The sequence below is a fragment of the Lactuca serriola genome, chromosome 9, assembly GCF_051521515.1.
Source record: "Lactuca serriola cultivar US96UC23 chromosome 9, Lser_US96UC23_V15, whole genome shotgun sequence".
In the NCBI taxonomy this organism is placed as follows: Eukaryota; Viridiplantae; Streptophyta; class Magnoliopsida; order Asterales; family Asteraceae; genus Lactuca; species Lactuca serriola.
The window spans coordinates 54,516,885-54,588,973 of record NC_136416.1 but is presented as its reverse complement, the minus strand read 5'-3'; the positions used below and the strand labels follow the sequence as shown (position 1 = coordinate 54,588,973).

At 38.6% G+C, this 72,089-nt stretch overlaps 1 protein-coding gene across 4 annotated transcripts; it reads right to left on the bottom strand.

The window, feature by feature from the left end:
• Positions 1-28,263: 28,263 nt before the first annotated feature.
• Positions 28,264-54,735, bottom strand: LOC145073853 (GDSL esterase/lipase EXL3-like). Of its 4 annotated transcripts, none has more exons than XM_079020330.1 (6): positions 54,404-54,735; positions 54,005-54,135; positions 53,608-53,841; positions 52,438-52,693; positions 30,180-30,278; positions 29,685-30,116 (listed from the first exon to the last, which is right to left on the bottom strand). In XM_079020330.1, exons 1-6 carry the CDS (start codon positions 54,723-54,725, stop codon positions 29,953-29,955), a joined length of 1,206 nt encoding a protein of 401 aa, XP_078876456.1. In that variant the 5' UTR covers positions 54,726-54,735; the 3' UTR covers positions 29,685-29,952. The 4 variants fall into 4 exon arrangements, with proteins under 4 accessions (XP_078876459.1, XP_078876456.1, XP_078876457.1 ...); XM_079020331.1 differs by having other exon boundaries at positions 29,685-30,101; XM_079020333.1 differs by lacking the exons at positions 29,685-30,116; positions 30,180-30,278 and adding an exon at positions 28,264-29,551.
• Positions 54,736-72,089: the final 17,354 nt, after the last annotated feature.

Sequence of the window (72,089 nt, the reverse complement as noted above, 5' to 3'; positions counted from 1 at the left end):
TATCAAGGGAATCCCGGTAAGGCTCACTGGACTGCGGTAAATAACATTCTCAAGTACCTATGGAGGACTAAGGATTGGGTCCTTACCCTCAGTAGGAGTGATGACTTGAGAGTGGTGGGGTATAGTGGTCGGATAGAAGAATGACTCCTCGTAGCAAAGAGGGTATCATTAGAGGAGAACCCAGCAGATCCCCTCACGAAGGGACTCAGTAGGATTAATCACTTACAGCATGTGAGGCGCGTCGAGCTGAAGGACGATATTACTTTTAATGATTAGATAGTTTTGAAACTTGTAATAGTTGAAATGTAATTGACATTTGATGATTAAATAAAAGTGTTTTTTATTTATAAGTAATGTTACTATCTTGTGTCAATCATTTACTATTGTTTCACTTTACATGTTTTGACTTCTAGAATAATTATATTATTCAAACTGTCTACAATCGATCATACTTTGGAAGTAGGTATTGAGGCAAGAATGTAATGAATTTGGCTTGTAGATTTTCTGAAGTGTATTAGACATAGCAAAGGATTGCTACAACATTTATGAGTCCTCATTGTTGGGTTTTGAGCAATCTAACACTTCCTAAGTGTGCATGCAACCCTAATAAACCTTGGATCTATGTTTGTCTAAATACATGCAAAATAATAATTTTCCAAGGTTCATAACCTATCTAACATGGCATGGGGAACATTTAAACATAAAAGAGTTAGATGAGATTACATACCTTTTGATGATGAGTTTGATTCCTAAGGAGTTTGAGGGCCAAGCACCAATAGTGTGAATGCCTCAAATGGAATCACAAATCACCACAAACTCTTGGAAAACTTTGAGAGAGTGTATAAACACATAAAAATCGGCCACACACACAAAACCACACTAGTGGCTATTTCATGCAACATAAGCATGCTTATATAGTATACATGATTAGGGTGAAACCCTAATAACCCATGACCTTTCCTTTTCCAAGGAACCATGGGTTAAAAGCTCCATGGATCATCCATGGACTTCCATACAAGCCTATCCCATTAACAAATGAGTGTTAGCCCACACTATATAAAACCAATAGCCCACAATCTAATTAGTCTTCCTTTTAATCTCTAAATTAATTCATAATTAATTTAAGACTAAGACTAATTAAATAACATGACTTCATATTAATATATTATAACTTATAATATATTAATAAACATATGCGTATAACTCTCATAAAATTATCCATAAATAGTTCGGGTGAAGTGCAACCCAAATGGACCATGCCGGGTCGGGTCAAGTATATACCAAATAAGTTATGGACTTAGACACCTTATCCAACAGACTCCCACTTGGATAAGTCTAATAACTATATTTGCGTATGTTACTTCAGGAACCAACCAGCAATCGTAGCTCTCGAAAACTCTGTTGAACTATGAAGCGCCATTTTAGATAAGTGATCATATAATCCTCTGTTCTCATGATATCAGCCGGACAAATACATGGAACAGCGTCGTACTTATTGTCCAGCAGTTTGTTTCCCGATTTTCGATTTGTTTGACAAAGAACTTAATCGAACACATCAACTTAGTTCTGACCGGCCGATACATAGGTCACAACAAAATCATCGAGGGGCCCAGATATCGCTTCTATTTCTAGAAGGAACAGATAAACTTTAACTCATATGCTTGTTCTACTACTTGTTGAATTGTACACAAAGGCACGTTGTATAACATCAAGTTACTGATGCGTTTACGTGCAATCAATGCACAACCAACTCATAGGTAACAACTCATATCTCTAGGTTTGAAGATTTATATGATATTACCGTCTCACGATCACTCGAGATAAATTTCATGAAGTGATACAAGTGAGCGTGGGTTTATTCCAATACTCATAACTTATGAGCACTCATGAATGTTGTAGCAACCATTGCTATGACTAAACCCATTTAGCCATCTACAAACTCGATTCATGACAGTCTTGATTCATACCTACTTCCAACATATGAACGATTGTGGAGTGTTTAAATAACTTAGTCATTCGGAAAGAATAAACTAGCTATTTTGGAAGTCAAAACATGCAAAGTGAAACACAATAATAATCGAATCCAATATGGTCTCAGAACCCTTTTGAATATAAATAGAACCACCTTTTATTTATCACCATATTGATTACATTATTCATTGTATAATGTTTCAAACAATCAACTTAAGACTTGAATAAAAAACAACAGTCGTCCCATGCTCCTAGCATGTACATTTTGTTTTTCTAAACAATAGTTATGCCATACTCCAAGTATGCACACTACGTTTGTCTATGATCCTTACATTGTGATGTAGATCAATTGAACATGATTCCATTGATACTTATTTCACAATCCCAAATCCTTATGGTAAATGTGAGAATCCCCGATTCCTATCATTTACCAAAAAATCTGTTAGATTTCAAACTTTTATGCAATGTTCCTCTTGTAATGATTATGCACAAAGTCACCAAAACCTTGTCACCACTCAGTACAGAGTATTCCAAAAAAGGTCAACTTCTATGGAAAGGAAGTCTCATATTCAAAGTACATTGCTTTGAACATCCTTCTTTGCATTAAGGTTTTCTAATCTTACATAGATTGAATAACTTCCACCTATGGAGACATTTCCATAGTCCCATTTTGACTATCACTTCCGAACAAAAGTTACTTCTTTTCAGAATAGGTCAATATGGTCCTTTTTGACAACTTACATCATACTTTCAACTTTCCCTGAGCAACCAATCTTTGGCGAACCTCAGATTGTCCTCGACAATTGCTTAATCACTTTAGTCATATCCAGTTCTAGACTTTTCCCTTCTCAATGCCTTAAGCATTTGGAAAATTTAGAAAAGATGAATATTATAGCACATGCAATCGATCCTATATCCGAAGCATATGGGACACGATTCATGATGTTTGACATAAAGACATGATACTAGACAAGTCTTTTGCTACAATATTTTTTATTTGCCATGTTTTTAAAATTTAACTATGAAGAGGGATGCCGTAATCATAATCAAATTTTGAAAACGCAATATATATAGAATTTCTTCAAGTTGAACCATTCCAACATAAAATTCATATATATTCTTGACTAAAGATGATTAAAATCTCAATCTAAGCTTTAGAATTGAAATAAAGTATAATTTCCTCTCCCTTAATTATAGCAAAACAACTTTTCAACTCCTGCAACTTCACGAATTAAAACTTTGTTTTCTATAATTAACATTGCTAACTTGCAACACTAAACGTAATAATCATGCTCCCACTAACATGATGATTATCAGCATAACACTTATGCTCCCACTAGCTCTGACATATTTCTAGAAATTTGCTGGACTTCTGAAATTTAGATTCATACACCCTTTCTTAGATAGCTCACATGTGTGTCTAAACAATTTTCAGAACTATGAAAAGGGATGCCGTAATCATAGTCTCAATTGCTTAGGCATTTGCCATTTCTCACAAGTCCATGTTAGTGTGCCGGTTAACCACACGCGCTCCACTAACGACTTTTGAAAATGCAAATAACACAATTGATATCTACGTAAAATCTACTTAGTGAAAGCGTTTCCTCACCATCATTTTCATGAATCGGAGAGAAACCTTATGACACTTAGATTTTATAGTGTATGAGTTCCTATCCATGTGAATTTGTCAAAACCATAATCACAAGATAAGGTTAATGACAAATTCAGCCTTACATGGATTAAACTTGTTCAATCTTAGTTTCTTGTCACCTTGGTAGCACAAGGCCCACCAATGCTTCCAAGTTGAACTCTGATAACTCACATGCAAATTCAACTTATTTGAAGTAGGTACAGAAATGAGAATTATGTCAACACGATAGGTTGCAAACCTTAAGTCGTGTGCTAGTGATAAATTATAGGTTTTACTCTTGATTAAATCTTGAAAGTCTTTCAGGATCTTTAAGGCTCCCACTGTCCCCTTGACATATAAGTTTCCCCAGTCAAGAACCATTCCTTGACAAAACAAATATTCAAGGGACAATGCGGATTCTTATCAAGACTAACACTTCACACAATTGGTCTTAGTTGGTCTTTGTCTCATCCAAGACATCACAACTTACCAATCTCAAATGTACAAGAGTAGAAAACATTTTACTCTTACATTTGACTAGTGTTAATAAATCTTCCTTTATATCACTCACGGTTACAATCTTGGAGTATGACTCTAAGAATTGTTTTGGAACGAAGTATGACTCATCTTCTTGATTTTAACCAATCCAACAGTTCATGACCTCTCTTCTTAGCCATAAAAATGCACTAAGACGTCCTTAGAGTATGAATTTGTGATATGGTTTCATAATCATTAAGATGATCATGAAATACGATGCTAAAGTACTCTCCCATCCTTTCAGATTTGAGAAACTTTTATCTTTCTGCCTAATTTGATTCTTCTCATTTGTTTTGTCATACATTGTAACCTTTCCAATGTTACAGAATTATACTTAACCTCATAAGTATAATCATATTTACTAATCTTTAGTAAATCATGACAAATCAATATTTGTGGTGGACCTTGACCAGTGCACACCCAGTGTACCTAATTCCTTAGTCCTTCAATTGACTCACATATACATGTGATCAAAGAATTAGTCTTAATTTTCAAAGATGAAAAGTCTCATTCGTCATACAATACAACTTGTATGATTCCAAGTTTTTGTCCAATTGAAACTTGGGTGATGAAAAACTTTCTTCATTTGGTAAATTCAGACACTACCACAAATGAAGGAATCAAATCCACTTTCCAATATTGCTATTACTGGAAACATATAAGCACCAATTTCCACAGATGCCATTGTAAGGATATTTTTAAAATAAATAAAATTAAAACCCTTTTTTTATTTTAAAACTTTGCGGAAAAACTTATCCTTACAATCCACATGAAAACCTTGTTGTTATCTATTCATAAGCAATATATTATAACTCTTAAGCAACAGCTCAAAATTCTGATTACCGAACCATGCGATCGAAACCCACCTTCGCAATCAGAATCAACATATACTTACTTTAAGCTTCCTATTTGATTCTTAAAACATCAGCATGTGACCCATTCACATTATGTAATAAGAATCTCCAAATAGGAACTTAATAGAGTTAGACAGTGGACTTTACCCGAAGTAGAGTCAAACTTTTTGACTTGATCAATCTTATGATCTTTCAGGTAAATAGGGCAGCTTCGCAACCAATGCCCCTTCCTTTGGCAACAAAACACATGGACCCTTTGGTAATGGCACATGAGACTATCTCAGACTTAGCATTTCTCTTTACCATTTGGTCAACCGAGTTGACTATGGCCGATCCCTTACCATTGGGAAGAGAAATCCTTTTCTAGATATCCAATGCTACCATTGTCAATGTCCATTTAAGACTTGGGAAGTTGTTCTTTTAATCAAATTTTCTTTACTAGTGTTCCAAATCATTGCTGATTCCACAACCCAACTCTCCCGGCTTGTCAATATGTGACTTTATCTCCAAGATGTGAGCACACATAGACTATGCTTGCCAATAGGGATTGAGTGACTTTAAACTTTTCAAGACTTGTGGGTAAGGGAGAATAATTGGAGGAAGTGGAGGAAGTGAAGCATGATGTTGAGGGACACCATCTTCAAGAGATTTGGGAAGATCATAGTTGTCTGAACCAGACATCTATAATGGGAGAAAATCAAGTTAGTTGATTCAAAGTCCTTAATATAACACCCAATATGAAATATTAAGGCTAGGACCCAACAGAATATTTTATAATTTGGAAGAGGGATGTCGTAATCCAAGCTATAAAATATTTGAAGATAGGCGAATGACGATTCACCAATTTCCACCATGAAAAACGAAATAATTTATTAGGTTTTAATTGGATTTGAAATTCCTAGATCTTTTGAGATTCATTGAACTTTTCAATGGCATGTTTCAATCTCGAGTGTTCCCTCTCAAATTTTGTGACTGGGATGCCGAGGATCACAAAACAAGGTGTGAATAACCATACCAATTCACTTGGTACCCTTAATATTATCACCTAATCAATGTGCCGGTTAACCACACACGCTCCATTGATCTATGACAAACATTAAGTCACCCTTCGTGATCCTTACTAGTCCAAGTTAGTGTGCCGGTTAACCACACACGCTCCACCAACGACTTGGTAAGGTAAAAAGTGTGAATTCCATGGGCTAGCACCAAATTCACATTTTTCCTAAAGTAACTAAGATTGGGAATTAAATAAAAAATATTTAGTTACTTTATAATATTCATTATACTTTTAATGAGAATTTAAAGTCATTGTCCTACCCGTTCGGCTAACGACCCTCCACCGATCAAGCAAGCGGTGGGTGAGAGTGGACACCCATTAAGTTGCCATTTTATAGGCAACAACCTTATACCCACCTTATAGACCGGCTTCGTGAATGAGGCCTACTAACGGTAAAACGACTTGTTCTTATACATATATATAATAATTAACCATTAATCTTATAAATAGTATAAGTGTTGAATTTTAACTTTTAAAATTCTAAGTGTTGGAATTAAAGTTTATTAAAGTGTGTGAAACTTTTCCAAATTCCAAAACTTGAGGGCAAGTTTTGAACAATTCATAAACTTTTGGATATTCATAACTTATGAGTTTTAATTAAGTGTTTTAAAGCTTTTAATGAAGAGTCTCTTGGAAATCCATAACTTGAGGACAAGTTATGAAGTCCATAAAAGCATTTATGGGAAAAACTCTTCAAGAAAATGTAACCTACAACTTCTTAAAAAAAACATTTAAAAGAAAAACTCTTGGAATTCCATAACTTGACGACAAATTAAGAATTCCATTAAAACACATTAAGATCAAGAATTAACTAACAAACAATTTGCAAATAATTCCTATGATCTAACAAAACTCATATGAACATGAACATCCACATCAACAATTTCAAGACTTTTCATTTCATAACTTATGAATTAAAGGTTCATAAAAATGAAGACTCTTCATTTTATGTAATTTATGTGTTTAATGTGTGTTAAAGAAAAATGACCTTTGGATATCCATAACTTGAGGACAAACTATGGACTCCATTAAAACACATAAATGACCAAGAATTAATTCTAAACAATTCAGCAAATAATTCCTATCATCTTCTAAATTCATAAGAACATGAACATGATCATCAAAATTTCAAGAATTATATGAACACATAAAATCATGGAATTTTGATATATGCTATTGTAAATGGATTAGAATAACCATTACACCAACTGAAACAAGTTTTAAAACACCAAAACAGTTTAGGGTAATATTTCTAGTCCATTTCCAGCAGCAAAAGTCGAAATTCTGTTTTTTTTATTATTTTGCATCAAGTATCAAACAAGCAAACCTGGCTCTGATACCACTGTTGGGTTTTGAGCAATCTAACACTTCCTAAGTGTGCATGCAACCCTAATAAACCTTGGATCTATGTTTGTCTAAATACATGCAAAATAATAATTTTCCAAGGTTCATAACCTATCTAACATGGCATGGGGAACATTTAAACATAAAAGAGTTAGATAAGATTACATACCTTTTGATGATGAGTTTGATTCCTAAGGAGTTTGAGGGCCAAGCACCAATAGTGTGAATGCCTCAATTGGAATCACAAATCACCACAAACTCTTGGAAAACTTTGAGAGAGTGTATACACACATAAAAATCGGCCACACACACAAAACCACACTAGTGGCTATTTCATGCAACATAAGCATGCTTATATAGTGTACATGATTAGGGTGAAACCCTAATAACCCATGACCTTTCCTTTTCGAAGGATCCATGGGTTAAAAGCTCAATGGATCATCCATGGACTTCCATACAAGCCTAGCCCATTAACAAATGAGTGTTAGCCCACACTATATAAAACCAATCGCCCACAATCTAATTAGTCTTCCTTTTAATCTCTAAATTAATTCATAATTAATTTAAGACTAAGACTAATTAAATAACATGACTTCATATTAATATATTATAACTTATAATATATTAACAAACATATGCGTATAACTCTCATAAAATTATCCATAAATAGTTCGGGTGAAGTGCAACCCAAATGGACCATGCCGGGTCGGGTCAAGTATATACCAAATAAGTTATGGACTTAGACACCTTATCCAACACTCATAAGGTCTGAGTATTGGATTAAACCCACGCTCACTTCTATCACTTCATGGAATTTATCTTGAGTGATCATGAGATGATAATATCATATAAGTCTTCAAACCAAGATATATGAGTTGTTGACTATGATTTGGTTGTACGTTGATAGTGCGAAACCGCATCAGTAACTTGATGCTATAAAACGTGATGTTGTGTACAATCTAACCAGTAGTTAGTACAAGCATATGAGTTGAAGTTTATCTATTCCTTTTAGTCCTTGGAGGATTAAAAGCAATATCTTGGGCCCCTCGATGATTTTGTTTTGACTTATGTGTCGAGCGCGTTCAGAACTAAATTAATGTGTTCAGTTAAGTTCTATGTCAAACAAATCGGAAATCAGGAAACAAATTGTTGGACAATATGTATGACGTTGTTCCATGTATTTTTTCTGTCTGATATCTTGAGAACAGCGGATTATATGATCACTTATCTAAAATGGCACGTCACAGTTCGATCGAGGCTTTTAAGAGCTACGATTGCTAGTCGGTGTTTTAATTCGTACTTGTAGTTATAGTTATTAGACTTATCCAACTGGGAGAGTGTTGGATTTAGTGTCTAAGCCCATAACTATAATTGGTATTTACTTGACCCAAGAGTAACATGGGAAATTTGGGATGCATGTCACCAGAACAATTTGTAAGGATGGACTTTTGAGAAGAGGATATTTATGCTTTATTAATATATTATAAGTTCTAATATATTAATATGAAATCATATTATTATTTAATTAGTATTGATCAAGAATTAATTTGGAATTAATTTAGTGATCAAAAGAGACTATTTAAATATAAGGGGTTGATTTGGTAAATCAATCATTCTTACGGTGTGGGCTTATGGTTATTTAGGATGGGCTAAACCAATATGGTAGTCCATGGATAGTCTATGGGGGTTTAACCCATGGATCCTAAGTAAGATGAAAAGTCATGCACATTAGGGTTTACATAGATGTAACCCTAATCCTAGCCACACTATATAAGCAGACCCAAGGCTACTAAAATCAGCACCTAGTGATCTTGGAAGACCATATCCGATTTTTGTGTGCAAGTAATCCTCTCTCAAGTCCTATATTGTTGGAGGTGTTGTGTGAATCATTTGAGGCATCACATTTGGGGGGCTAGGATCTTAAAAGTTCAAGGAAACAAGCTACAAGAAAAGGTATGTCAACTAACTAGTTTTTGTTATACAAGTACCCATGTTTTGCAAGCTAGTTAGGATAATGCTTTGGGAAATCAAATTGCATGTATAATTAAAGAAAATAGAGATCCAAAGCATTTAGAGTTCTATGTTCACCTTAAGGTTGTTAGAGTGCTCAAAACCTCTCAGCAACTTGTATTGGTGACTTACGGTTTGAGTTTTCTTCTCGATACTGTTGAGTTTTTCTTACAATGATTCGCTTTAAAGGAAATTTCTTAAATTTACGCATTAATTTTATTTTCTTTCTTCCCCATGCCCAAATTAAGGGGGAGAATTCAAAATACAAAAAAAAAATAGAAAACAAAAATCAAAAAAATATATATATGTTCTTATGGTTTTTTGTAACGACCCAATTTTTCACGTCTAAAAATTTCGTTTTTAAAATATTACTTTAGAAAACATTAATAATTAAAAAAATTGTTTGACCAAACCACATCACAACGTAACACATGTCTAAAAGCCAAAACATACAACCAATCGAAATATCAGAGTATAAATCCCAGAGAAATCTCGTAAATGCGGAAACCAGTGTGTATGCATGATGTGCCGCTACCGCGTCAGCTCCTTCCCCTTTGATGAAGAGGTACCTGAAACCAAACTATAAAATGTAAGCACAAAGCTTTGTGAGTTCCCCCATCGTACCACATACCATAAAAACACATAACACACATGCTGCCAGGCTATTCTGGGGTGCCTGACTACCCAGTACGGCCATTCTGGGGTGCCAACTACTCGTGCGGCCGTTCTGGGGTGTCGTCCTACCCGTGTCAAGCCATTATGGGGTGCTGACTACCCGTGTCAAGCTATTCTGGGGTGCTGAGTACCCATCGGTCCTAACAACCGATCCTCGGGGACTATTTCACCCCCTACTGCTACTTACGCATATATCAAACATAACATATTATCAGACATATCTGGGGTGTCTGGGCTACCCTTCGGTCCTAACAACCGAACTCGGGGACTAGTCCCCTCCTACTACCTCTATCGCATATAACATAACAAGCCAGCATGCAAACATATCATCACGTACTGTCAGACATTTCTAGGGTCTCTGAACTACCCTTCGGTCCTAACAACCGATCTTTACTTCTATCACATATACATATCATGCTAGCATATAACATATCAGGTAGTAGCAAACCTAGATGATATCACAAAGACAATCATCTAACATACGACTCCTACTGGTGGGCCGGCATTGTGGCCGTAGACCCACCGCTACTGGAAGGAAACTCACCTCGAAGTAGCTGCTGATCTGATCGGGAACTGACGGTCTACTGCTGCTGCTGCTGCTCCTAAAATCCTCCTGCTGCAATTACCACAACATACTCAATCAAACACTGCTAACTGTCCTTTTGGTAAAATGACCATTTTACCCCTGTTCATGCCCTAAGTCAAAGTCAGAGTCAACTTTCAGTTGACTCGACTCGCCGAGTTGGCTCGCCAACTCGCCGAGTTCCCTGTCCAATCGACTGACCTGGATCCTGTCTCTACTCGTCGAGTTAGGCGTTGACTCGACGAGTTCTCCTTCCAAACTGATGTTTAAGTCCTTCATCCTACTCGCCGAGTTGTATGAACTACTCGCCGAGTTCATCTTCATCCGATGAACACTTATGCTGCGACTCGCCGAGTTGTATGAACAACTCGCCGAGTCTGATCTTGATCTAAAGAGATTGCCTTGAACTCGCGGAGTCAGGGCAATGACTCGCCGAGTTCCTTCATGGATGAGTTCGGCTTCCAACTCACTGAGTCACACCCTATGACTCACTACTCTACTTGACACAACGAAAAGGGGACAAACTCGGAGACTCGCGAGTAGACTCGCTGACTCAGATGAACGACTCGTCGAGTCGTTACCATGCAGTCTCTATATGGTCGATTTTGCTTGAATCCAGCTTATGCTATCCACAGATATAGGTTCCTAGAGCATGAATAACACGTAAAGTTTCCAACTTTACGTGTAGATACTCACTAAAGAGGGTTTTAGGGCTCAAAATGCACCAAAAAGGATAGATCTAGGGTGTACATGCAACATGGGTCCATAAAGGCAGTAGATCCAAGCTCCTGGAGCTCGATCTCACCTAGATCTAGGAGTTACCCAGCTTATTACGAGTCCACAAGCATACATAAGCTTAGAAATGGATCAAAAGGGCTCTAATGGAGTTATAAGGAACAATAAGCATGAAAACAGAGGGGGGAATCGAGTTTTACCTCAAGGGAAACTCTAAGATTGCTCAAAGATGGTTGACCTCCTCTTCTTCTTCTTGATCCACTCTTCTCCCTTCTCCAAAACTTCCAAACACACTAGGAATGCTTCAAACTCTCAAGGAATAAAGTTTTGAACGAGGGGGGGGGGGGGGGGGCTCTGAGGGTGAATGGGGTGGAGTTGGGGCGCAAATGGTCATTTAAATAGGGTGCAAACCCTTGGAAATTAGGGTTTCATCAGACAGTGCGGACTCGCCGGGTCCATAATATGGACTCGCCGAGTCGCCAACTTAACCGCGTCCCAAGTCTCGTCTCTACTCGGCGAGTCGGGCCTCCAACTCGCCGAGTCCAAGGCCAAAATACAAAATACTCAGATATATCTTACATACCAGGAACCATGTGCTACAAATCTCCCCCACTTTTTTTAGACTTCGTCCTCGAAGTCTGCTGCTCGATCCTAAAACAGCTCGGGGTAATGCTCCATCATCTCTTCCACCGGCTCCCAAGTCCACTCTGATCCCTTCCGGTGCTGCCATTGCACCTTCACGAGTTCCACTCGGTTGTTCTTCAAATCCTTCGACTTCCTGTCTAGGATTGCGACTGGGCGCTCAATGTAATTCAAGTTGTCATCAACTTGTATATCCTCCATCGGCACTACTACTGAATCGTCCACTAGGCACTTCCGCAGCTGAGAAACATGGAAAGTGTTGTGGATCTGGTTGAGCTCGACTGGCAGATCCAGCCTATACGCCACCTTGCCCACCCGGGCTACAACATTGAACGGTCCGATAAATCTCGAGCCCAACTTGCCCCGCTTCCTGAATCAAATGACGCCTTTCCAAGGCGACACCTTCAGGAGAACCATATCCCCGACTTGGAACTCCAAGTCGGATCAACGCTTGTTGGCGTAACTTTTCTGTCGACTCTGAACAGTCTGAAGCCTGCTCCGAACCTGCTGGATCCTCTCGGTCGTCTAGAGCACCACCTCGATGATCCCCATGACTCTCTGGCCAACTTCACCCCAGCATATCGGGGTCCTGCACCTCCGACCGTACAACATCTCGAATGGGGGACGATCAATACTCGTGTGGTAGTTGTTGTTGTATGAGAACTCAGCCAAGGGAAGATAAGTATCCCAGCTACTACCGAAGTCCAGCACGCACGCCCGCAACATATCCTCCAGAGTCTGGATGGTCCGCTCGCTCTGAACATCTGTCTGCGGGTGAAAGGCGGTGCTGAAATGCAAACGAGTGCCCAACTCGTCATGAAACCTCTTCCAAAACCTGGAAGTAAAACGCACATCCCTGTCCGAGATAACCAATACTGGCACCCCGTGCCGCGCCACAATCTCCCTAATATAGATGTCGGCCAATTTCTCAGCCGATATGCTCTCCTGAATCGGAATAAAATGAGCACTCTTGGTCAATTGATCCACGATGACCCAAATCGAATCTACTCCACGCGCGGTCCTAGGAAGCTTCGTGACAAAATCCATCGTGATATCTTCCCATTTCCACAACGGGATGTCCAACGGTTGCATCTTGCCATGCGATATCTGATGTTTGGCCTTGACCTTCCTGCAGGTCAAGCACCGCTCGGCGTACCAAGCCACATCCCGCTTCATGCAGGGCCACCAATAATCTAGACGAAGATCCCTATACATCTTCGTCGCCCCTGGATGAATAGAGAATCGGGATTTATGCCCCTCCTCCATCAAGATCTGGCGCACGCCTCCGTGATATGGCACCCACACCCTACGGTGTAGAGTCAATAGTCCTCGGCTATCATAATCGAAAGAGGTGACTTGACCCACTATTCGCTCACTCTTCCGATGTTCCTCCTTCATGGCCTCCTGTTGAGCCTCTCGGATCTGCTCCAACAGGGGAGTCACCACAGTCATCCTCATACAAATATCCCTGATCGGCGCCGCCTTATGGCTAAGCGCATTGGCCACCACATTGGCCTTCCCTGGGTGGTAAAGGATCTCACAGTCATAATCCTTCACCACATCCAACCACCGACGCTGCCTCATGTTCAGATTCGGCTGATCCATGAGGTACCTCAAACTCTTGTGGTCCGTGTAGATGGTACATCGAACCCCGTAGAGGTAATGCCGCCAAATCTTGAGGGCAAAAACTACCGCCCCCAACTCCAAATCATGTGTCGGGTAGTTCGCCTCGTGAGACTTGAGCTCCCTCGAAGCGTAGGCAATGACATGCCCCCTCTGCATCAGTACCGCGTCCAACCCTGAGATGGACGCGTCACAGTAAACCACAAAATCCTCTACACCCTCTGGTAGGGCTAAGATTGGCGCCTCGCACAATCTCTGTCTCAGTGTCTCAAACGCAGCCTGCTGCTCGGGTCCCCACCGAAAGACCATGGCTTTCTTCGTCAGCCGCGTCAGGGGTACGGCTATCTTGGAGAAATCCTGAATGAATCTCCGATAGTAGCCTACCAATCCAAGGAAACTCCGAATCTCAGATGGAGACTTCGGAACCTCCCACCTCATCACGGCCTCGACCTTGGCCGGATCGACCAGAATCCCGTTCTGGTTGACAAGGTGTCCGAGAAATTGCACCTCGCGCAACCAAAACTCACACTTAGAGAACTTGGCATACAAGCTCTCCCTCCTCAGGGTCTCCAATACCTCTCTCAGATGCTCCTCATGCTCCTCCTGTGTCTTGGAATAAACCAAGATGTCGTCAATGAAAACTATCACAGACCGATCCAGCATCGGTCTACATACGCGGTTCATGAAGTCCATGAACGCGGCAGGAGCATTGGTGAGCCCAAACGGCATCACCACGAACTCATAATGGCCATAGCACGTCCGAAACGCGGTCTTCTGCGCATCCTCCTCTTTGACCCTCATCTGATGGTATCCCGAATGTAAATCAATCTTGGAAAACCAAGACGCTCCCTGAAGCTGGTCAAAGAGATCATCAATCCTCGGGAGTGGATAACGGTTCTTCACCGTTACCTTATTCAGCTCCCGATAGTCTATGCACATCCGGTGCGACCCATCCTTCTTCTTCACAAACAGGATCGCGGCTCCCCAGGGTGAACTGCTCGGACGAATAAATCCCTTGTCTAGCAACTCCTGCAGCTGCGTAGACAACTCCTGCATCTCGGGAGGAGCCAACCGATACGGTGCCTTGGCTATCGGATCCGCACCAGGAACGAGGTCAATCCTGAACTCCACCTATCGCTCCGGAGGTCTCCCAGGAAGCTACTCTGGGAAGACATCTGCGAAATTTCGCACCACCGGAACCTCGCTCACTGACGCCTTACCCGCCTCCCGGATATCCATCACATACGCGACGAATCCTGCGCATCCCTGCTGAAGGTAGCGTCTAGCCCTCGCTGCTGAACATACTGCAGGTCCACACTGCGGCCTCTCTCCATGAATCACTAGCTCTCCCCCACCTGGGGTCCTGACCCGCACTAGCTGTTGTGCGCAATCTATCACTGCCCCATTAGGGCTCAACCAATCCATGCCTATAATCACCTTGTTCCCACGCAACGGAATGGGAACCAGATCCACCAAATAGCGCTCCTCGAATAACCTCAGAACACAATCTCTGAATACTGATGACGCCCGCACCGATCGATCGTCGGCAATCTCCACCTCCAAAGGGCAGTCCAACATGCCCGAAGACTCAGGAAACTTCTTGCTAAGCGCAAGGGAAACAAATGATCGGGTAGCACCCGAGTCGAACAACACCTGAACTGGGATACCGTTCACATGGAACGATCCTAACACATATATACATACACCGAGCACATATCAATATCATAACATCATATAAATAAATAAGAAGGAAAGAATCATACCCGTCACCACATCGGGTGCTGTGCGTGCCTCCTCGGCGGTCAGCTGAAATGCCCGGCTCCTCACCACTGGAGCCTCTGCCTTGCCCTGTCGGCCATCTGTGATCCGCAGAGTCGCTGGAGCTGGCGCCTTCACTGGCGTTGATGCTGTCAACTAGGGGCAATTGGCCTTCTTGTGGCCCCTCTGGTTGCAGTGGAAACACAGCAACTCAGACGTCTGAATAACTGCTGCCGGAGCTGTGCAATCCCTGCTATAGTGCCCAGACTTGCCGCACTTATAGCAGCCTGATGATCCCAACCTGCACGCCCCCTCATGAGGCCTGCCGCATTTCCTGCAGCGGCTCGGTCCTGACTGGCCTTTCGGCCTACCATCTTATCCCTTAGGCTTCTTCACCGAAGCCCCTCCTGTCTGTCCCTCCTCTGACTTCCGTTTTTGGATATGCTCCAAATCTATCTCCCTCTCCCTCGCCCTGGCAATCATGGAGTCCAAGGTGGAGCAAGCTAAAAAACTAACGTGCTCCCAGATATCAGCCCAGAGCATGTCATGATAGCGGGTCCTCCTCATGTCCTCATCGCCCGCATACTGGGGCACCAACAGTGCCCTCTCCCGGGACTTGGCGGTGATCTCCGCCACAGTCTCCGTCGTCTGTCTCATGTCCAAAAACTCCCTGGCCAGCTGCTGAAGCTCGACAGCCGTCGCAAACTCTGCCCTGAACCTGGTCACAAAGTCCGACCAGGTCATAGCCTCGATAGCTGAGGCTCCCAACGAGTCACCCACTGACTCCCACCAATATCGAGCTCGGTCTCGTAAACACCCTGCTGCATACCTCACCTTCGACCCCTCGGGGCAGAAGCTAGTCAACTGTGCAGACTCGATGTCCACAATCCACCGCCTGGCAGCAATGGGATCTTTCACCCCGTGGAAATCCGGCGCACCACTGCCCCTGAAGTCCTTAAAGGACAGCGTGTGATATCCTGACTGGCTAGATGCCATGTCACTCCTGAACGCCCTGATGCGATCCTCCATCAACTCGATGATCCCTTCCTTGATCGACCCGAAGATAATGGGGGTCGACTCAAGGATACCCCTGGTGATCTCTGACGCGATGAACTCGCGTAGTCCCTCATCTACCGGCTCGGAACCTGATCCCGAACCTAACCCCTCTCCTGAACCGCCATCTATCGGCCTCGATCGAAGTACCACCATTCTGCAATACATAAATAGCAATTATTAGCGATACCAATACTTCTTGAGGGATCACATCTACTACAAGTTCCCTGGTCTTATCTTAGCCTTCCTTGGTTCGGGTATGGATCCTCTGCTTTCAGTAGTACGGGCCCATACTACCTTCCACATCTATCCATACCTTCTTCAGGGACTGCCTCGACTCCACCAGATTCCTTCCACTACTGTTGATTACCGCTATACTCATCCTAGGCTTGTCCTAGGAAATCTCAGGCTCCACCCTACCAGGTCCTCAGCTGCTGAAGGCCTCTTAGTAGTGCCAATTAACCATTACCTAAATACCATCACATGTGGTGAGGCTCGGATAATCCTTCGAGTAAAAGGCTCATCCCTACAACGGTTAGACTCAAACGAGAGCTGCGCAATAGGGCCAAATCCAGCACTCTAAGATTATTCAACCCTGATCACATGTGACGTGACGTATTCACTTAATGTCTAACTCCCACCACTCAGAGTCCCACAAAGCACAAAGCAAGCAGCATTCGAACTAAGGGAACAATCTCAAGCAAATCTGCTCTCATAGAGAGAAACTGATCTAGCATACGGAGCTAAAATCATACTATCAGGCATAACCTAACAGGCTATCCTACTGTTGTCTACTCGATTCTAGCATGCAATTTTCATACACTGAAGCACATAAAGCAGGCACATAAGGCATCACTACTAGATCCTTAGTCCTATTCTAGCATGCTGTTCTACTGAAACTGATAAACACAACATAAGCTTGTATGGGTACTTTAGGGAATACTTACTTGAGCTCGGCCGGTTGCGCACATCACACACTTTGTTTATTCTTAAAATACTTTACTTGACCTTTTAGAAAACGTTTTCTTTTTCAAAATCTTTTGACCCCTCGATTTGAGTTCAGACACCCCCGAAGGTGTGTCCGAATCCCTCAAACCAGGGCTCTGATACCAACTTGTAACGACCCAATTTTTCACGTCCAAAAATTTTGTTTTTAAAACATTACTTTAGAAAAATTAATAATTAAAAACATTGTTTGACCAAACCACATCACAACGTAACCCATGTCTAAAAGCCAAAACATACAACCAATCAAAATATCAGAGTATAAATCCCAGAGAAATCTCGTAAATGCGAAAACCAGTGTGTATGCATGATGTGCCGCTACCGCGCCAGCTCCTTCCCCTTTGATGAAGAGGTACCTGAAACCAAACTGTAAACTGTAAGCACAAAGCTTAGTGAGTTCCCCCATCGTACCACATACCATACAAACACATAACACACATGCTGCCAGGCTATTTTGGGGTGCCTGACTACCCGGTACGGCCATTCTGGGGTGCCAACTACTCGTGCGGCCGTTCTGGGGTGCCGTCCTACCCGTGTCAAGACATTCTGGGGTGCTGACTACCCGTGTCAAGCTATTCTGGGGTGCTGACTACCCATCGGTCCTAACAACCGATCCTCGGGGACTATTTCACCCCCTACTGCTACTTACACATATATCAAACATAACATATTATCAGACATATCTGGGGTGTCTGGGCTACCCTTCGGTCCTAACAACCGAACTCGGGGACTAGTCCCCTCCTACTACCTCTATCGCATATAACATAACAAGCCAGCATGCAAACATATCATCACGTACTGTCAGACATTTCTAGGGTCTCTGAACTACCCTTCGGTCCTAACAACCGATCTCTACTTCTATCACATATACATATCATGCTAGCATATAACATATCAGGTAGTAGCAAACCTAGATGATATCACAAAGACAATCATCTAACATAAGACTCCTACTGGTGGTCCGACATTGTGGCCGTAGACCCACCGCTACTGGAAGGTAACTCACCTCGAAGTAGTTGTTGATCTGATCGGGAACTAACGGTCTACTGCTGCTGCTCCTGCTCCGAAAATCCTCCGGCTGCAATTCCCACAACATACTCAATCAAACACTGCTAACTGTTCTTTGGGTAAAATGACCATTTTACCCCTGGTCATTCCCTAAGTCAAAGTCAGAGTCAACTTTCAGTTGAGCCGACTCGCCGAGTTTGCTCGCCAACTCGCCGAGTTCGCTGTCCAATCGACTGACCTGGATCCCGTCTCTACTCGTCGAGTTAGGCGTTGACTCGACGAGTTCTCCTTCCAAACTGATGTTTAAGTCCTTCATCCTACTCGCCGAGTTGTATGAACTACTCGCCGAGTTCATCTTCATCCGATGAACACTTATGCTGCGACTCGCCGAGTTGTATGAACAACTCGCCGAGTCTGATCTTGATCTAAAGAGATTGCCTTGAACTCGCCGAGTCAGGGCAATGACTCGCCGAGTTCCTTCATGGATGAGTTCGGCTTCTAACTCACTGAGTCACACCCTGTGACTCACTACTCTACTCGACACAACGAAAAGGGGACAAACTCGGTGACTCGCGAGCAGACTCGCCGAGTCAGATGAACGACTCGTCGAGTCGTTACCATGCAGTCTCTATATGGTCGATTTTGCTTGAATCCAGCTTATGCTATCCACAGATCTGGGTTCCTAGAGCATGAATAACACGTAAAGTTTCCAACTTTACGTGTAGATACTCACTAAAGAGGGTTTTAGGGCTCAAAATGCAGCAAAAAGGGTAGATCTAGGGTGTACATGCAACATGGGTCCATAAAGGTAGTAGATCCAAGCTCCTGGAGCTCGATCTCACCTAGATCTAGGAGTTACCCAGCTTATTACGAGTCCACAAGCATACATAAGCTTAGAAATGGATCAAAAGGGCTCTAATGGAGTTATAAGGAACAATAAGCTTGAAAACAGAGGGGGAAATCGAGTTTTACCCCAAGGGAAACTCTGAGATTGCTTAAAGATGGCTGACCTCCTCTTCTTCTTCTTGATCCACTCTTATCCCTTCTCCAAAACTTCAAAACACACTAGGAATGCTTCAAACTCTCAAGTAATAAAGCTTTGAACGAGGGGGGGGGGGGCTCTGAGGGTGAATGGGGCGGAGTTGGGGCGCAAATGGTCGTTTAAATAGGGTGCAAACCCTTGGAAATTAGGGTTTCATCAGACAGCGCGGACTCGCCGAGTCCATAATATGGACTCGCCGAGTCGCCAACTTAACTGTGTCCCAAGTCTCGTCTCTACTCGGCGAATCGGGCCTCCAACTCGCCGAGTCCAAGGCCAAAATACAAAATACTCAGATATATCTTACATACTAGGAACCAGGTGCTACATTTTTCGTTTTTAGGTGTTATTTGGGAAGTGATATCAAAATTGAGTGATAACGGGCAGTTTAAACAAGTGTAAGGCACTGAAACTGAATTGTCTAGACTCTGTGTTCAATGTGTTGGAAGGCACGAAGGATTCAAAAGGACTAGACATAGATTGACAATGAAAGGACTTAATTGTATGGACTTAGATAATTTCATTTGGACTGACAATACGACGCTCGGGTAGATTGAGCAGTGAGATAAACATGAGAACCTACAGGATACACTAAAGTCCTATATATCTAGAACTATGCCTTAACATTTCATCGATGTATGGACTCATGTCCTTAATTCTGGTACTGATAGGGCGACTGGGGGGTTCTGATAAAGTAGGTATGTAGGAAGTTATTTTCTTGCTTTCTATTTGTCAGTCATATGTTGCCTCCTCTGCGTGATTGGAACATAACCGACTTTGAATGCAACATATGCAACTCTATCTCTATGCATCTCCCTATCTATGCAATTTTTTCTATCTGTTAGCCATATGTTGTCCCCTCTGTGTGATCGGAAGATCCGACCTGGGACACAACATATGCACCTTACTATCTCTATAACCCTCAATCTTTGTTAGTCATATGTTGTTCCCTCTGCGTGATTGGAAGACATCTGACCTGGGATATAACATATGTACTTCTATATCTGACTTCTCTCTTAATGATTGAATACTCACATAAAGTAAGGAATTATTTGGAAGTTCTTCATTGTCGGGGTATGTCGAGAAGTGGGGAACAGTGCATCTAAAATTGAACCATTTAATTGGTTGTTTGTAGATCTTGCTGTTGAATTTAAGTGGACAACAATATCATTGGTCATCGTCAGCTAAATGGTCTATTTAGGAACATAGGTGCAATGTCTTGTCACTTATAATATGTCCAATTTGTCAAAACCATTTGTGTTTAAGTGGATCACAATACCGGTGATTGACCAGAGCTAGACATGTAGGTGTGTGCTGATAAACGATATTTCATTGCTTGACAACTTTGATCCCAAAAGTATTTGTTTTTGTTAAATTTTGTTCATAGTTTTCCTCTATGCACAAATTTAAGGGGAGAATTAAAAAATTAAAAATCAAACAAAAATCAAAAAATTAAAAAAAAATCCAAAATATGTTTATTTCTGTTTTTTATTTCTTTTTCAGAAAAAACAAAAATCCAAAAATATTTTTGTTTTACTTCTGAGTGTATTTTAATTTTGATTTTTACTTCTTGAGTGATTTCTATTGTGTGCTAAGTTTTTCTTTTAGTTTTGTTTTTATCTCAAAATTTTCTTTGTCTTGAAAAGTGTATTAAAAAATCAGAGAACTCAAAGGAAGAAGAGACTCAAAGAGACTGTATCGGAACTTTCTGAGCCAAGGTTACATCCTTAAAAAACTGTGGTGAGAAGGGTTTTTCATAACTCTGAGATCCATAAGGACTTTTTAGTCATTAGTTGCTTTTCAAGGCGCAACAAATGATCATTGAAGAATTCTCATTCGAAGGAACAAGAAGTGAAGATTATTTTTCAACACTCAATATTTCAACCCCTGAAGCAAGGTGAAGCTGTATTTGAAGTTATGTGACAGATTGTATTGAATCCCTCCTCAATCAATTTGTTGATATCTATGAACTTGCTGGAGTGATACATAAGAATCGGTCTTTCTGTTATCCTCTCTGAAGATTCTCAAGCTGAAAGTGTTGATTTTCAAGAATCTTTACAAGAAGCCTCCACACCCAATGTGCGTTCAAAGTCAAATTCTTTTGAAGAAAATCCCAACTGTTCAAGATGAAGTCATTCATATTGAAGAATCATATGTTCATCTTGAAGTTGTGAAGAAATCAAAGATAAACGTTGAATCCAAGCTCAAACTAAAGATCGACAAGAAAAGTAAGCTACAAACCCAGGGGGAGTTTGTTAGTTCATAAGAAAAGAAAGCTATAAACCAAGGGGGAGATTGTTGGGTCTAAATTTATGGTTTATGCTTTTCTTTTCTAGGCATTTGTAGTTTTCGGTCTAGGGCCGAAAACAATCTTGGGTATAATTATAGTTTGGACCGAAATCACATATGATTTCGGTCTAGCCTTTGGGTTTTGGGGTTGGCTTTTCAGTCCATATATATACATAATCATTAGGGGCATGTTTAGGGGTTAGAAACTAAAGGCGAGAGGGGAGAAAATGTTCAAGGGGCTGATTTGTTCATATCAAGGCGTTCTAGAGAGAAAAAGTAAGAGAGAACTTGTGTGTGTATGAATCTTGTGTATTGGATCATATTGAATATCATTGTATACATTGAAGATTCATCTTGTTCTTCTTCTTCTTCTCCATTACATCTTGTATCATCCACTTGATTTAAGTGGATCGGACTGATACATCAAAGCAATTGAGGGACTTACAAATGCCTTAGTCAAAATATCAGCTTTCTATTCTTCCCCACTTATATGCTCTACACATATTAATTCATTTTCGATACATTCACATATGAAATGGTAGTGTGTGTGTTGATGTGTTTACTCCACCCATGAAACACTAGGTTTTTCATGAGCTCGATTGCAGACTTGTTATCAACATATAACTTGACTCTTTTAACTTCACGACTAGTCAGGTCTTGCAATAGACTTCTTAACCACAATGCTTGACAAGCAGCTGATGTTGCAGCCATAAACTCTGACTCAAAAGTAGATAAAGCTATTGTATGTTGTTTCTGTGAGCACCATGTGACTAGATTACCTGAAAGTAAAATGCCATTCCTGTTGTTCCTTTCCCATCATCCCAATCCATTCCATGACTATTGTCACTATAACAACCAATTTTTTATCTTCGCCTTGTCGGTATATGAGCCCGTGATTGACCGTCCCCTTGATATATCTCAGAATTTTTTTTACTGCTTTAAGATGAATTTCTCTTGAGGATTCCATATATTTGCTTACTACACCTACCGAGTATCCAAGGTATGGTCTTGTGTGAACCAGGTACTGTAAGCTTCCAATGAGACGTCGATATTCAGTTGCATTTACTGCCACCCCTTTCTCGTCTTGTTTCAAGTTGAGTTTTGGTTCCATGGGCCGCTTTGAGGGGTTGCAATCTGCCATTCCATCTGACTTTAGTATCTTTTTCACATACCCAGCTTGACTAATTATGATGGTGTTCCTGTTTTGCTTAGCTTCTAATCCAAGATAGTAGGATAGCTTTCCCAAATCACTCATATCAAACACCTTGCGCATCTGATTTTTAAATGCATCGATCTTATCCTTACTTGTACTTGTTACAATTAGATCATCAACATAAACTCCTACTATCAGTACCATCTCCAAATGTTGAAGTTTGTAAACTACTTGCTCTTGTGGACACCTTTGAAAACCCAATTCTTTGAGTGTTTTATCAAGTTGAATGTTACATGATCGTGGGGCCTGTCGTAGCCCATAAAGCGCTTTGTTCAACCTATAAACCATGTGTTCCCTTCCTGCAACAACGAAACCATCTGGTTGACTGACATAAAGTTCTTCTTGTAACTGCCCGTTCAAGAATGCTAACTTCACATCAAGGTGATGAACTACCCAACCATCTTTTTCTACCAGAGCTAACAATACTCGAATGATTTCCAATCGAGCAACCAGTGCAAACACTTCATCAAAATCCACCCCCTTTCTACATGTATCCATTCACCACTAAATGAGCCTTGTGCTTTGGTACCTTTCCTTCAGCATCCTTTTTTAGTTTGAACACCCACTTTAACCCAATGGATGTGTGTCCATTAGGAAGATAGGTCAGCCTCCATGTATGATTTTTTCAGTCGACTGAAGCTTTGTTTTCATCACGTCTACACACTCTCGGTTACACGCTACTTCAGAATAAGTTGTAGGCTCATCTTTAACGAACATATATTCCTCTTGTTCATCTTCCACTTCTACCGGTTTTGTTTCATCATAAATGTCGTATAATGATCGAAACCCTCGAATAGGTGTATGATCGTAGGAAGAGTTGTTGATGCTTTTATTACTTCCCGATGTTTCAATTGATGTGCTTCTTGTGCTCGAAGATGAAATTGATGAGTTACCTAACCTGGTCGTTAGAGTTTATGCTGATGATACTGGGTCACTTGTGTCGTCCGCAATAAGGCTAACATCTTTTTCACCGAATTTTGATTTTGGCCTTGTGCCCCTCTTTCTACTTCAACGTTGATAGGCACCTGGAACCAATTGGCCTTCAATGTCGGCTCACTTCCTTGCGCTACCCCCTCCCCCCAATTCCATTTAACATTTTCTTCAAATATAACATCACGGGCCACATGTAACTTGTATTTAATAGGATTAAACAAACGATAGGCTTTGGTACTTGGCTCCACTCCCAAGTACACCATTTCCACACTTCTATCGCTAAGTTTAGTGAGCTGGTTTGCTGATCTTTTTACATGTGCGACACACCTAAATACCCTAATATGTTGGAATGTCGGTTTTCTTCCCTTCCAAGCCTCGTATGGTGTCATATTCTTCACTCCTTTAGTTGGCACTCGGTTGAGAATGTATACTCCATGACGAAAGGCTTCACCCCATAAAGTCTCTGGCACATTTATACTTTTAAACAACGATCTCGAAGCTCCAAGTACAGTTATGTTACGACGTTTTACTACCCCGTTTTTTTAAAGGGAGTAGGACGTCGCCAATTGCCTCTTTATTCCTTATTTATCACAAAAATATGTAAAATGCTTAGAGACGAATTCACCTTCTCGATCTGTCTGTAATGCCTTCAATTTGAACGATCTTTCATTCTCAACTCGAGTGTTGAAGTTCTTGAAGGCTGAAAAAGCTTCATCCTTGGTCTCAATAACATAAATCCACATATACCTATTGTAATCATCAACAATTAAGAAAAAATATTGATTGCCTCCCATTATAGTTGGTGTTACTGGTCTGCACAATTCTGGATGAACCAATTCCAATGGGTTGTTTACCCGCCACTGGGGTTCTTTCAGGAACGATTTTCAAGTCTGGTTAACAACTAAACAACCTTCACATACATGTGTAGGATGCTTTATCTTTGGTACTCCATACACCAATTCCCTTTCAACCATGGATTCTATGATCCTTAAGTTCACGTGACCAAGCCTCGCATGCCATAACCATGCCTCATCATCCAAACTAGTAGCTAAGCATACAGATTGAGTTGTATGGAGAGAATTTTTGAACAGTCTATTACTAGATCGTTGAACCTTCACGATCAGCCTTCCATCTTCATCATGTACCCGCAAATACTGATGTAACATCTCGATTTTATACCCGTCTTCTGTCATCTGCCCTAAACACAAGATGTTGCAGTGCAATGCGGGTATGAAATATACCTCCGATATTAGAAGTTGCTCACCATTCTTGCACTCCACCAAATTGGATCCTTTTCCTACGATTTGCACCTTAGAGCCATCACCAAATCGCACCTGTCCAGTCATATTTTCATCAAGCTCCGCAAAGAAAATTTTCACACCGATTATATGGTTGCTAGCGTCATTATCCAAGTACCAAACGTCTTTCTCGTTTCCTTTCTGTCTTGGGAACACCTTGTCCTCGTTTAGTAGCACCATGTTGCTTGTCTCTTCACCATGGACAGTCACTAGTAAAGCGGGTCCTTCTTCTTCCGTCTAAGTCAAGTTTGCCTCGTCTCCTTTTTTTCGGTGCTTTACATTCAGATGCATAGTGACCGTATTCCTCACAATTGAAACACATAATATGACTCTTATCCCTTCCTCTTTGGCAATTATTATTTGAGTCACGAGGCGCCGACGAACTGCCCCGACTACCTCTGCCATGTGCACTTCCTCTACCATGACCACCAAATCAACCCCTCTATCATGGTCTGACGGGCCCCGTCCTCTACCGCCTGTTGAGAACCCACCCCGTGAAGACTTTTGATTGAGCTTGTTTTCTATTTGAGTAAGTAACAAACCCGCTTCCCCACTTGTTTGGCTACTACGGGACTTTAGTCGGTCCTCGTAAGCCTTAAGCCTACCAATTGCTTCTTCAAAAGGCATGTTATCCAAATCTAAGTACTGCTCAATCGATGCCACCAGTTGGAGATACTTATCCGGAACTGAATCAAGTAGCTTCCTCACCACTGTGTTGTCTTCAAGGGTTTCACCGAGGCTGCTAAACTTTGAAATCATCCCACTCAATTTTCCTGTGAACTCATCGATAGACTCTTCGTCTTTCATTCGTAATGCCTCGAAATCACTTTTAAGTGTGTGTAATCTGGCCTTTTGTACCCTATCTGCTCCCATGTACCTTAACTTCAAGGATTCACAAACCTCTTTTGTTGTTTTCTTCTTCGCCACTTGCAACATAATATCTTCGGGTACTGCTTTGTAACGCCTGTGTTTCCGGGCTTGCCATTTGTAGCAATATAATAGTCTAGGTTAACCTTTGTAACCCGTTTTGAAATAATAAGATTGTATTATTTGAGTATTATGTGTTTTGTGCTTAATTGCTTAATTATGTGGTTTGATTAATTAAGAATAAAAATAAGCGTCAAAATTTAAGTGTAAAATAAACTTAATATCTTTGGTTAATGTTGTAGTAGTTGAAACGAGGTTTCCGAATATATATAGAACGCCCAAATCTGACTTCGTATGAGGAAGTTATGATTTATCGAAGTTCCAGCTTAGCGGTATACAGCCTGAAATACTCGATTTGAGATCGATCGGTTGTTAGCCGAAGCAATCTAAATGAGAATCGAAGATCTCATTGTTGGTATCGAAGCGATAAAAAGTTAGGCGAGAACGGACGTCAAACGAAGAAGTTATGAATTTATAACGAAAGTTTCTGTCCCGGCCTATTAAAAATAATTAATAAAAATAAAGTCAAAATTAGCCAACGGAGTCTAAACGAAAGTCGTAGAGCGTGGTCTCACCTTTCCGTGGATATAAAGAACGTCGAAAACGGAGTTCGTATGAAGAAGTTATGAATTTCCGAAGTTTATTAATCATTTAGTAATTAAATTTAAATCAAAATCGGAGGTATTATCCGAAGGCGAGTCACCGGTGTGATCCGGAGTACGCCCCGCGTACGAGGTTACGCTACCGCGTACTCAGCATAGTGTCGACACTTCGGATGACGCATGCAGTGACGATTTCGGAAGCAGTACGCGCTGCGTACTGCAGTACGCCCCGCGTACTCCGAGGCTCCAGCCTCTATATAAAGGATCCGAAGGCAGCCGAGAGTTTTGTTCATTTCTTCTCATCTTTGTGCTAAAGCTCTGCGTTTTTACCCCCGAAGATACCCCGAAGCCCCGGTATCATACTCTAGCCCCGAGGCAAGTCCCGAGACCCCGAAGATCCTGAGAAGTACGGTTCCCGAGTCGAAGCTCTGCCCGCGAGAAGTTCGATTTTCGAGGAGATCTTCCAGATCTGCTGAGGAATACTACTTCTATAAGCCGTAGTGCTGTCCGATCATCTTCTGATCAAGTGAGTGTGTAGTTATTTTCTTTCTAATACAATAATACGAAGTATTTTATATAAAAATACGTGCTATGTGTATATATTTGGTTGTGTTATGTGTGAATGTGTATTCACTCTCTTCTATCTTATAGATCTGCTTATTTCTTTATGAGATATGTGTTATGTGTGTGTGTGCCTCATCTATTATGTGATATATGTGTTGATTAAAGCATGCTATACAGGTTTTCTTTAAACTATGTATACAAATGTATATTTTTATCTACTAATATGTTGGGTAGAACATGGGTAGATAGTTGGTGTGTAATAAACAGATGAGAGGCCTCGTTGTTGTTTGATTTAGTCATCTAGCGGAGTTTAGATGACGACCACATACTTTTCTAGATAGTCTTGTGGAAACATTAGCAGGTTCGCCACCTGTAGGTGTTAATGAACTTGGGTGTTCATTCGCTGTACTCCATCCCCCTCATGGTTGCCTTATTTGACTTATATTGCTGAGGTACCCCCGAAGCATGTGTTGTCGCCCCGATGAAATATTCTTAGACTAGGTCCCTTATGTTAGTTGTTTTAGGGACATTAAAGTGAGAATAACGGGAATGGGTAATTGGGTTATTGTTGGTTGGTGAAAATTAAATATGATATTTATTGTGGGTTGAAAACCCTATATGCTCACCAGACTCCCAAGCCTGACCCACTCAGTTTTAAATTGTATTACAGGTAGTGGCGGAAGGGCATGAGATGGATGAACCATCAAGTTGTTTTGTTTACAAGTCTGCATATGTTTATATTTGTCATATGACTTGTAATGTATTCGTTTATGCTTATTGGTCTGTATCGGAACATGACACCCCTAGTTTTGATTATAATGAAAATACATTTCTTTTATGAAATGCTTCGGTAAACAATGTTTTATCATGTTTTGTTTTTGGGAACAAATTCCGCAACTCTTTCAAATCAAAAGGATTTACTCTGAAAATATTTAAAAGCATAAATGAAAATCGGTCTTTTCTGGCCGAGATTTTGGGGATGTCACATGCTTGAAAAAGAAAAGCTTGAGCCGACTTGTTCTTCTTCTCATCCACAGCTTCTCCGGCTATTGGTTTAATGGACTCTCATATTCCCTGGGCATCTATTATAGATTCCATCTTAATTGCCACGAGGTGTAGTTCGTGGGATTCAACAGCGGACATTGAAATGGCACTCCGTCATTCTCTCTTGTAACGATTTGGTTGGAAGATGACATTGTTTGGTACCGGATATATTTTGGCATAAACCGGACATGGTGCTCTGATACCAAGTGTTAGAAATGGGTCTGCACAGAGACAAAATTACACAACAGATGCATGCAGGGGATAAATAACAAGAACAGAGGATCAAAATGGGACAATTTTCTAAGCCTTTGTTTTCTTACTGAAAAGTGGAACTTCTACATTGAAAATAAATGAGACATCTACTTCTATTTGAACTTCAAAACTACTTAGAGAAAAACAGAAACATTACTCCACTAACTCCTAAACTAATGGTAACAGGTTTTACCCATTATTTCTACCAGACTCAAGTCAAACTTGACTTGACTGAGTTAGAATTATTTATCCAACAAACCATCCCCTCTAAATAGAACTAAGATGTTAATGTCAAATCCAATGTCTTCCTCTTCTCCTTCAAAGAAGCTGACGAGATGAACTCAAAGGAAAAAACTATCTAAACCAACTCCGGTTGAAATGGCTGATGGGATTGTTGAAACACAAAGTGAGTTGGAGTTGGAGTTGGAGTCTGAGTCGGAGTTGGAATCCGAGCCCATGGTTGTGGAATTGGAGTCGGAGTCGGAATTGGAGTCAGATTCAATCCAAGACACCTCATCAATTGATAAAATAACTTCAGTTGGTGGTGGTTCTAGGCTTTCAATTGCATCCGAGCCCATGGTCAACTTAGTGTATGTCGGACTCTCAAAAGTATGTTAGTGAGGAATGGTGCATTCAGGGCCACAACTCTTGACTCTTCTCAAAGGCCTACATCCTCTCGCACTACAATCTTTGATCCAACACTGAAAGCACAATTATGTGCTCTTGAGGCTGCTCTTAAAAATCTGAAAGAAGAGGCCATCAAAGATAGGCAATACTTTCTCTCTAGGTTTGATGACATTGTAGTAACCTTGAGTCAAGTGGTTACTGCCTTGGGTGATATTCAGGGTCACCTCCACTTGCACCAAAGCAGACATTCAATAGATGATAAGTGCAATTCGAGTGACCTGTAATCAGTAAAGCTTATTTTTTATAATATCAATAAGCTTTTGTGTATAATTAGAAACATCCTTTTGTCAATCAAGTATGTGTAGGCCTTTATGTAAGAAACTAAGAATACATGTAGGTAGGTAAGTAAGTAAGCACCAAAAGTCAGATATGGTTATGGATCAACAATGCGAATATTAATAATAGATGTTCTTTATCTATTATCTATCAAAAATGCTAATATTAATCTTAATCGGTCGAGAAACAAGTGACCATGGAGAAAAAACGAAAGATAACGATATGAAAAGCCTTCCAACATCTTTACAAGATCTTGAGATTTGAAGGTGGAATTTAAGTTCTTTAAGGTCATATATTACTTTAGATATAGCTCTTCTTCTTGCATGGAATGACGATTCTAGGGTCACATAATTAAGTTCTTCAAATTTTTGTTCAGAAAATCTCTAACAATGATTCTATATGCATCCTCCGTAAAATGAAAGCTGTCCCAGAATACGTATTCCGACACATTTGTACATGTGTACTTGCATAAGAATGCCACCTCTATAGTGCCTGTACCACAGCAGCCTATGTTTGAAAAATCAAAACCTGAAATATTGAACATCCTAAATATAAATATTAGAAAATAACCTTTTTCTTTAAAGAATGAACAGAAGTCCAAAATTTTCATGACGTGAATATCCGTGCATTCAAAATTTGTATGTATTATTTGGATTTGTCTTATTAAACCTGGAAAATAAGACAAACAGCTTAAATGGTTGAAATCAAATAAAAATGTAAATTGTTATGAAGGAAATCGGTTGAAAGCATCCTAAGTTTAACTTTCACGCATGTTCATTTTTAAACTGTTTCACTAGATAGCAATAATATTTTTGAATCATTTTAATATTTTAATTATTTACATAAAAGTAAAATCCAGACAAGATATTTGAAAGTCAAATCAAATCAACTAAATCTTATCCATGAAAAAAAAAATATCATTTAAATATCTAATTTGTCCGGTTCACCAACGCCGATAGGCTCCCGTACAAACAGAAACGATCCAATTTAAGGTTCACAAGTTTTATGGGATAATTGATAAACTAAAGAAAGTGTTTTACGTGGGATAATAATTTAAGAGGGTAATATATTTTTTTGATTTTTACATATTTAGTCATTGAGTTTTTTTTTCGTTCATATTTATCTCCTTCAACTTGTTAAACTGTTCACATTTAGTCTTTATGACCGACTACTTCAAGTTAGCCGGTAAAAATGACTTAATAGGGTAATATATTTCTCATTTTATACACATTTAGTCTTTAATATTTTTTATGTTGCAAAATAAATCATTTTTGTTTTTGTTGCAAAATGATTTATTTATGTTTTTCTCACGACATCTTACGTGGGATAGCCATATCGTGATGGGATAGGTTGAGGCGATTGTGCTATATGTTGTAGGCCACGATACCTGGTGTGGGCCGGGTGTAAGCCGTAGACACGGAGGCTTGAGAAGAGCGGTTGGGTTAAGGCGGCATACCAACAAACCCTGTGTACTCCAGTCTAATGACTGATTTGATCTGTTGCATGTTAGCATTCTTGTTCAATGACTAATTAGGCCAGTGTATTCCAATCTGATGAGTGTGGACTCGTAATGCATGATAATACGTTTGTTGTATCGGGTATTTTGGAGGGAAACTCGTTAAACTTTGTGCTTACCAAATTATTTATGTTTTCAGGTTCTATCGTTGATCGTGGAAAGGCGAAGGCAGGACTGTACACACTCATCAACAGTATTGAGGATTATGCGTATCCTATATTACTCTGATTTTCGATCAATATATTTTGGAATAAACGTTTTTTCTTAATAATAGATTTATAATTAGAGAGTTTTGCCTTATTTAAAAATTAAGTTTTTTTGTTGTGAAAATGAGACGTTACACATAAACATCAATAGCCTCACACACTTCATTAATGATTGTCTCACGTAAGATGTCGTGAGAAAAAACTAAAGAAATCATTCATAATTACTGAATGAGTACAAAAACAAAAATGAATTATTTTGAAACAAAAAATATTAAGGACTAAATGTGTACAAAATGAGAAATATATTACCCTATTAAGACATTTTTCCTGGCTAACCTGGAGTAACCAGTCATACTGACTGAATATGTGCAGTTTAACAAGTTGAAGGGGTAAATGTGGACAAAAAAAACTTAGTGACCAAATGTGTACAAATCCAATAATATATTACCTTTTAAGTCATTATCTCGTTTTATTATCGAATGATTACTTTTAAGAGTGAGTCTATACGTATCGTTCGGTCGTTAGTTGCAGAGACAAAATTAAAAAAATGGAGAATGTGGTTTATTATTTTACGTGGCTAAGGATTAATTTTTAAAAAATTATAGATTTTGTCTTTTAGGTTTATGGTTGAATTGGTCCCTCTTAAAATTAAAATAACTCATTTATTCTTATATGTTAAATTTTATATTTTTTTATCCTTCTTAATAAATGAAAATAATTTTGCCATTTATCATTCTTATGTATTAAGTCACATGTTATTTTGTAGTAAATTTAAATTAAAATATATTTATGTGTCATTTTATGGTTTTTTCCATTTTATTAAATTTCATATAATACATAAATGTAATAAATATAATAATAAATATATATCTGATTCATTAATGCAACTTTCCTTATAACTTCTAGATTTTTAAATTGAATCCAATTATTTTAGTTGTTTATTTGTTTAATTTATTAGTTTAAATTTAAAAGATAAATAAACATTTCAAATTTAATAATTAATATTTTATTTTTTTTCTTATAAATTTAAATTTTCTAAATTGTTAGATCTTCTTGTTTATTTTTTTTTAAATAAACTCATGTAATACATAGTGTCACAACTAGTTTATTAATAAGCTAATACATTTAAAATAGAAAATAAACCTCAATCCTCACACCCACCCACCCCATTTTCGTGTGCACCACTTTGTAATAGGGATGAGCGTTTTGTACCAAATCTCGATCCCGTACTGATACCATACTGAAACCGGTACTGATTTAAAAATAGGGGATGGTACTCGGTAATCCAAAATCACGAAGTTTGGGATTTAGTAATGTCAGTATCGGTGCTAGTATCATTTCCAGTACTAGTACCGGTAAAGATAATTCGGTACGGTACTCGGGATTGACTTTCGATCAAATGTGGTAATCAGAAAATCAGGATGATAATTTGATCAATAAAACTTCAAATGTAATATACAAATAATTGTTTTAGAATTTATATATGTTTTTTTACTTTTCACATTATTTCATGTTTTTTACGATCAAAAATAGCATCATATTTTTTTTGTTGATATTTTATTCTAATTTTTGTATACATAATAATTAAAGTAAAATGCACTTCTAGTCCCTTGGTTTGCATAAATCATTAGTTTTTGTCTTAATATTGAGATTTAATTATGGGATCCTTATTTCAGTGTTTGGTCCTGAGAATTAACCATGTGTGCTTCCACCCTTAAATCTAGCCTAATAAATGAAAATCATTTTGTCATATGTCTTCTTCTTATTCATTTTGCCACATGGCTTTTTGTGTTTTTTTTTTCTTATTTTTTTTTCACTTTTTGGGGTTTCTGATTTTCTTACATTAAATTCCTAGAATTTACCGTTATATATGGAATGTTCTCATTATATTCATATAAAGTTATCATTATATTAAATTGAAAATAAATTCACATAAATGTTACAAATATATTGATTTCTTTTTGTCAATTACTTTATAAAATGTTTAATGTTTATATATTGATATTAAATTTTTATTTTTATTAAACTCATATAATATACGGGTCTCACACCTAGTGTATATGAAAAGACCAATACACCCTTTTCTAACTTCCTGCTTTATTTGACATTGTTGATAAACATAGGGGCCATTTCTGTAAATTTTAAAACAAATACCGACGGAGATGGAGGCGGCACCCTCCTAGCATCTCCATCGTATTCTGATGCGCTTCAACAACCGATTGATGGAGGCGGCACCCTCCTAGCATCTCCATCGTCGCCTCTGATGGTCAAAAAAGTATCGTCGAAGCCGGATTACCGACGGAGATTACCGGCGGATCTAGCTTCAACTCGCACTCGGCTTCTTCAACTGGACCTCTCAACAACCAGGATTCATCTACTTTTCCATTTACTATCAATCCATTCTAAAGTATCTTTCCATCTCCCCCAATCCGCCATTGTTGATACGCAAATGAAGCGATTCAAAACTTTTAAAATTCAACACAATCCTTCCATCTACGGTTCGATTATCGCATAACATATCACGGTTAAAAGGGATCTTAACTCTCTCTCTCGGTATTTAACAATGATAGATTCTTGATTCCTGATATTGGTCCTAAAGTCTATAATTTTCTAGTTGCAGCGCTTTCTTCTACTAGGAATTTGGGTTACGCCTCCAAATGTTCAATGAAATGACCACTAGAGGTATTCAATTAGATATAGAAATGTATATTTGGTCATTTTATGTAAATATATAATAGTTGAGGGTTAATTCTGTAATTTACCCTTCAGTTAGTTATAGTAGTTGGAAGTATGTATATAGATGGTAGAGCTGTAATTCATTTAATTCTAATGAAAATATTCTATCTCTTTCTCTCATAATATGGTATCAGAGCTTCCGATTACAATTTCATATTCCGATTGAATCTTCATTCAATTTTGTTTTCTCGATTCTTGTTTTCAATCATATTTTCTTTATGTTCTTCGTTGATTGTGCTATTTCATCATGTCAACCAATTCTGGTTCTAGTTCTGGATCTATTCTTTCTCCCATGGATGATAGAACACATCCGTATTATCTTCATCATTCCGATAGTCCTGGATTCGTTCTCGTTTCACAATTACTTACTTGAGAGAATTACAATTCATGGAGCCAAGCAATGCAGATCACATTATATGTGAAGAACAAGACCGGATTTATTGATGGAACTCTTCCAAAGCCAAGCTCGTCTGAAGTTTCTAATTTCAATGCATGGATGTGCAATAACAAATTGGTAATATCTTGGATTTTAAACTCAGTATCCAAAGAAATTTCAGCTAGTATCATGTTTACTGAAAGTGCGTTTGAAATCTAGAATGATTTGAAAGATCGTTTCCAGCAGAGTAATGGACCGAGAATTTTTCAAATTCGAAGAGAATTATCATATCTCAGTCATAATAAAGATTCGATTGCTACTTACTTCACTAAACTCAAAACAATTAATGATGAACTGGTTAATTTCAGACCTAATTATACCTGTAACACATGTGATTGTGGTGGTGTTGAGAAAATCAAGTAGTATTTCCACAATGAACACATAATGAATTTCTTAATGGGATTGAATGATTCATTCTCCCAAACCAGAGGTCAGATCTTGCTTATGGATCCTTTGCCTTCTATTAAACAAACTTGTTCTCTAATTATTCAAGAAGAGAAACAAATATCCATTCACAGTGATGTACTATGGCTTTTGTTGCTAAAGCTTCAACTCAAAATCGTGGCATACCTCAAAACAACTTCAAGAATAACAATCATGATTGTTTTTTTATACTCATTGCAAGTTGCAAGGTCACACGATTGATAAATGTTACAAACTCCATGGATATCCTCCGGGTTATAAATCCAAAAGTAGGGTTGCTGCAGTTGCTTCTCATGATGATCCAAATGTACAAATGTCATCCATCAACAATGATTTGTCTAACATGTTCAAAGGGTTTTCTCAAGAACAATGCCAACAAATCATGTCAGCTCCCTCCAATCATATGATATCAGTCAATCCAAATGAGGGAACAACTACTGGTAAATGCTATTCCATTTTTATTAATTCAGGGCAAGAATCACAGAAATGGATAATTGATCCAAATGCAACTCACATGTTTGTCATGAATTTTCTATGTTTTACAACAAAAGAAGAGTTTCTCATTACATTGTTACTTTGCCTAACAAGATTACTCTCCTTGTTAATCTCATTGGTGATATAATAATTGATCATCTTTTTGTTTTAAAAGATGTTCTATATGTTCCATCTTTTGACCAGAATTTGATTTCTGTGAGTTCTCTTGTAACACCCCGATTCTCAGGTATTGATTTCTATAAAAGATTTTTCTTAACTTCAAGGTCTACTTGACGAGTTGGTTACCCTACTCGTCGAGTAGTAGCGGGTTGGTCCACGTGTTTTAGTGACCTACTCGCCGAGTCCAAGAAGGGACTCGACGAGTAGGAGCTGGCAGAGGAAAACCCTAAATTTCAGGGTTTTACACCCTATTTAAACGATCATTGGCCTCCCCCAGCCTCCCCTTTACAGCCCCTTGACACTCTAAACCCTAACTTGTGTGGGTGTGCTTGTTTGGTGTGTTTAAGCTTGAAAGAAGAATCTTTGTGAGGAAGAACTTAGGGAAAACAAGTGGACTGAAGCAAGGAACTCGTGGGGATCAAAGATCTACTTCAGTTAACACTCTCTTGAAGGTAATAGGCTGTTACCTTGGCTCATTTCATCTTAAATCTCTTTTGGGTGGGTTTTCGGAAGGGTTTCTTGTGTTTGAGCCAAGATCTGAAGTCGCAACTTCAGATCTGGACTCCTTGTGGCTTCTAGGTCCATAAAGTTATCAGCTTTTACAACTATGAGCCTTCCCTCAAGTATGAGGCTCCCTTACAAGCTTAGTTTTGTCATTTTAAGACCTTAAGGCCTTGCATGCACATAAAGTTTGCAACTTTATGTAATAAACATGCCTTGGGAAGCTGGATCTACAATTTGAAGCCTTAGCATGGCTTAAAAAGCCTCTGTATGGATGAAGGACTAAAGGGACTCGATGAGTCGCATAGTCGACTCGGCGAGTCAGGTGAGTGGCTCGGCGAGTCGGCTAGGTTTTCCCAACCTTTGGACACGTTTAAACATGACGAGTTGTAAGGGGAAAACTCGACGAGTTGGCCAAGGAGTTTACAACCACTGACACTAGGAACTCGACGAGTCACTCAAGTGACTCGGCGAGTTGGCGAGTTATGCCAGGAACTCGGTGAGTAGCTGAGGGTACTCGACGACTTGAGGTCAACATGGACCGTTGACCTTGATAATTGACTTTGACTTTGACCAAGGGTTGACTTTGGACTTCTAGGACATTTTGAGAAATTGGGAATTTACAAGCATGGTTCTATGGTACATTTAGGTGGTGGAGTTTGTACCGGCAATCCGAGAGCTTGAGTTATCTTCGAGTCGACAGTGGGAGGTGAGTTAACCTCACTATACTCAAGGGTCTAAGGCACCAAGGTCGACCCTTTGGATTGTTATCTGGTTATGTGATATGTAGTATAATCTATTAGATCGGTATCCTAGAGGGTAGGATGATATTATGTGATATGTGGTATGACCTGTTAGTTCGGTATCCTAGAGGGTAGGATAATATTATGTGGTATGTGGTATGATCCGTTAGATCAATTGTTGTCTATAAAATGTTATGTGATTATCTGTTATATGTGCACATGTTTGTTTGGCGGTTGAGGCTTGTCTGCTTTGTGCGAGAGCCAATAGACATGGGCATTCCAACTTGTTGGTTGTGGGCCGTGAGTATTCCATCCCGAGGATGACTGGACTCATAGTATGTAGGCATTCGAACCTGTTGGTTGTGGGCATGGGGTAGTCCATCCCGAGGATGATTGGACCCATAATATGTTGGAATTCCAACCAGATGGTTAAGGGCCTAGGGTATTCCAAACCGATGGTTGACTTGACCCATAGTATGTTGTTTATGATTATATGTGTATTATTGTGGGTATAGGTATTTTGGGGGAAACTCACTAAACTTCCGTGCTTACAGTTTCAGTTTATTGTTTCAAGTACATCAGGGGATCGTGGCAAGGCAAAGGCGTGATCGTACAGCTCCTCATTTTTTATGACTTTGTTTCTGGGATACTCTGATATGATACATTTTGAGAACAAGTTTTGTAATGCTTAATAGATTAGAAATGTTTTTAAAAGTTTAAATTTGGCATGATTTTTATGGGTGTTACAAGTTGTTATCAGAGCCTTGCTTTGAGTGAATTAGAGGAACATTCATGTGAATCCAGTATCAAATCAAGGAAAAGATTTTAAAATGATTTTTAAATGTTTTCAAAATAAGAAAAGGAGGATGTAGGGTGTACGATCAACCGGAGCCAGTAAGTAGACCCCCAAAATACCATACAGTATTTGATTATGTGATATGTTAGAACAGCATGCTAGTGCTAGGGTAGGGATCTTCAGGAAGTGCATGATATAATTTCCTTATTACATGATGCCTGCTAGCCTAGGGTTTCCTTTATATGAGATTGACATCATTACTGTAGTTGCTTAGGTAGTGTATGTTTTTTTGTCGGCAGATCTGTGTGACCTCTTCTGTCTGCGCCGCGCAGACATTAGCCTTCACAGACTGTTTGTTTTTTTGAAGACTGCAGACCTAAAAATGTATGTGCGCCCTCTTCTTGGCGCAGATGTAGACTAGAGTCTTCTAACATCTTCAGACATCTTCTAGCCTAAAAAAACATATATATCTTTATTTTTTTTAAGTTTTTTTTTAATTTATATTTTTTCCAACTTTATTAATGATAAAAAAAAATTACAAAACTTAAAAAAAAAACAAAAAACAAAAAACAAAAAACAAAAAACAAAAAAAACGTTCGACGATACAAACATGATATTTTTGACAAATTTATAAATAAAGATTTATTACAATAATAGTCGTGGAAGCTGTTTATATAAATATGAAAAAAAAATCACAATATATATTCTTATTTTTTTTCCAAATTTTGTAAAACATTATTTAATACAGTATCGTCAATTTCTCGAGAAAATATGTATGGTGCGTTTTTAATGGATTTAATTGAACAAATCAAAGTTTGTTTCCATCCATTTATGTATCAAATTCTTTGATCACTAATTATAACGTTTAGTTATAACTTTGCAACCAAAGTTGTTGGTTTTTATCAAATATATACGTTAATTCATATCATTTTTATTTTTATTTTTTATACATTAATACATAAAAATTGATCTAGATTCATTAACTATTTATAACAAAGACATAAAAATTTTAAAAAATCACTTTGAAGTTTAAAAAAGTCAGTTTATTTAGATTTAAGTTTATTTTAGTAGCCCGCAGATGTTAAAAAAACAAACAGTTTTCTTTTTTCAGACTGCAGACGTTTGGTCCACCTCTTCTACTGCAGAGGTCTATAGATGTGGTCCGCAGACTGCAGACATTTTGCCTCAGAAAAAACAAACATCACCTTAGTGTATGCATCGTGGTTATACATAACTAAGATCTTATAGCCTGAGAATGTTTGATTTGGCATAATGTTCTGTTCTTGTTTGATTGGGAGCTTAGGGTAGGATTGGATATTCGAAAGTCTATGGGGTCAAGCGTTATGTATGACTAGCATACACTAGTGCTGCAGGGTTGGTGGAAGTTTCGTTGATGGGTGGGTTGTTTGAGGCTGGTAGGTCAATTGTGAGACAGTTAGCCTTCCTCTAGGAGTGAGGTTGAGCGACCACCATGTGTATGTATATTGTTAGGGTGTTGTAGTGATACTTGAGACAAATATGGGTAGGTGCGAAAGGTAGTATGGGCCCGTACTACTGAAAGCACAGGACCCATACGCATAGCAAGGAAGTCACAACCCCTTGGGTTTAGTAAGGAGTTGATTCCCAGTTATTTATGTGGATTGTATGATATCTTCCTGTTATATTTTCAGTATGGTGGTTACGAGGCGTTTCGTGACAGGATCTGGATCAGGATCAGGACAGGGCGATCAGAAGGCCCCCCACAGCGCCTGAGGCTATCAGCCAGGAGGGGCTAGTGTTGACAGAGGACCGTGTCAGGGAGATCATCCGCAAGGAGGTGGTCGAGATTGTCTGGAGTTAGATTCCGGAGTTGTTTGGGACTATCAAGCCTGATATGATGGAGTACATTGATGACATATACGCAGCCCTTTCCGAGACAGCTGTCGCTGCAGCTACCATGACCGTAACAGCGGCAAGGGGAGGAGTGGGCTGAGTTTTTCAGTACCGGGACTTCGATAGCACGAAACCCCAACTTTTTATGGTACTCAGGATCCCATTATAGCCATGAGGTGGCTGTCAGACGTAGAGGGGTGTTTCTTTACATGTTCATGCCCTACTGACCAGAAGGTCAGATGTGCCCTGAACCTGCTGAGGTCTGGGGCAAAGGACTGGTTGAGATTGATGATGGGGTCGTATACGGATGACTATAGAGCTGATGTTACTTTGAAGCAGTTCAGAGACATGTTCCGTGCTCGCTACATTCCAAGGGTCGAGCCTAAGCAGTTATCTCAAGAGTTTTTAGAGTTGAGACAGGATAGTGAGACGGTGACGAAGATCACCTATATGTTTAATGAGAGGGCGATGTTTTGCCCGGATTTTGCCTCGGAGCAGGCTCAGATGACACGCTATCTGAGCATGCTCAAGACTAACATCCGTCATTTTGTTGCCACTTATAGATGCGATACTCTGTTGGAGTTGCAGGAGGCCGCCAGGTGGCGTGAGTTAGAGATTGAGCTGCTGTTGAGGGAACAATGGCAGGCCTCGACGCAGTCGCAGCCGGCGCCGAAGCGGTCCAAGACCACTGATACCAGGATTGGGGGATAGCCAGGTCGCACTTGTAGGAAGTGTGGAAAGGCTCATTCAGGGACGTGCCGAGCAGGGATTGGGTGCCACCGATGTGGCAAGCAGGTCCATCTGGCCAAGGATTGCAGGCAGCCGACTCCGACTTCCGGAGTCAGGCTTTGCTATCATTATGAGCAGGTGGGCCATATGAAGGCCCAGTGTCCCTTACTAGCCGCCAAGCCAGTGCAGGCTCCAGCGCCGGCTACATTGAGGATCACGGATGGGAGACCAGTTAGGGCGGAGCCTCCGAAGGCTCAGGTTCGTGCCTTCCGGCTTACAGCCGAGGAGGCCAGGGCAGCACCAGATGTGGTTGCTGGTATGTTTCTATCCTTATTCTCATTTGTTATATTTGTTATATGCTTACCTTTTGTACCTGTGATTAGGTACGTTTTTAGTGAACTCCTTGCCAGCATTAGTGTTATTTGACTCGGGGGCGAGTCGGTCGTTTGTATCTCAGACTTTCAGTAGGGAGTTCAGTGTGCCAATAGCTGAGCTAGAGTGTCCGTTGCGAGTCTCCATCGCCAACGAACACAGTATTTCTACTTCTTTGGTCTACCGAGGATGTGAGTTGGAGATTTTCGGAGTATCCTTTCCGATAGACTTGATACCGATTCCCATGGGGGAGGAGTGCGTGATTGTAGGGATAGATTGGCTTAGTCGTTTCGGTGCCATGATATATTGTGAGGGTCATCGAGTGGTAGTTCGAAACCCAAGTGGGGGAGAACTAATTGTATATGGCGAGGGCACCAGAGTGGGATTAGGGTTTTGGTCAGCTGCTAGGGCTCGGTAGTATATTCAGAACGGGTGTTCGGGTTACATGGCATATGTGGTGGATACGCGAGACAGAGGTCAGATTTCAGTTTCAGAGGTTCCAATGGTCAGGGAGTTTGCTGACGTGTTCCCGGAGGAGTTACCAGGAGTACCTCTGGAGAGGGAGGTCGAGTTCCGGATCGACCTTGTGTCGGGTGCGGCTCCTATCGCCAAGGCGTCGTACTGGTTGGCGCCACACGGGATGCAGGAGCTATCATCACAGCTGTAGGAACTGCTGGGCAAGCAGTTCATTCGACCTAGCAGTTCTCTATTAGGAGCACCGATCCTCTTCGTCAGGAAGAAGGACGGTTCGCACCGAATGTGCATTGATTATATGGAGCTAAACAAGTTGACGGTGAAGAACTGTTATCCACTCCCTAGGATAGATGATCTCTTTGATCAGTTACAGGGTGCATCTTGGTTCTCCAAGATTGATTTGTGGTCGGGATATCATTAGGTCCGGGTCAGAGAGGAGGACGTGGAGAAGACCGCGTTTCGCACTCGTTATGGTCATTACGAGTTCGTGGTGATGCCATTTGGGCTGACCAACGCGCTATCAGTATTCATGGACCTGATGAATCGGGTCTGCAGACCGATGCCTGATCGCTCAGTCATCGTGTTCATAGATGATATCTTAGTGTATTCCAAGACCCGAGAGCAGCAAGAGGAGCACCTCAGGGAGTTGTTGGGAGTTCTGAGACGAGAACGGCTTTATGCCAAGTTCTCAAAGGGTGAGTTTTGGTTGCGAGAGGTCCAGTTCCTCGGACACCTCGTTAACCAGGAGGGGATTTTAGTCGACCCGGCCAAAATCGAGGCAGTCATGCAGTGGGAAGTGTTGATGTCTCCTTTGAATATCAGGAGTTTTTTTAGGATTAGCAGGGTACTACCGGAGATACATTCGGGATTTCTCAAAGATAGCAGTACCCCTCACTCGTCTGACGAGGAAGGGGGTGGATTTCCGGTGGGGCCTTGAGCAGTAGAGGGCGTTTGAGACTCTCCGTCAGTGTTTGTGCAAGGCTCCAGTCTTGACACTTTCGGAGGGAGTGGAAGATTTTGTGGTGTTCTGTGATGCATCCATCACGGTATAGGGGTGGTCCTCGTGCAGAGAGGATGGGTGATAGTCTACGCGTCGTGGCAGCTGAAGCCGCATGAGACGAGATATCCTACACACGATTAGGAGCTGGGAGTGGTGGTGTTCGCTCTCAAGATATGGAAGCATTACCTGTATGGGGTCCGTTGTACCATATACACGGATCACAAGAGCTTGAGACACATCATGGATCGGCCGAACCTGAACATAAGGCAGCACAGATGACTGGATGTAATCAAGGACTATGATTGCGAGATCCTTTACCACCCCGGTAAAGCAAATGTGGTGGCGGACGCCTTGAGCCGCAAGTCAGCTGGGTCTTCCACCCCAGCGATGTGTATGAGGATAGAAATGGATTCTCCACTTGTGAGCTTGATCAGGGATGCCCAGGTTGAGGGCATGCGACCGGAGAACTAGAAGTTGGAAAGGATCAAGGGTGAGAACACCCGGTTTTTGCAGGATAGTCGGGGATTATTGACCCGATGCGGTCGGGTATGGGTTCCGATGTTTGGTGGATTCAGACAGATAGTCATGGAGGAGGCTCATAAGTCTCACTTCTCTTTTCACCCGGGGGCCACCAAGATGTACAGAGACCTGAGTTTGAGTTACTGGTGGCCATGTATGAAGTGACCAATCGCTTGGTATGTCGAGAGGTGCTTGACCTGCAGGATGGTCAAGGCCGAGCACCAACAGCCGCATGGTATGCTGCAGCCTCTAGAGATTCCCATGTGGAAATGGGAACAGATCACGATGGACTTCGTTACCAAGCTGCCAAGGACGGAAAAAGGATTTGATGCTATATGGGTCATCGTGGATCGATTGACCAAGAGGGCCTATTTCTTGGCAATACGGGAGAGTTCGTTGGCCGAGAAGTTGGCCGACATATATGTCCGTGAGATCGTTGCTCGCCATGGGGTTCCGGTCTCCATTTTCTCCGACCGAGATGTTAGATTTACCTCCCGTTTCTGGCAGAAGTTCCACGAGGAATTGGGCACGCGGTTTCACTTCAGCACAACATTCCATCTGCAGACAGACGGTCATAGCGAGCAGACCATTCAGGCCCTCGAGGATATGTTGAGGGTGTGTGCCATTGACTTCGGTGGGAGCTGGGATTCCCACCTACCGCTTGAAGAGTTCGCCTACAACAACAACTATCATTCCAGCATTGGCGCTCCGCTTTTGAGCTGTTGTATGGGTAGAGATATCGCACCCCAGTTTGTTGGGGTGAGGTCGGACGCAGGGTGATGGGAGGGACAACGATAGTCCTGCACACTACCCAGAAGATTCAGCAGATTAGGCAGTGACTACAGACTGCTCAGAGTCGGCAGAAGAGTTACGCCGACAGACATCGATTTGAGTTAGAATTTCAGGCGGGTGATATGGTACTCCTGAAGGTCTCACCCTGGAAGGGTGTGATTTGCTTCAAGAAGAGGGGGAAATTGGGTCCCCGTTACATTGGACCGTTCAGGATCATTGTCAGGGTTGGCAAGGTGGAATATTGGCTAGAGCTACCGGAGGAGCTTAGTCAGATCCACAACACTTTCCATGTTTCGCAGTTGCGAAAGTGCATTATGGATCAGGAGGTAGTGTTGTCGTTGGATGATATTTAAGTCGATGAGCAAAGAGGCCTGTAGCCATATTGGAGACGAAGATGAAAATTATTCGGAACAAGGAGATACCTTTAGTGAAGGTACAATGGGAGCATTAGAGGGGGTCCGAGTGGACGTGGGAGCCGGAGGTAGAGAAGAGGGAGCACTATCCGGAGCTATTCACCACGACAGACTTCGAGGACGAATTTTAGTTCAAGTGAGGGAGAATTGTAACACCCCGATTCTTAGGTATTGATTTTTATAAAAGATTTTTCTTAACTTCAAGGTCTACTTGACGAGTTGGTTGCCCTACTCGTCGAGTAGTAGCGGGTTGGTCCACATGTTTTAGTGACCTACTCGCCAAGTCCAAGAAGGGACTCGACAAGTAGGAGCTGGCAGCGGAAAACCCTAAATTTCGGGGTTTTGCACCCTATTTAAAGGATTATTGGCCTCCCCCAGCCTCCCCATTACATCCCCTTGACACTTTAAACCCTAACTCGTGTGGGTGTGCTTGTTTGGTGTGTTTAAGCTTGGAAAAAGAATCTTTGTGAGGAAGAACATGGGGAAAACAAGTGGATTGAAGCAAGGAATTCGTGGGGATCATAGATCTACTTCAGTTAACACTCTCTTGAAGGTATTAGGTTGTTACCTTGGCTCATTTCATCTTAAATCTCTTTTGGGTGGGTTTTAGGAAGGTTTTCTTGTGTTTGAGCCAAGATCTGAAGTTGCAACTTCAGATCTGGGCTCTCTTTAGCTTCTAGATCCATAAACTTATCAGCTTTGACAAGTATGAGCCTTCCCTCAAGTATGAGACTCCCTTACAAGCTTAGTTTTGTCATTTTAAGACCTTAAGGCCTTGTATGCACGTAAAGTTTGCAACTTTACGTGATAAACATGCCTTGGGAAGCTGGATCTACAATTTGGAGCCTTAGCATGGCTTAAAAAGCCTCTGTATGGATGAAGGACTAAAGGGAATCGGCGAGTCGCATAGTCGATTCGGCGAGTCCGATGAAGATTGTCGTGGGCTCGGGGAGTTAGGTGAGTGGCTCGGCGAGTCGGCTAGGGTTTTCTCAACCATTGGACAGGTATGAACGCAACGATTTGTAAGGGGAAAACTTGACGAGTTGGCCAAGGAGTTTACGACCACTGACACTAGGAACTCGACGAGTCACTCAAGTGACTCGGCGAGTTATGCCAGGAACTCGGTGAGTAGCTGAGGGTACTCGAGGAGTTAAGGTCAACATGGACCGTTGACCTTGATAGTTGACTTTGACTTTGACCAAGGGTTGACTTTTGGACTTCTGGGACATTTTGGGAAATTGGGAATTTACAAGCATGGTTCTATGGTACATTTAGGTGGTGGAGTTTGTATTGGCAATCCGAGAGCTTGAGTTATCTTCGAGTCGACAGTGGGAGGTGAGTTAACCTCACTATACTCAAGGGTCTATGGCACCAATGCCGACCCTTTGGATTGTTATCTGGTTACGTGATATGTAGTATGATCTGTTAGAACGGTATCCTAGAGGGTAGGATGATATTATGTGATATGTGGTATGACCTGTTAGTTCGGTATCCTAGAGGGTAGGATAATATTATGTGCTATGTGGTATAATCAGTTAGATCAGTTGTTGTCTATAAACTGTTATGTGATTATCTGTTATATGTGCACATGTTTGTTTGGCGGTTGAGGCTTGTCTGCTTTGTGTGAAAGCCAATAGACCTGGGCATTCCAACTTGTTGGTTGTGGGCCGTGAGTATTCCATCCCGATGATGACTGGACTCATAGTATGTGGGAATTCCAACCTTTTGGTTGTGGGCCTGGGGTATTCCATCTCAAGGATGATTGGACTCATAGTATGTTGGCATTCCAACAAGATGGTTGAGGGTCTGGGGTATTCCAACCCGATGGATGACTGGACGCATAGTATGTTGTTTATGATTATATGTGTATTATTGTGGGTATAGGTATTTTGGGGGAAACTCACTAAGCTTTCGGGCTTACAATTTCAGTTTATTGTTTCAGGTACATCAGGGGATCGTGGCAAGGCAAAGGCGTGATCATACAGCTCCTCACTTTTTATGAATTTGTTTCTGGGATACTCTGATATGATAAATTTTGAGAACAATTTTTGTAATGGATAATAGATTTGAAATGTTTTTAAAAGTTTAAATTTGGCATGATTTTTATGGGTGTTACATCTCTTACTAAGAATCAAAGATTGATGATACAATTTACTTGTCATCATGATTTGATCCAGGATATGAAAGAAATGAAGATGATTGGAAAAGCTGATTTGTGTCAAGAACTTTATATGTTGGATGAGAAAAGCCACAAGAAAGACATCAAGATTTGTTCTGTTTCTTTAGATGTTTGGCACACTAGATTAGGGCATCCATCTAATAAGTGTATATCACCGATAAAAGAGTTGTTATCTGTAAAAGTTGCGAATACAGATCTCTCTCATTGTTCTATTTGTCCTTTAGCCAAATAAAAACAACTGCCTTTTGTTTCTGTAAACAATATGGAAAATGAATGTTTAGCCCTTGTGCACTGTGATATTTTGGGTCCATTTTCTACTTCATCTATTTAAGGATTTAGATATTTTTCTACAATCATTGATGATCATAGTAGATATACTTGGATTTATATGTTGAAAAACAAGTCAGATGTTATTACCATCATTCCAGCATTCTATCAAATGGTTCTTACTCAATTTGATAAGAAAATTAAAATCTTTAGGTCTTACAATGCTAAAGAGTTGGATTTTATAGATTTTTTTCATCAAAAAGGGATTATTCATCAAAGGTCATGTGTTGCTAAACCTCAGCAAACTTCTATGGTGGAAAGAAAACATCAACATTTGCTTAATATGGCTAGAGCATTATGTTTTCAATCAAAATTTCCTTTGAATCTATGGAGTGAATGTATTTTAACTGTAACTTATCTCATTAATCGTTTGCCTTCTCAAGTTTTGAGCAACAATACTCCTTATCAGAGATCATTTGGCAAACATTCATCTTATTCTCAATTAAGAAGTTTTGGATGTTTGGCTTATGCTTCTACTTTGGCTGCAAACAGATCAAAATTCTATCCTAGGGCAAAATCTTGTGTTTTTGTTGGTTATCCTCCTATCATGAAGGCTTACAAACTCTATGATCTTTCCAAAAATGAGTTTTTCATTTCCAGAGATGTTGTATTTCACGAATCAATAAAATACTCAAGTTCAGACATCTTCTTTTTTGATGAATTTATGCTTCCCATTTCTACAAATGAAGATGTTCCTTTTCTAGTTGAAAACAATGATCATTCTCATTCTGATCATTCACATGATTCCAATTCTTCTTTTTCTTCTGGAAATTCTTCTCATTCACAAAATTCCAATTCTTTTCATAATCCTAGTATTGCTACTAGTAAGCCTGCTAGAAACAGACAACCACCATCATACTTAAGTGATTTTAATTGTAATTCTCTAATACATCAAAAATTATCTTCCAATACACCTTATCCTTTGGAAGATGTTCTTAGCTATGACAGATTTCTCTAAATCACAAAGCCTTGGTCATGAATATTGTTGGATTAGTGTCTAAGTCCATAACTATTTTGGTATGTACTTGACCCGATGGTGCATGGTCCTTTTGGGTTGCCTTCACCAAAGCAAATTGATAGGATGAATTATGGAGAGAAAGGATTAAATATGATTTATTAATATATTATGGGAATAATATATTAAAGGAGAAATCATATTGTTTAATTAATATTAGTCAAGAATTAATTGGTAATTAGTTTTGTGACTAAAAGAGATTAATTAAACTTAAGGGACTGGAATTGTAATTATAAGATAATTGCAATTTGGGCCATAGATTGCCTTATATCATAAGGTGGACGAATTCTATGGGGGAAGCCCATATGAAATCGTCCAAGGCCTTATGGAAAGGGCTCTATGGGTTACTTAGGGCTTAAGCATCCAAATTAGGGTTTCCTTATTAGATAACCCTAATAGCCTCACTATATATAGAACCCTTAAGGCTCAAAAACGTGGTGATGACTCCTTCTAGGGTTTGTAGACGTTTTAGGGCAGCCTCCATCCTCTCTCCTCTTCATCCTCTTGCTTATGGTGTTTGTGAACCATTAGAGGAGTGACAATTGTGACTCTAAGCTTTCTAAAGTCAATACAAGGAGATTTGGGATTGTTATTGCTACATAACAATCAAGGTAACATCTTAAACCTATTCTCATGTTAATATGATTACTTGAATGCTAGAATTAGGGTTTATAGTCTTGGATAACTTGCATGTACAATAGAGAAACCTAGATCCAAGCATTAGGGTTTGTATGAGCACATAGGATGTTCTTAGGACCAAAACCCATCAAATATTTCAGCAAATTTTGAGCCTCAATGGAAGCAAACAATACTTGGACCATTATGCCCTTGCCTTCTGATAAACATACAGTTAAATGCAGGTGGGTTTATAAATTGAAATATGGAAGCAATGGTCAAGTTGAAAGACATAAATCCCGATTGGTTGCCAAAGGTTTTAGCCAACAAGAAGGAGTAGAATTTTTTTGACACATATACCCATGTTGCTAAATTAGTCACTATCAAGATGTTGCTTGCTATTGTTGCTGCCAAATCATGGAATTTAGTCCAATTAGATGTCAATAATGCCTTCCTCAATAGAGAATTAAAAGAGGAAGTTTTCATGGAAATACCACCTTGTTTCAAAATCCAGAAGGACAAATATCCTAGCAATGTTTCTTTGGCATGTAAACTCAACAAATCCATATATGGTCTTAGACAAGCTTCAAGACAATGGTTTGAGAAATTTTCTTCATTCATGTTATTTCTAGGATTTACTCAATCAAAGTCAGATTACTCTTTGTTTTTCAAAGGATCAGGATCCAATTATGTTGCTCTTTTAGTATATGTAGATTATATTTTGATTACTGGATCATCAACTACAGAAATAAAGTTTCTTAAGCAGCAACTAAGTGAAAAATTCAAGCTCAAAGATTTGGGTTCTCTAGGCTATTTATTAGGATTAGAGGTGGCTAAATCCAAAGAAGGAATCTTAGTTTCACAAAGAAATTATACACTCCAACTGATTGAGGATTTGGGTTTCTTAGTAGCTAAACCTGTTTCTACTCCTATGGATCCTAGAAATAATTTGCAAAGTGATAAAGGTGATTTTTTGATGATCCTGCACGATACAGAAGATTAGTTAGTCGATTATTATACTTAAACATAACAAGACCAAACATTTCTTTTTCAGTTCATAAATTGTCTCAGTTTATGTCTTCTCCAAGAGTTCCTCATTATCAAGCTGCTTTTCATTTGGTGAAATAATTTGCAAAGTGATAAAGGTGATTTTTTGATGATCCTGCACGATACAGAAGATTAGTTGGTCGATTATTATACTTAAACATAACAAGACCAAACATTTCTTTTTCAGTTCAGAAATTGTCTCAGTTTATGTCTTCTCCAAGAGTTCCTCATTATCAAGCTGCTTTTCATTTGGTGAAATATTTGAAACACAACCCTGATCAAGGAATTTTCTTATCTACTAAACCCAACTTCAAATTAAGGGCCTTTTGTGATGCAGATTGGGGTAAGTGTTTATATTCAAGAAGATCTATTACTGGATTTTGTATATTTCTTGGTGATTCTTTAGTCTCGTGGAAACAAGCTACTAGATCTTTTTCTTCAGTTGAAGCAGACTATATTACTTCTACTACTTGTGAGATCATATGGTTGAGACAGTTGTTATGAGACTTTGATATTAATAATAAAGAAGCAACATTATTATTTTGTGACAATGATTCAGCCATCAAGATTGCTACCAATCCGATTTTCCATGAACGCACCAAACACTTAGAAATAGATCTACATTTTTTTCGATAAAGAGTTCATAATCAGACTATTCGATTAGTTCCCATTAAGTCTCAATTTTAGTTAGCAGATTTGTTCACAAAACTGCTACCATCTACCAAGTTACTTCCTCTTATGTGCAAGATGTCTTTGTAGAACGTTTATTCTCCTCTTCCATCTTGAAGGGGGCATATTAGATATAGAATTGTATATTTGGTCATATTATGTACATATATAATAGTTGAGGGTTAATTCTATAATTTACCCTTCAGTTAGATATAGTAGTTGGAAGTATGTATATACATGGTAGAGCTGTAATTCATTTAATTCTAATGAGAATATTTTATCTCTTTCTCTCGTAATATATTCGTTTATCTACACTGGAGATCAATAACATTTCTATGAATGTTTAGCAGAACCGCTAAATAAATAAACCTTTGAGCTTCCTTGATGATGTGAAAAACCAAAACCAGGATGTAAACGATTCAATTCTTTCATTTTTTTATTCTTCAAGGGATGTGTTTAGAGAGTGGGGATTGTGGTATTAGTAGTGATCAGTGATGATGGTGGTGTTTGGAGATGGTGGTTGTGAGCATTTTGACCTCTAGACCAGACCTGATCGGAACTGGATCCGCTTCAGGTCCGGTCCAAGTCCACCAATTTCTGCAAAACCAGTTTGGTTTGATTTACTCAAAATACTTACCCCTAAAACCATAATATATAAACTAACTTTCAGTAAACTTTAGCGAGTTGTATCATATGCACCTAAAGTTGTATCGCTCCAACAGATACAAGAATCGAAAAACTCGGACCTGGACTGGACTGGACCTGGACCGTCATTGATCGGTCTAAAGTACACCAATTTATATGAAACCAGTCCGGTCCAAGAGCCGGTTCGGTCAAAATGATCACCCCTACTTCTTGTGATGAAATCACAATATCAGGACCAAATGATGATTTGTGCAAACCATGAGGGCTAAAATTGTATTTTACTCAAAAGTTTATTTTAAAAAATAGATAACTATTAAATAATAAATATCAGAAAGTGGTCATTTCATATACGATACCACCCATTTTATTCATTTTAACTAGAAAGGTTACCCCCGCTACGCGGGGGCCAGAAGATTTCAATGTTGTTTCCGAATCGATAAAATGACAGATATAGAAAGTGCAAGAATGAAAAGCCCGGGCTTTGCCCTAGACCGTTTTTTTCATTTTCATGAAAAAATGTAAAAGTTTTGATTGCAAGGACCAGAAGTGTCAAAATGGCTAAAGAATTAAAGGGGTTGGAATTAGCAACTTTTTAGAAAAGGGATCAAAGTTGTCAAACCGTTAAAGTTTTGTGGCCAAACTTTAAATATTAAAAGGTTCCTAAAAAGTGTAAAAATATTGATTGCAAGGAACAAAAGTGAAAAATGTAAAAGTTTGGACTGCAAGGACCAGAAGTGTCAAAATGGCTAAAGAACTAAAGGGGTAGAAATTAGCAACTTTTTAGAAAAAGGGATCAAAGTTGTCAAACCGTTAAAATTTTATGGTCAAACTTTAAATATTAAAATGTTCCTAAAAAGTGTAAAAATATTGATTGCAATGACCAAAAGCATGAAAATGGGTAAAATAGTACAAGGATCAATTTTGCCAAAAAAATTGCAAGTTTACTATTCCTTTTCTTCATAACTTTAATATATATATATATATATATATATATATATATATATATATATATATATATATATATATATATATATATATATATATATATATATATATAGGAGTAGGATCAAATGAGAACATTAAAAAGGTTGAGAACGCGAGAACAAAGTATATTCATTTGCGATTCCATGTATTCATTTGTGGAGAAATGATAAATTTTTACGTATTTAATTTCAATTGAAGAGAAAAAACATATTCTTGTTGTTTGTGCTTAAAAATTATCATTTATCCACAAATGAATACATGGAATCACGAATGAATATATTTGTTCTCGCGTTCTCAACGTTTTAGGTGTTCTCATTTGATCATTTCCCTATATATATATATATATATATATATATATATATATATATATATATATATATATATATATATATATATATATATATATATATATATATATATATATATATATATATATATATATATATATATATATATATATATATATATATAATGACTTACCTACATACAATAAAAGTGGTTTACCACAACTTTTAAAAGAACGTAACTATAAACTATTTGTATGTTTAGTACAAACATATTTTATTTTTTGTCTAATCAAATTCCTGTCCGTTTTGCTAAAGCAAAGTGCCATTCAGGTTTATCACTAAATTATAATGCAAAATACAACTAAAATACTAAATAGTACTAATAGAAAAAAAAGTGCATTATTATTTTACTAAAATGCCCAAAACGGAACTTCATTTAACTATTTCTAATTTAATCTGCACGAATACGATTAAATAGGAATATATAACAGGAAAAAAAAAAAGCATCACTATACTTCCACTTTTTTTGTTTCAAATAAATACATAAATAAAATGATTTATCATCCACTTCTTTATATATACTCTCACTATCATATCCTTGTTATCCAATTCTTATCAAATTAACTTACATTAACGTACCATCAGTGTGGGACAAAATGACAATCGGAAGAATGTTTAACATACAAAGTGTTAATGTTACAAACTTATAACCCTCATTGATGTTTTATGCTTAGTAATTTAACTTAAATTGGTAACTATTATGAGAGTATAAGTACATAGTTGTATACCTTTTTACCCAAATATATAATTGGGAGAAAATGCATGAAAGTATAATGATGTTTTTATTTATTTTGTAATGAAGGAATGAGAAAACATACCATATTTTGCAGGGTTTTGGATCATATCAAGTGGAAGATAGTAAGCATCAACGTAAACCATCTTTGCAAAAGGGAGACGCTGGCTTAAAGAATTAATCTCCATTGATAGCATGGTGTTGAATAATTCTGCCAACTCATTGTAGTTCTTAACACATTCTCTTTGTATTCCTCCTACTAATGTTCTTTGTGAAGGTAGACATCCTATTGGTGGTAAACTGAAAACTCCGATTCTTCGAACACCTAAATTGTATAAATCCTGTTGATTTTTCAACCATGAAGTTAGTGTCCTTTAATGTAATAGGTATGAATAGATGGTGTTCATTTGAATGGATCGATTCGATCTGATCCGATTAAGTGAATTCAAATTGATTTTAGTTTTCAAAACATAGATCTAAATAGGCCAAACCAGATTAAGATCTGATTTAAACCAACCAAACATAATTAGGTTGGATTGGATTTTACAATTCGGTTTTCAAGAGTAAAAATGTTTATAAAAATAAAAAATAAAAAACATAAAAAAAATTGACTTTTAACATTAATAAGCTTGATTAATCAAATTTAAAATCCAAAAAGTATATATTATATGCCCATTTAGTGAACTAAAAAAAACTAATGATTTGTTAATCAAAATTTATACTATTAATTAAGACTTTTTTATATGGTACATGCTTTCTAATTAAATCTAAAAACAATTCTAATAAGTTAACAAATCATTAAATATATATATATATATATATATATATATATATATATATATATATATATATATATATATATTATAAGTAAAAAATATAAATAAATAATTGTTATTCAGTGTTTGGTCTATTTCGTTTTTGTATCATTAACCAAAACTAATCATAAATCCAAAATAATAATTCAAATTTTATCAAAACCAATCCATACTAGTAGTTTAATCCATATTGTCTAATTAAAGATTTTATCTAAATAGTCAAGAACAAATGAACAACAATCCCCAAGTAAGAAGGTTGAAGAACTATGATATTGGGTCCATTTTAAACATATTATTAGTAAAATGAAAAAACTATGGAAAACCAACCCGACCCGATGGATCCATCTAGAATTTATCCATTTTGTTTGGCTAATTGATGTACTAAATCGTGTCATGTTATATATATGTATCACAGTAATTAAACCATATATAGTAGTTACCTGTAAGAATGAGGAAGCAGAGTCCACCAGAAGACGAGAGTAGGATTCAAAGTCAAAGTGGTATCTTCGTAGAGGGTTATTAAAATACGTATTGGTGACGTCATTACTCCCTGTTGCCACAACGAACAATCCTTTGCTTAATATATCATTTATTGCTTCCTCACCTGCCATCGACTTCACCTTCTCCAAGTATTCTTTGAACAACTCTATTTGTCCCGGAAGTGATATCACCGACTGTACGTACACATGCATTCATGGGCAAATAAGTAAATTCACACAATCATAAATTCACACATATCTAATCTAATATATTTAGTCTTTAATATATGAAGTTATGAACGATACTAAATATTAAATATTAGTTAAGTAATTAATTATCATATCCGTATATGCGTACAGCAAGCTGAGACGTAAGAGGATCATATCCACCACCTCCCGATGCAAAGTTCACTCCGGTTCTTAGATCTTCGATCGGTAGTCTTGGGCCAAGATAAGGTGGCAATACTTCTTTGATTCCTAGTTCTTCAACTGTAAATTATGGGAGTAATTACATCAATAAACTATAAATAAGAGAATTCAGAACATGCTAAATATTGTCATCATTTACACAATATGCATATCTTAATTCTCTTCCAAAACTGCCCTCATCAACGACATTACTTTAAGTATAATTTACATATACATATATAGTTTTTAAGCGACTACTATTTAGAGGTTAATAATTAGATCATATAAAATTAATAAAAAGAAAGATATCAATATACAAGCATATGTATGTATGTATGTATGTATATACCAATGAGATCGGGAGGAACTTTGCCATTAGAAAACCTGCCGGTGGGTTGACCTCCATAAAAGTCTTTTCCATAAGGAGGGTAATTCACCTTGAAAACTGTCGCTAAATTATTGTTGTTTCCTGTATCTACTACTGAATCTCCAAACACTATCACTGCTGGCACTACATGAGTACCCTCATTCAAACGACAACGTTTTCCTAAATCACATGGTGACTGATTTGAATCATTGCTCATGCCACTACACTGCAACTGCAGCAAAAGTAGAAGCGGAAGAAGAAGAAGAAGAGAAAGTTGTCTATGGAGGAGGAGGAAGACTTGCATTGCTATTTTCGGTAAGTTCTTAAGAAATGCTCTTTTCAAACTTATATTTAAGAGCATTAAATACACACATATCCAACTAACTATATAACCCTGTCATATGTTTGTGATTTTTTTTTTAATATTATTTCTTCTTATTCTTATGATCAACAATCATTTTTTTTCATTTTAAGTAAACTAATAGCATAATTTCTTGTTGTGGATTTCAATTTTCAACGTAGATAACTACAAAAATCATCATGAACGGAAAGAAATGAATTTTCTATAGTTTTAACTCTAAAAAGTTAATGTGTTTGTTCTAAATATCTTGAAATATATACTAGTATATTTTAATATTCTTGTCTATTTTCTGAAATACATTACACTAAAGACGATATAATATAATCGAAAAAAAAGTAAATCTATCATTCAGTTTATAAAAGTTATTTAAAAAGGTTTCATGGAATACAAGTTACAAGTTACTACACAACAAATAAATGAAACAAGCTCAGTTACATTTGATATATAATCAAGTCTATAATTAAATCAAGAATAGAATTATGAGTTTAATACTTAACTTTACTAAAATACTATATGTATATTTTTTTAGTCTATCCATATACTACATCTGCAAAGTATTAAAGTCCTTACGTCTTACTGTTATATCATGCAACATGGATGTGGTTGCAGGTTATTCATTGTGAATTTATGAGGCTTTTGCATTTTTCCATGCTTTCTAGATATACTTTAATTCTGGGACACCAAAATCACATTATAATTTTATTTTAGACGATATTTGATAATACTGTGTTTACATTTAGATATAGGTGTTAGTTTTATTTTTATTTAATTTGGACATAACTTAATCACAAAATTGTATATGAGTTTTCTTTTTACAGAAAGAACTCCGCAACAAAAGACTGAAAAATGAGATATCAACTGTAAAGTTCCAACTTAATCCAACTCATGCGATACAAACTAATTAATGGCACGGTAAGGCATGTCGTCGACTTGTCGTGAGAGGGATTGTTGTTGGAAAATTCGTCACTATGGTGGAAACTCTACCTACGATAATTCGTCGTGAGAGGGATTGTCGGTTGTTGGTTTTTGAATAAAGAACGTAATGTTGTGATTTGTTTTGAAAATGTTGATTTAATTAACTAAAGTCTTTTGTGATTTTCCATAAAAAAGGTGTCAAAATAATTGAAGATTTTTATTGTAAAAATCATGAAATTACAAGTACTCTTACTTTAACATCTTAGTTCTGATAATGTTTTTCCACTCTTTAATTGAGAGTTTTATGGTCCATAAAGAAGTAGAAGGTGGGGCGAAACAGGAAGCCATTTATTGCATTTGTTGAAAAATATGAAAATTTGGAATTAATCGCAAGAAGCATGGTACACTCAGACTCATGGGCGGAACGACTTATTAGGGTTTTGGAGGCTATTTAAGCACATTAACCCCTATGGTTAGCTCATTCTTAGCCTCCATCGCCCCTTAGAGAGATCCCACAAAACTCTACCCATCTCTAACTTGTTTTGAGCATTGAAATCATTTTGGGAAGCTTATTTCTCCATTTTGTGGTTAAAGCTTACAGATCAAAAGTTCATTTTGGTGCATAGAAGAAAGGCTCAAGTGTAGATTCAACAAGGTTGTTTTAATTCTGAACATTTGTGAGTATAAAGCTTCAAACTCTCCTTCTAGTCAGGGATGAAAATAGGGCGGAGTTAACCATATATGTTTTCATCCCTGAGTGCCTAACTTCGTCCTCATCCCCATCCCCATCCCCGCCGGATGCGGGAATCGAATCCCCTCCCCTTTAAATTTTGGGCTTTTCCCTGACCCATCACCGAACCATCCCCGAACTATCCCCGGTCTATCAAGATAATAAACTCAACTTACGCAAATAATAATAATAATAATAATAACAATAACAATAATAATAATAATAATAATAAATTCCAGGTTTTATAAGTGATAAAAAAAACAGAGGCAATAATCAGATTGTGTTTACATCAATCATAAAGTCTAAGAAGCCTTATAACGAGAAGTGACAATTTGGTATACGGGAAGTCAAACAAAGTGAGGATTTAAGAACTCTTGAAATTAGGAACATAATTTGGTATACGAACTATGTCTCTGATGGTCTAATACAAATAAATTCATTGTTAGTGGACTTAATTCATATTTAATAATTTATAATATATATATATATATATATATATATATATATATATATATATATATATATATATATATACATAATGTCATCAAAGTGGGGGTGGGGTGGGTTGGGGATTGGTATACTTGACCTCAACTTTATCCTCGGTATCAGCATAATGGGGATCGCCGACCCCATACCCGGTATCCATTTTTACAAGGAATACTCGTCCCCAATTAGGGTGGGTCAACTGTGTGCCCTATCGGGTCAGGTGAAATTTCTATGCCTACTTCTAGTTTGTTAGACCTTGCTTATTGTCATAAAATGCACTTTTTGTCCCTTTCGGGTGGTAAGCTTAGAGTTGTGATGACTTGAGCTTCTTTTGAGCACTTAGAATGGTCTAATGGACCTATTTGACTTGGAAAGTTGGTGTTTTGTGCATGTCCACCAAGCCATGCAAGCTATATGGGATATTTAGGTCATTTAGAGTACAAGAGTTTAGATATTGCTTTATGGGAGTGACTTAATGAGTAAAGATGAAAATTTATTCATTAACATATTGTTAAGGACCAGATCTGGAATTTTAGGGTTTAGACTTAATGTATTAACTCTTTTCACTTTGTTAAAAAGGCCTAGACGTTGCGTGCTTTTCTCCGACGTGACACACTTTGATCGTTTTCTGGAACACGCTTGTTTGAGCTTAAGATCTCGATTGTTTTGTCCTTTTGTGAGCGCGGGGCACCCAGAAGAAAGCGTGGTGTGTCTGTTGACCAGAATTTGACATGTTGACTTTTTGAATAAGTTTGACCTTGAGTTAAACTTTAGGGTTTTAGGTCATAGCTGAGGATTGACTGCTGATTGAATGTTTAGGTGGTGTGTGAGACCGGTCTGTTAGTATTCGCGTGTGGTGGTGGTTATCTGGTCTATTTGTGAGGTGAGTTTTCTCACTATACTTTACATTATTGTATGTATCCTTGTGAGTTAGGATGACTTTATGTTGTAGCGAGCTGTGAAATAGGTAGACTTGTTTAGACAGTTACATGTGTTGCTAGATTGTTGCTTATTTGTCTGTTATTATATATGTCGACATATAGTGTGGCTTGTTGATGATTGTCCAACGTTGTGTTGAAGGTCAAGATACTCGGGGGGGCTAAATTTATGCTGAACTTCAGGAACGGACCAACTTTATGCTAAAGGATAAAGGGGGCAGATCATGTAACTTACAAAAATCTAGGAAAAAAATTTCATTTTCAAATCAAGAGAAATCATTGTTTTTAGTCAAACCCCAAATCAAAACCAAACATTTACAAAATATTATTCTCAAAAGTAGAAATCATATATATCAAAGTGTCCCAAATCAGTTTCATCAAAACCAAGAGGATGTTCACGATCTTGTCTTTGCTTTCCCACAATCATTTGAAGTACCTGAAACATAAAGTTGAAATTGTAAGCCAAAACTTAGTGAGTTCCCCCAAAGTACCACACACAACCATACAAATAACAGCATGTATACATGAGCCTTTAGCTTGACTGGTCAGCCGCGTCGGGCCTATAGACTATCTGGGCTGCTCATAGAGCCTTCAGCATGACTGGACCGCTGCACCGGGCCTTCAGCCTTTCTGGACCACTCTTCGGGCCTTCAGCCTGACTCGACTGTCTCGCAAGTCTTCAGTCTATCCGGACCGCCCTGGGTATCTTGGCCTTCAACACAAATCAGGACAACCTCAACCCAACAGACCATATTACATCAACATATAGCATAACAATCAATAATCAACAAGTACAGGTAGTCATACATATCTACAGCCCACTACCACATAACAACATCATATATACTATGATATAGATCTAACTGATCACTACAACATAGTAACATCCTATATACCAGGATACAGATCTAACAGATCACTACAACATAGCAACATCCTATATACCAGGATACAGAATCTAGTGGGTCGGTGTTGGTTCCTGCAACCCATAAGTACAATGAGGAAAATTCACCTCTCAGTCTGAAAAGATAGCTAAACAGTACACTGCTCTGAATATCAGCTCAACTGGTCACATATTCATGAAAAATGACCAAACTCAGCTACCATTCAAAATACCCAAAATACCCATAGGTCAAACTTGTTCAACATCTGGTCAAAGTCAAAAGTCAAGAAAATCAGCCGAGTCAACTCAGCTAAGTATATTGGGTGCACTTAGCTCGTATATGGGGCATTTACCATTTGGTACGCCCAGCGTACGCATCTGCCAACCACCTTTTCTAATAAGTACTTATTATATTAAGCTCTTCCATCCAAAAATCCATATCTAGTCCATAAATGACATCCTAGTCATAAAGTTTCTAGCTTTATGACTTAATATGTCTAGAAGGTGCCCAACTACAAAACCTTAACTAATTAACCCATTAAGACATTCTAGCATATGCATAGAAAGAAATTAAGAGCCAATAACACATTTTTATGCTTCTAAACACTCCAAAACGTATAAAAGGATGACTCATATGAATTAGAGTAACCCGTACTCATAAGACCAATCTTAAGGGACCAAAAGAACACAAATCCATGGCTAAACAAGATCTAGGTAAAACTTCATCAAGATCAAAGCTTTTTACCTCCAAATGGTGTCAAATGATGATGTGATTTTGGATCCAAAGTGCTCCACTCTTCTAATATGGTTTCCTCTTCCTTCTTCCTCCTTCAAGAACACCAAAATGCACACTCAAGGTCAAGATTGCTTCACTCAAGAGATTAGGGTTAGCTAGGCTCGAGTTGGAGGATGGATGTTGATGAATGAAAGGATTGTAAGGCTATAATGAGGTTTAAATAGAGTGAAAACCCTAAATATTAGGGTTTTGGTCCAGGCCACGTACGCCCAACGTATGCAAGCCACTCCCAAAAATTACAAAAATGCCATTTGGGACGAAAATGCAAACAATTCTCATATCAAGGGCATAAATGGAATACCTGGAAATCAAGATGTTACAATTATCCCTCACTTGAACTAGACTTCATCCTCAAAGTCCACTACTGTGAACAACTCATGGTAGTGCTCCCGCATCTCCGCCTCGAGTTCCCAAGTTTATTCAGAACCCTTCCGATGTTGTCACTGAACCTTGACCAAAGACACCACCTTGTTGTGCAAGGCCTTCATCTTCCTATACAAAATCGCCACTGGTCTCTCCACATAATTCAGACAATCATCAACCTGATATCATCCAAAGGAACAACCGATGAATCATCATTCATACACTTCTGAAGTTGAGAAACATGAAAGGTGTTGTGAATCTGTCTGGCCTCCTTAGGCAAATCCAACCGATAAACTACCCTGCCAACCCCGGAAATCACTCAAAATGGCCCAATATACCGGGGCCACAACTTTCCCCACTTCCTTAAGTGTATTACACACTTCCAGGGTGATACCTTCAGCAAAACCATGTCGCCGACCTAGAACTCCAACTTAGATCGATGCATGTCGGCATAACTCTTCTGCCGACTCTAAGTTGTCTGTAATCTCTGTCTGATATGTTGAATAAGCTTTGTCGTCGGAAGAACCACCTCGTTCTTTCCCATGACCCTATGACCAACCTCTCCCCAACAAACTATGGAATGACACTTTCTCTCATAGATAAGCTCGAATGGTGATGCACAGATACCGGAGTGATAGTTGTTGTTGTATGAGAACTTAACTAAGGGAAGGTAGGAGTCCCAACTCCCACCGAAATCTATGATAAAAGCTCTCTACATGTCCTCAAGTGACTGAATGGTCTGGTCACTCTGACCGTCAATCTGCGGATGATAAGCAGTGCTAAGATGCAACCTTGCACCCAGATCCTCGTGGAACGTCTTCCAAAAATGAGAAGTTAACCGAACAACTCGATCAGATACAATGGAGACTAGAATACCTTGCCGAGCAACAATCTTGCGCACATATAAATCCGCCAATTTCTCAGTTGATGAGCTCTCTTGAATAGCTAGAAAGTGGGAACTCTTGGTCAAATGGTCCACTATCACCCAAATTGCATCAAACCCTTTAGCCATCTGAGGTAATTTGGTGATGAAATCCATAGTAATATGTTCTCATTTTCTCATGGGAACCTCCAATGGCTGCAGCTTGTCATACGGTCTCTGGTGCTCGGCCTTGACCATCCGGTAGGTCAAGCACCTCTCAACATACCAAGTTATCTCCCTCTTCATGCACGGACACCAATAAATAAGTCGCAAATCCCGATACATCTTGGTGTCTCCAGGGTGTATTGAAAACCTGAACTTGTGTACCTCCTCCATCACAGACTGCCTAATCCCGCTGAAATCTGGTACCCAAACCCGATCGCACCATGTCAACAATCCACGGATTTCGGTAGAAAACCTAGCGATCTCGCCCCTGATTCGCTCATGTTTCCAATTCTCTTTCTTGACTCTCTCAGCCTGTGCCTCTACGATCAAATCCAACAATGGTGAATCAATTGAAATCCTCAAAACTTGCGGCTCAAAGCATCAGCGACCACATTCGCTTTTTTGGGTGGTACAGAATCTCGCATTCATAATCCTTGATCACGTCAAGCCACCTACGTTGTCTCATGTTTAGATTCGACTGATCCATAATATATCACAAACTCTTGTGATCCATGTAAATAATACACCGGACCTCATACAAATAATAACATATTGAGTTTCATTGTTTATTGTCCACAACATCCCTACGATACAAGCAACGAATAATAACATGTTATGTAGAAAACTCAACTTTTGTGAAAGAAAAAAAAAACTTATCTGTTTTCTCAGGAAAACAAAATCATATTAGAATTTATAATGTTTTGAAAAAGGTATATAGTTTTTGCTATATGGATGCTATATTTCGTAGTACAAATGTCATTTTTCATTTTACGAATATCATATTTCACAATACAGATGTCATTTTTCATTTTACGGATATCATATTTCAGAGTACGAATGTCATTAATCAGCATGTAGTACTCCAATTTTGCATGATATACCTGCCACATAGACCTGTTTCACCATTTTCGTAGGCTACATCTATAAAATTGGACTTTGCACTTAAAGAATTTTGTAGGTGTATCCGTGATATGAATAATGGATTAATGAGATTCCGAAATTTTTTGGCTTTAAATTAAAGGTAATTTCAGAGGCCTCTATAGTAATTTTGAAGACATTCTCGGGAGAATTAGTGGTTATTTGAGGAAATACCTTAATTTTGCTAATTTTTTGTAAAACACTTAGCTTTTTTTTGCTTATATATGTTTTTTTTCTCTTTAAAAACTATATCGCTAATTCACAAAGCTATTTTTACGAATTAAGTTATAATTAGATTATAAAAAGTTTGAAAACATAGTTAGTATGTTACTTTTAAGTTTTAAATCACTTTAATATATAACTCTCATTCTTAGATCTTTATCTTTAATACTATATACTATATTATATATTTTCCGTCATAATTTATAATTATGTTACCATCTTAATCCATAACTTGTTATCACCTAAGGTCTAACATTCCTATATGAAAAGAAAGATCCAATATCAATCTATGCTTATAGCATTCTTGCGAAGAGATCATATCGGTTCTCAAAATTCATATAAAAGTAACATCTACATAAAACCTAAAACAATGTTAATATAAAAGCTCATTATATAGATGCATACCACTATGTAGGTTCCAAGAAACAAAGATATTCTATGGATCCGGAGAAACAAAGATATTCTATGAATGAATTTTTGTGCATGTAGGTTCCAAGAAACAAAGATATTCTATGGATCCGGAGAAGATAAACCATGTGCACGAGTCCTATTTAATGCTCTTTCCCTTACACAAAGAGATAGAATGATTTTTTTAAAACCACAAAAATATTATAAGGCTCAAGGGCGTGGTGACGACATTTAGCTCGGTAAACTCATGGCATACACCGTGCCCCGACGGTGGTATATCGAGCTTTTTGGCTTCAAACGGCATTTGAATGTCGAGAGAGAGAGAGAGAGAGAGTATCAACTATTTCTAATTTTTTTGTTTTGTTTTCTTTTCACATCTTACCAATTTGACTCACCCCTAAAAATGGCATATCATACATATCGTGTGGCAAAAATGACATGTAGTGAGCTGGATGCCAAAAGACTAATGTGTGAGCATAACATGACATGCACTACTTCCTAAAACCTAAAGCAAAACGCTAAGCAAGAAGCTAGATTAACAAAGTACAAATCATAAAAAAGAATTACAAAACGGCGACAATTGGGTTTTGAAGCCAACCCATCCGATTAATGAAAATCACATGTCTATGATTACTCCAAGAGAATGATCGAGTAACAATGCTGTCAACCAAATATGCTTTCTTAGATCTCACCTTTTCAAAAAGAAAGTAATTATGGTATCTCTAAACATTCCACCACATGACACAAAAACTCACCCTCTAAAAAATGTTTAGCATCCTTCTCCATCGAATGCCACCAAACAAATCAAGTTAATCACCGAACAAATAGACACCTATATTAATGAGACAATTTTGTATATATTATTTTAAAATATCAAAATATTATATGTGTCGAGCCTAATTTTTAAATATCATATTTATTTTTCATACAATTTTAAAATATAATATGTGCCTAATTTTTTGTTTTTTCTTGGTAACATCTTAAACATTTTATAATCATTTTAAATCTTTATTTTTATCAATTAACTATTATACCCTTCTTATAAATCTAAATTTAAAATATCATATCTATCATTCATATATTATATGCATTTTATGCATCAGTTATCATGATTATTTCATATATTTGCATTCCATTTACATGTTATGCTTCACTCATTGTCATTTCGAGACGTTTTATGAGGTTTGATGGAATCATGTTATTTGCATACTTTTGTTAGTTATAATTTTGATCATTCAACCTTACTTTTCGGTTTCTAGTTCGACTTTCTTATAGGTGTGGTTAATTCTATTGTATGGATGTTTTGATTCGTTTTCTAATCTAGTGATTCACATTTTGTTTGATTTATATTATTGAATTTTTACTTGGTTTATGTCGTCTAGTGATTCGCATTTTGTTTGATTTATGAATGAGTTGATTCTATGTTTGAATTTAATCTCATGGTAAACTTGATATCACATTTTTTTAAACTTCCAAAACTTATGTGATGAATGAACAATGTTTGAGAATATTTGTAAAGAACTTTATGTAACTTTTTGATTTAATTTAAGAGATTGTTTATGTTAAGTTAGTAAGATATGTTTAGTGAAAGAATTTATTTTAACTAAACAATTTGACAAGTAAAATGACACTACAACTTAGATTTGATGATCAATATATTAACTCATAATTAACCTATATTATAGATGAACCATATATTAATTCATAATTAACCTACATTATGAATTAATTATGAATTAATTCATATACTAATACTACAGTGACACTGCCAACTTAGATCTGATGATCCATATATTCATTCGAAATTAACCTACATTATAGATGGATAGAACATGAAACTATAATTATTTCTCAAATTGATTTTTAAAACTTATTTTATCTTATGTTTCTTTATTCTTAATCATTTGAATGCATCCACTCTTATTTATTATTGTTTGTTTACCATTGTCAAGACTTAGGAGTTGTTTGATAGTTAATGGGCGAATCAGATCTAAATGAGTAAAGTTTTGATTGAGTCAGAAACAACCATGAATCTGACCGAGTAAGAGACATACCAGAAGAGTCAAGATCGAGTCAGAGGCTTCTAAGTGTGATATCAAACAGTCTGAATCTAACCGAGTCATACCAAACCTCTTACCAGACTCAGTACGAGGCATATCAAACAACCATTTACATGCCTTGTGCAAAAGGGTATTAAACAGTTGATGTGTGTCAATATGGATTTAACCCTTACTTTTTTTGTACTATCTTTTAATATACATAGTTGTGTTTTGACTTTCTTATTATACCTATTTTCATTTATTGGTTTGACAACCCAACATATTGGCGCCGTAGTCAAGGGACACAACAATTCTAATTGTTTTAAGTTAAAATATTCATGTATAAGCACACTATTAGAGGTTGGAATTGAGATAAAGAAAATCAAAAAAGGCTAATAGGGCAAACTAAGCTTTGAAAAAAGGCTACATGATTTCGAAACCTCTTCATTTATATCTCTAGTTGACAGTACTTGACAAGAAACACCCTTGTAAAGTGCACCTAAAACACTAACTTCACTAGTCTTACCCACCCAAAACTCACCTATAACGTCCCGAAAATCCAATGTAAAATTTTCATTTTTAAAACAGTAAATCATACAACCGAGTTGTTCCAAAACCGATAAAAGTGAATATATTATTTAAACATCATAGTAATATCATTATTTGCCGATGCGGACTTTGGTCCGATGTCAGGAAAAGCCCGATGAATGTTTGTATGCTTGATGTCTTCGTGATTCTTGCATGTGTTTGTTTATATGTTCCAGGCTTCGGCCCGAGGAATGTCTAGCTTATATGTTATGTTTATATGTTCCGGGCTTTGTTCTGATGTCGCGGCAAGCCCGAGGAATGTTTATATGTTTATGTTATGTTTTTATGTTATATGCATTTTGATATATTATATGTATACCGGACTTTGGTCCGATGTCGGGCGGGGCTCGATGCCGGACTTCGGTCCGATGCCGGGCGGGGCCTGATGTAGTGGGCAAGGCCCAATGTATGCTATTATGTGATTATGTGTATGGTATGTGGTAGTTTGGGGAGACACACTAAGCTTCATACTTACAGTTTTCAGTTTTGGTTTCAGGTACTTCCGCTAGTAAGGGGAAGAACTCGAGATGACTGCATGGCACAAACCACAGCTTTTAGCCTGGGAGGATTCACTTTGATGTTTTGACATATGATTTTGTTATATTGACAGATGTTATGATATTTTTGAGATACATGATTTATGAATTTTATATGATGAATGATACTTATAGTTTTTATTAATGAATTAAAGTGAAATTTTTGGACCGTAATTTTGGGATGTTACAAGTTCTTTCTTCTCCAAGGTGCACAAAGAACACTCCAAAGCACTTAAAAACTCCTTCTTTTTGCTCACAATGCTCAAACTAGGGTTAGGGTTTCAAAAGAGGGTGTTGGAGAGGTGGAGGCTGAGAATGGAATGTGTTTGGGGAAGTTAAGGAGCTTAAATAGGGCTCAAACCACGAAAATAGGGTTTAGGCACTGATCGCATACGCCTAACTTACTCCTGGTACGCCCAACGTACTAGGGAAGCCCTAGTATGCCCAACGTACTAGGGATACCCTAGTACGCCCAGCGTACACCCCATACGCGGCTAACCCAAAAATCGTTCTAACATCAAACGGTCATAACTTCTTCATTTCAACTCCGATTTCGACAATCTTTATATCCACTGAAAGGTATTGAGGAGATCTACAACCCTATCTAATTACTTTTGACTTCAAACTCATCAAACTAAAATCCATGATTCATAAAAGAAGTCTAAACATGTAGCACCCATAAAAATCATGAAAAATTTATGTAACGCCCCGTTCTTAAAGTATTTATGAATGAGTCCCTGAGATTTAAGAGAAAGGGTAATGATGGTCCTTTTATAGGAAAAGTGGAAAGGGAAGACCATGCATGGAAAAGAGGTCATGCTGGGTACGCTCAGCGTAAGCTGGACGTACGCCCAGCGTAGTGAAGGAAAGAAACGCGGGTGTTTGGGTGAGTACGCCCAGCGTACTAGAGGTACGCCCAGCGTACTCTCAGAATCCCCAAAACCCTAATTTTAAGGCAACCACTATATAAAGAACATAAAGGCTTCCTCCTTAGCCTCCATAATCACTCTCCTAACCTCAGAAACCCTAAGATAGCTATCCCACCTCCTTGATTGGGTGTGTTTGGTCTTGAAAAGCTTGGATTAGCAAAGGAGAACATAAAGGAAGAAAGGAGAAGTTGTCAAAGAAGGAGAGGAACGGCTGGAGCTTATAGATCTGGGAAGACATCATCCTTTGGAGCCTATTTGAGGTATAAAGCTTCTTGCTTGACATTCATATTGTGTAGATCTATGTGTTGTGAAGCTTTGACACCATTCTTGTCCCAAAAGTCCTCATCTTGTTGCATGTTTTGAGTTGGTCAAGATTATCTGTCCTTTCAAACCTTAGGAGAGGTCTTGAGTGAGAAAAATGAGGTCCCAAGGGCTGAGGTTGTTCTATGTGTGAGATAAGTAGGTCTTAATGGATTAAGACCTTGGATTAAGAGCTTTATGGACGTCCCAAGTGATAAAGTTTTAGACTTTATGAATCTTAGGCATATTTGGCCTAAGGATCTGAAGTTTGGGCTTAAGAACTTAAACCATTAAGACGTTATGTGTTGTTGTTGAGCTGTGAGGTTACGCCCCGCGTAACCTATGAGTACGCCCAGCGTAGCGGGCCAGTGTCCCGATCCCTTATTGCGAGCATTGTTGTACGCCTAGCGTACCCCATCTGCGGCATTTTCAATTTGGGCCTTATAGTTTGGGTTGTTATTGGGCTGCTGGATTTTGGGCCATGACTGGACATTATGGATAGAGTATTGTGGGCCCATTGGTTGTTATGGATCATGAGTTTAGGCCCATTTGGTAGGGTGGGCCCAATTTAGTAAATTGGGCCAATAGTGGGCTTTGTTTTGGACTTCTAGACTTTGGGCCATTGGTGGGCTTGGGAGCTTACCTAGTGTTAGGCCGGATTGAGTTAAGGGTAAAATGGTCAATTTACCCTTGGAAGGGTATTGTGCTTAGCCTAATGATTATTTGTGCTATGTTGGCTAGTTCGGGATTTTTGGTGAGTCGGTGATTCGAGAATCTGCTTCTTTAGTTCAGAGTTTCGGCAGTGCGAGGTGAGTTATCCTCACTATATCAACAGGGTCTAAGGCACCAAGGTCGGCCCTTTATCGGATTGAGATCCGGGTGTTTGTTGTTATGTTATTGCTTTGATATGTTGCATCCTGGTAGCTAGGATGGAATATGTTAGAGACCTGGTTGAGGTCGGTATCCTGATATGTAGGGTGATGCTATGCTAGTGACCGGTTAGGTCGGTATCCTGGTTAGGATGATGATATGTTATGTGATCTGTTTGATTGGCTTGTTGACTGTGAATTGTTATATGATTGCATGTTTATGTGCACATGGTTGTTTGGACTGGAGTTGGGTTGAGGCGGGTCCTGCTTTGTGTTGTAGGCCAAGATACCCAGGGTGGACCGGTTGTCCCGAAGACCCAGTGAGCGGTCGGGATAGGTTGTAGGCCCAATGAGGGCGGACCAGACGTGCCGAGGCTCGGAGAGTGGACCGGGCCGACTGAAGGCCCGATGCGGGCGGATCAGTCATACTGTAGACTCAGATAGTGGACCAGGTGGATTGAAGGCCCGGTGCGGGCGGACCAATCACACTGTAGAATCGATGTATATGGCTAGACTCGGAGGGTGGACCAGGTGGACTGTTGGCCGGTGCGGCGGACCAGTCACACAGTAGACCCGAAGTGCATGGATGTTCTGTGATCGGATATGATATGGCATTTTATGCATGTATGGTATATGTGGTTGGTATTTTGGGGATATCTCACTAAGCTTTCGGGCTTACAGTTGTGGTTTAATGTTTTTCAGGTCCTTCAGGAGACTGTGGCAAGGCGAAGGCGTGATCGTACCGCTCCTCATGTTTATGTTGTGATGTGATTCTGGGAATACTCCGAATTAATTGTATTGAAAACCCTTTTGTAATAATTCAATGAAATCGGGTTGTTTTTGAAAAGTTTAAATTGGTTGGAATTTTTCGGTCATTACAATTTAAACTTTTAAAACCAACCCAAAATCATAAATTGTTTACAACATAGTTTTCAAAACATATTCCTTATCAGAGTTTCCCAAAATCATAAGTCAAAACACAAGGATGTGTACAGTCACGCCTTCGCCTTCCCGCGATCGTTTGAAGTACCTAAAACATAACCCAAAATTGTAAGCCCAAAGTTTAGTGAGTTTGAAACATCCCAAAAATATGCTCCAAAAATTTCATTTATTTAAACAAGAATTACTAAAAATAATTTATCAAAACATGAACCATAATATCTCAAGTATCAAAATAGTGTATTCATATCAATCACATGTCAAATAAATCAGAGTAAAACATTTCATGCTAAACATAAATGGTGTGTGTCATGTAGTCATCCCGAACTCTTCCCCTTGCTACCGGAAGTACCCGAAACCAAAACTAAAAACCGTAAGCACGAAGCTTAGTGAGCTCCCCAAACTAACACATATCATACATATCACATAATCACATAACAACATATCATGGGCCCCGCCCGACATCGAGCAAGGCTCAGCATGCGTATGAGCATATCTACTAATACACATCAACATAAGCATAATCACCTAATTATACACATATAAACATTCCTCGGGCCCGACCTGACATCGGGACGAGATCCGGGAAACATACAAACATTCCTAGGGGAACCGCCCCGGCATCGGACCGTAGTCTGGAAACATACAGATACAAACACATGCAAGAATCACAAAGACATCAAGCATATAATCATTCATCGAGTACCGCCCCGACATTGAATCAAAACCCAGAAAGCATATAAACCAACATCGGGCCCCGCCCGAGATCGGACCTTAGTACAGAACATACTAACATACATAAATGGGCTGACATTAGTGCCTTTCGACTCGTTCCTACAGGAGAAAACTCACTTCAAATGTCTGGTGAAATAGTTGAATGTCTCTGCTCCTACAATCGGCTCTACTCATGTCCTATACATAAACAACCCCTTACATACCATTTTAGACTCAAGACCCCTTCACAAGTCAACCTTGGTCAAAATCAAGGTCAAGATCAAAGTCAACTTCCAGTCAAAGTGAAAGTCAATACTCGTTCAAAGTCAAATTCAACCTTCCGAGTTGACTCAACTCGTCGAGTCATCCCCCTGACTATGACAATCCGAAAAATTTTCCGTCACGGTAAACCGTTTCCGTCAGTAAAATTCGTTTGTATTCAAGTTTTCCGTTAACATTTTTATGAAGTTAATTAAATTGAGACCTTTATTATAATCTCATGAGTGTCCAAACCCATTAGAAACAAGTGAAAACATTCCTAATATTCACTTGGAAAATTTTTAGTTTCGACCACGTCGGGTTATGACAACTAAATCGGGTACGACCATAAGCCTCCTTTAACGTCAGTATCGGGTAGATTTCCACTGAGCCTCAAAATCTAACCTTATATAAAGGTGAAAGAACTTCATTTGAAGCTTTTTCACTCTCTCTCACTATTCTCTCTCTTCAATCCAAATCTTTGATCCAAAATCACCATTTCAAGCTCCAAATCGGTATGTAATCCATCCTAGATCATATTATAGCTTGTTTAACATTCAAATTCGTGTCTAAATCATCCAAAAGGACCAAAGACATGTGTTTACAGCCCAGGAACAGCCCCAAACTGCAAACACACATAAATGGGGTTTTGAATCCCCAAAACCCTTGCAAACCACTTCTAGAGCTTAGTTATGACCAAAGGGCTTGTATGAATGGACTTAGAACACCAAAATCATAACATTTGGGGAGTAAACATGAGTTTACGGCCCAAGAACATGCTTGGACCTTAAACCCTCATTCATGGTCTGTGAACACCATTTAAGGTGTTATAATGCCCCTTAAACACCTCCTAAGCCTTGGAATAATGTCTAGAAAAAAAAACACCATTGTGTTAGGGACCATAAACATGAAAGAAACCACCCCCTTAGGAGATTACGACTGTAAACCCCCCAATGAATGGTTCCTAGGCCGTAAACTCCTCTATAGTGGTCAAATAGTGCCCTAACTTCCTTCCATGGCTTATACTTTGGACTAGAACCACTTATACTTAACCTAGGATCACCAAAACACAAATAGAAAGGGTATATGAGAGTTTATGGCCGTAAACTCCTTAAAAGGGTCCATATGTTGATCAAATCATTTCCCTTGCCTTAGAACTAAACCTAGCATCATCCCACAAGTGTTATAAGACCATTAAGCATCCAAGAACACTCCATCCATGAGTTTACGGCCGTAAACTCATGGGGATATGGTCATTGGACCGTAAACACCCCTAAGGGCTTACTCTTGAAGAGTAAACTCCTTATCTAGGCCTTACACCCCTTAGATGCAACCTGGATCACTCCTAACACTTGAAATGAAGTGTTTTCGCACCTCGGATTGTATATTCTAATTTAATTAGTAGTTCAAAGTCTAATTAGATACAATTATGTATCTCTTCATATTACATAGGAACCTCGCGTGTATTCAAGCCCCAAACTGACGCTTAGCATCCTAGCCGACACATTTATCGTCTGGTGAGTTCATACCCCTACACCTTTTTCCGTGTTTTTCAATGTTTTCAGGGGGGATACAAGAAAAAGTACAAGGAAATCTTGTACTCAAACTTATTATTTCATTTAAAATGTTTCATATTCCGTATACTTTTAACAGTCGAAACCATATTAACCAACCGTTTGACTTGCAAAAGTTAGTTTACAAACCGATTGTAAATCTTATTATATAGTGTTATATTGTACATTTCACAAATGATTTTCCACTTCATTGTTGTTAAAAATCATTAATCTTAGAACTTTAGACGTCCTCTGTAACACTCCTGATAGGAATAAATCCAAGAAGACGAATGCGGAATATCATGAACAATCAAGAATCAATCACCATAATATGCAAGTAATCTGATAAAGGGTTTTTGTATATTGATTATCTCATGAACGTACAGAGAAAAACCCTAATCTGGTAAAAAGCTTACACCAAAAGTAAACCTAATGATTATTTATAGGGAACAATAAATATCTACCAACAACAGAAAATAAATGCCTAATATAAAACCAATGCCTTAGCAGAGCTCGATTAAGAACTTCTACTGTAAAGGCACTGCAGGGAATCATAAAATGATTAACCCTAAAAAGGCTTCCCTAAATAACCAAATATGTCATATCGGTTTCAATATCTCAAATACTCAACAATCTCCCCCTAGATGTTGAAACTGATGAAGATCACGATTTCCGATCTTCTTGGCATTTCTCCCCCTAAATTGTGAGAATCATCAGTACATGGGGTCTTCGAAGCGAGAGAAATAAGAATAATCTTCCAAAAACGAACTCCCCCTTGAATAATCATCACTCCCCTTTGAATCTTCAACAAAAACCATGGAGAGAATCCGGAAAAT

Bases quoted from the DNA above. Each gene is read 5' to 3' on its own strand.
- LOC145073853 (XM_079020330.1), bottom strand. From the start codon at position 54,725: ATGCAAGTCTTCCTCCTCCTCCATAGACAACTTTCTCTTCTTCTTCTT. The intron at 54,136-54,403 runs GTATATACATAC...CATAATTTACAG, and splicing joins AGTTCCTCCCGATCTCATTG to TTGAAGAACTAGGAATCAAA. The intron at 52,694-53,607 runs GTAACTACTATA...AAAAATCAACAG, and splicing joins CTGCTTCCTCATTCTTACAG to GATTTATACAATTTAGGTGT.